At 47.6% G+C, this 71,362-nt stretch overlaps 3 protein-coding genes and 1 pseudogene across 3 annotated transcripts; 3 read left to right on the top strand and 1 right to left on the bottom strand.

The window, feature by feature from the left end:
* Window positions 1-15,140: 15,140 nt before the first annotated feature.
* Window positions 15,141-44,185, bottom strand: Setd4 (SET domain containing 4). Its single transcript, XM_041673299.1, has 11 exons — window positions 44,036-44,185; window positions 41,808-41,905; window positions 39,198-39,293; window positions 36,255-36,292; window positions 29,961-30,049; window positions 23,639-24,068; window positions 21,993-22,167; window positions 20,442-20,523; window positions 19,234-19,314; window positions 17,069-17,192; window positions 15,141-15,355 (listed from the first exon to the last, which is right to left on the bottom strand). The coding sequence occupies exons 2-11, from the start codon at window positions 41,872-41,874 to the stop codon at window positions 15,236-15,238; spliced, it is 1,302 nt and encodes a 433-aa protein (XP_041529233.1). The 5' UTR covers window positions 41,875-41,905; window positions 44,036-44,185; the 3' UTR covers window positions 15,141-15,235.
* A 3,884-nt stretch (window positions 44,186-48,069) lies between these two features.
* LOC121461815 (carbonyl reductase [NADPH] 1) lies at window positions 48,070-50,733 on the top strand. The gene is made up of 3 exons (XM_041673136.1): window positions 48,070-48,500; window positions 49,011-49,118; window positions 50,061-50,733. Exons 1-3 carry the CDS (start codon window positions 48,212-48,214, stop codon window positions 50,495-50,497), a joined length of 834 nt encoding a protein of 277 aa, XP_041529070.1. The 5' UTR covers window positions 48,070-48,211; the 3' UTR covers window positions 50,498-50,733.
* A 6,519-nt stretch (window positions 50,734-57,252) lies between these two features.
* LOC121461792 (carbonyl reductase [NADPH] 1-like) lies at window positions 57,253-59,564 on the top strand. The gene is made up of 3 exons (XM_041673075.1): window positions 57,253-57,674; window positions 57,967-58,074; window positions 59,006-59,564. The coding sequence occupies exons 1-3, from the start codon at window positions 57,386-57,388 to the stop codon at window positions 59,440-59,442; spliced, it is 834 nt and encodes a 277-aa protein (XP_041529009.1). The 5' UTR covers window positions 57,253-57,385; the 3' UTR covers window positions 59,443-59,564.
* Window positions 59,565-68,096: 8,532 nt separating this feature from the next.
* LOC121461814 lies at window positions 68,097-70,838 on the top strand (annotated as a pseudogene).
* The last annotated feature ends 524 nt before the right edge of the window (window positions 70,839-71,362 follow it).

Here is a 71,362-nt window from a genome sequence, read left to right as displayed (position 1 = left end):
CCCAGAGAATAAAAACCCTTGTGGAAACGTGAAGTGTGAGCTCATCGCTCAACATCTAACACCCTGCACACCTGCTCGGGGTCATTAGCCAGCTAGTAAAAATAAACCTCGGTCCTGGTTCAGAGACTCCCACGTCTACAGACACACTGTAAAGTTAACTGTGAAGTGCTGGTTCCTGCGGCCCCACCCCCACCCCAGGTAGGAAGGGATTAGAAGGCTAAGGAATGCAGACACACACTGTGTCTGTAGAAGTCATTTCTGGCAAAGATCGAATGTACTGTTTTCTTTCAACGTGGACAACTGCGCAGAGACGTTCCCTCCAGGCAGCCTTGAACACAGCCTCGGGGCTGGCCGATTAACCTTGACAAACGCCATTTGGCCATTTGGGCTTGAGGGAGGCCGTAAATGAGGTAAAACAGTCGGAGGCTAAGAAAGGGGAGAATATGATGAAAGGGTTGGAGGGTTTTTGTTTTTGTTTTTGTTTTTTTTTTTGGTCTGCTGAGAACTTACTGTGAGTTACACATTCACAAGTAAGGCCCCACTTCCTGCTGGGGACAGGCCCTGTGTGATCTGAGCTGACTTTTGTTTGCTCTTTCTTCTCCTTTCACAAAGCAGAAGGGTGTACCTAAGCAAAGGAAAGGCCACCAAGCCCTGCTCGCTGTCATCCTGAGCTAACTGGTAAAAACAATGCCATGAAGTTGGCCAGGCAGCGTGTCTGCGGCTGCCAGCAGCTCCTCTTGCCACTGTGTGTGAGCCATGGGCCTGTCGGAACCCGCAGAGGGAACCAGAGCCCAGATAAAGAAGGAGCCCAGTGTTTGAGGTGAGCTTGTCTCAGAGTGCTCAGACCCTCCAAGACAAAGCCAGCCCTGCCCCATCTCCCTGCACCTCACTCCTAAAGACTCCTGTGAAACTGAGGGCAGCCATGGAAAACGCTGGACGAACATGAAGCAGCGCACATGTCTCCTTCCAGTCGGAGGCTTTGGGCAAAGACAGGCCTTCCCTGTGGGGCAGGGGAAGTGAAACTCCAAACCTTGTGTTAGACATTCTGGGATCTGCAACCCGACTGCCCAGAGGCCCTGAGGTCCGGAGGCCTCACCCCACACACCAGTAGTATTTGGATCAGTCCTGCCCACAAGTAAAGAAACAAATGACAGCCACCCCTCAGAATCCTGCTAGCAGAGCTGTCCCCTCCCCCTTAGTGTGAGCGCTGCTGACTCCATGTGCTGAGAGCAGGCGTTCCCACCGTTCACTCTGTGCCTACTGATGGTCACAGGGAGCAGCCCAGAAGACTGGTATAGCCGTTCCTCAGCATTCATGGGATAGCCTTGCAGATCCTAAGCCCTCACACAGACGGCATACAAATTGCAAGTCACCCACAGGTTCTGTGTGCTTGAAATCGTCTTCACTACTGAAAATGTTATCCAGTGTAAACACTGTGTAAATAGGTACACCGTCAACCGTGTTAGTGTTCCCTGTTGACACAGCTCCCGGTCATCTGAGAGGAAAGCCTGGATTGAGGCTTTGCCTGGATCAGACCGGCCTGAGGGCATGTCTGGCCTGACTGATTATTAATTGGTGTAGGAAGACCCAGGCCACCACGGGCCATCCCATCCCTAGACAGATGGTTCTGAGCTGTACAAGGACGTTATCAGGGCATAGCCGGAGAGGAAGCTGTCAACAGCATACCTCCCTGGTTTCTGCTGGACTTCCTTAGCTGTGAGTGAGTTCCCTGTTAGGAGATGAGGATTGTAGCAAAGCTTGAGTCTCTGCCCTGACATCCCCGACGTCCTCAGCGACAGGCTGTGACCTGAAAGTATGACATGAACAAACCCTTGCCTCCACAAGTTGCTTTTGGTCAGTATGTCTTTTATCACAGCAGCAGAAAGCAAACCAGGGCCCAATTCTGATGCAAAGATGATTGGCTCTCAGATGCAGAACCTGTAGATATAAAGGGGACTGCATACAACACACAGCAAGGATGACTGCCTGACTGATTGGCTCTCAGATGCAGAACCTGTAGATATAAAGGGGACTGCATACAACACACAGCAAGGATGACTGACTGACTGATTGGCTCTCTGATGCAGAGCCTAGAGATACAGAGGGGACCACATACAATGCACAGCAAGGATGATTGATTGATTGATTGATTGATTGATTGATTGGCTCTCAGATTCATAACCCATAGCTACAGAAGAATACTGCACACAACACACAGCAAACTAACTCGATCCTGGAGCCAGCCACACCCCTGCAGCACAGACATGTCAGTTTTCCTGGGCATGGTAGCTTGTACTGATGCAGATCCTGTCTTGGTGGGCGGAGGAGGCTAACATCCTGTGTCTGCTGCACCTTCTAACTGCAGAATGCTGTTTGAAGAATGGGGATATAAAGCAAATGATCCCAATAAAAACAATGCCTTCATCTTCCCAGGAATGCTTTTGTCTTTTTGTTTATGACAACAGGGTCATCTCTTCTAAAGAAGCCGTCCATGGTACACTGACCAAATTCAGTTGTTTCACCATCCTGAATGCCATTGTAGCCACAGCTGAATCCCAAACACAACCGGCGGGGCTGCTCCAATCAGGTAAGAGCTAATAGACTTCCGTTTATCTGCTCCAATCAAGTAAGGGGTAATATATACTTCCATTGGGCTGCTCCAATCAGGTAAGGGCTAATATACACTTCTGTTGGGCTGCTCCAATCAAGTAAGTGGTAATATGTACTTCTGTAGTTGAAAATTTTAAAGTAAAATTCCAAAGCTATGAAAAGGGCATTGTCCAGATCAATGTGCCAAAGGAACCACACCAAAAGCCCAAGGACCAAAATCATCAGGAGCCAGGGAAGGCAGAAGACAAAGAGGGAAAGGCCATGACAGTAGCTCTCTGGTCTGCGGAGTAAATCCAGGACACGAGAACAGGCAACAGAAGCGTGGGGAACTCTGCAGACTAAGGGTTTTCTTTCCAAGGCCACCGGCGTGGAGCGGTGTGTTGTGGGACTAAGTCAGCCCCGCACAGTGGTCTGCAGTCTGTCAGCTGCCTATTGCACAGGGGAGCCAAGAGCATGTTAAAGCTCGGCCCTCAGATCTAGTAGCACCCCTGACTGCGGCTGGGCCATCTGTCTGTAGAAACACATTTATTCTTTCCAGCCCTCTACAAAGCGCACCTTTCTAGAAACATCACCAGATGAGGCATGCTGAGGCCCTGAGGACTTCATGTGGGTGGTCCGTTCCACTCCTTAAAGGCGGCTCTGTCTTTGCCTGTCCATCGGGTAGCAGCTAAGTTCTCGGTTAAGACGAAGTTAGTACCTGCTGCCTGGTCCTTCTCTGCGGTGCTGAAGACGTCTCTGCTCACCTGTAGGGAAACATGGCTGGCCCCTCCTCCACCCTGAACTCAGCCACCCCTGCAGCACTGGCCAGGCCCCCTCCCTGTCCTCAATGATGACCTTGAGTAATCATTGCTCACACCTGCTCATTGCTCACACTTTGAATAGACACTGTTTCCCAAAAGGAATGTAAATAAGACTTTAGAGCCCAAAGCAAAACAGTGTGTTTTTGCCTTACTGGGATCCTGCTAATATGGGGAGCGAGGAGGAAAGACACCCTTGGTTGCCTGATTTGATGGAGCCCTAATACCCAAATCCGCATCCTCAGCATCACAGTCCTCTCGCGCCACCTAGTGTGCAAGGATGGAAATGACCCAAAACTGCAAAGTCCTGGAACATTCAGAGGTCCACCTGCAAGGCTCCGGGCATCAGCCTGTATTTAAGGGAGCCTCGTGAGGAAATATAAAGCACATTGCTTGCCATGCACTGGGCGCTTATATCTCTGTGTGTTTTTTAACCAAACAATAAAGCATTTGACCATTAGATAACTTTTTACTTAACACCAAACACTACCAGTTAAAAGATTATTTATGTATCTATAACCTCTCTCTCTTCTCCCTTCCAAAACTATAACTGAAGGTCTTTGGAACCGGAATGTTCCAGCTGGGAGCAGTTACTGCAGCTTGCTCCTGTTTCCCAGAGAACACTGCAGACGGCTGAACCTGGGGTACTTTAAGGACTCCGATGCCTTGGACACTCCAGAGTAATGAAGTCAGCCTCACTTCAGTACTGATCAGATTTGCTTATACCAGAGTTAACGCACTCTTTCCTTGCTCTCTGTCTCTATCCTTCTCCCTCTTGACTATCTCATTCCCTCAAGTTCTCCTCCCTCGTGCCCTTCTCCCCTCCTCCTCCCCTTCCGCCCTCCCTTCTCCTCCCACCCCCAAGCTCCCAATTTTGTTGGGCGATCTACTTCCCCTTTCCAGTTGGATCTATATATGCTTCTCTTAGGATTCTCCTTGTTACTTAGCTTCTCTGGGGTCATGGACTGTAGGCTCGTTATCCTTTGTTGGTATCGACTTATGAGTGAGTACACACCTGCTCATCTTTCTGGGTCTGGGTTAACTCACTCAGAATGTTTTTTCTAGCTCCATGCATTTGCATGCAAATTTCAAGATGTCATTGTATGTAAATGGACCACATTTTCTTTATCCATTCTTCGAGATCGAGGGGTATCTAGGTTATTTCCAGGTTCTAGCTATTACGAATAATGCTGCTATGAACATAGTTGAGCACATGCCCTTGGGGTATATGCCCCAGTGATATTGCTGGGTCTTGAGGTAGGTTGTGTAGGGAAAATTGGAGGGAATGGGAGGAAGGGAGTGGAGAGGGAACTGGGATTGGTATGTAAAATGAGAAAAGATTATTTCTTGTTTTTTATTTTTTAATAAAAATAGGGGAAAAAAGAACTAAAGGACTCACTAATACCCAGGGCTCCTTCAGAATTCTACATCAATGGCCTTAATTTTGGCATGGACAGGAATCACCTGGGAGCTCCTCTAGCTCTGCATTCCTGAAGCAGAAACTGAGTCACGACACGAAAGGGTCTGACGAGGACATGACGAGAGACACCAGCCGCCTTCAGGGAGCCTCCCGTTCCAGCCCCGCTGCTTTTAGCTTACACACAGTCGCCGGGCATCTGTCCTCACTCTGAGCCTGTGTCCTCTCTACAATGCAGCTGACTAGAGGCAGCAGAGGGCCATGGATGTGGGGGGAGGCTGTGAGCGATTGGGGTGCTGTGTGAGAACACTGCAGTGCTGGGTGTGTTAGGGGGGTACGGGGGTGCTGCAGCAGGGAGTATCCAGCAGCCGTGTGTGGTGCATGCCTGTGGTGCACACACTCCAGAGGGTGGGGCAGAAGGATCACCAGTTCGAGGCCCACCTGGACTACATAGCTAGACCTTGTCTCAGAGGAAGAGGGAGCCAGGTAAGTGGTGAAAGTGATTGCCCAGGTGTGATGCCAGAGCATGGGTTGCCCCGAATCCCTGTAAGTGTCAGGTGGGCATAGCGGCCTGCCTGTGTTCCCAGTGTGCAAGCTGAGATGGGAACCCGGAGCAAAGCGACTACACACACTAGTGATACCGGAAAGCTCTGAAGTCATCTGAGGGGCCTTGCCTTAGTATAGAGGGGGGGAGTAACCAAGACTCCCAGCAGCAACCATGAGTCTCCGCACGCACACAGCGTGGATCCACACACGCACACAAGCGTGCTCATACACATGAGGAAACACATGTACCCTTATACATACAAATACACACTCACTCGGGCACACACATACAAACACAAGGAAACACACACAGATGCTCACTGGGCCACTTTTTCCCTCCCATGGTCCATGCTCCCTTCCATTCACTCTTGACTTTCCAGCTCTGAAACCAAGTTTACTCCTGAGTGACTCAACGGGTAGCCTTCCCAACAAAGGTCCCAGGTGCAGCTGCCCATCAACAAAGCAATGCCTTCTACTTTCCCTCTCAGGACCAAATGACCAAACGTTAACCCCACCCTGTAGGACAAGACTGCAGCTGACCAACCAGGGGCTAAAGGAAACAATTCCACACCACAGCCTGAAGTCGGCATCTGCTTCCGGGAGGTCAGAGGTCATTTTCTGACCACAGCTCCAAAGTGGTCGCTGCTAGCTTCTACCTGGGAGCAAAAGCACAGGAAAGCCTGGTGTGAAAGGCCAACAGCCCCATCCTGCTCTTAGCTTGAAGGTTGGTGGAGGAAGATATCACTTAACTCCTGGGATGTCCAGCTGTCTCCTGGGGCCTGAGAAGCTGTGGGAGGCTTACCACCCACAAACTCACTAACAAGATGGGGGTGGGGGTGATAGAAACCACAGGTGAGCTGAAGCTACCAGCTGAGAAAAGCAAAATGAGGGGGGTATATGTGAGGTAGAGGGTTCAGGGGCTTGGTGGGGGGTATTCAGAATGAAGGGGACAGCACCTAGGCTGGGCTTCCCGAGGTGGGGGGGGGGAACAGGTCTAAGGCTATGACTGTTGGCTCTTTAAGAATACATCAAGATGGGGAGGCCCCATCCCTGTGCCTGCCAAACCTTGACCTCTCCCTGGAGGAGGGTCAAGATAGCCCGCCAAAATCTTGTCCTTGTAAATAAGGCTTTATTGAAGCACAGCTATGTGACCTGCTTACCTATTGCTATGATCTGCTGCTGGCTTCAAGGCAAGCAGATCTTCCCTTCCACCTCCAGCCAGTGCTCTCTCTGCCCCATCCCTCTTCTGAAGAGGTGGCTGCTACCTCTTCTCCCTACCCCTTCTCCATTTCTCTCTCCCTTTTCCCTTTCCTTTCCATAACCCATTGAATAAACTCTATACTCAGACTCTCTCAGCATGGAGTGTCTATCCGTCTCTCATCCACAGCGGCCTCAGGTCACCTGCAGTGGCCGGGCCCGGAACCCGCCACCCACCCCATGGCCTGCTGCTGGCCCTCGGGGAACTGCTTTACTTAAACCATAACACCCATGGTCTTGATTCTGTCAGCAATACACTGGGACAAAGACCACATTAAGAGTCAGAAAACATAACTGTTTGATGTTTGGCCCTCTACAGAAATTTTGCCAAACTCTGGTCTAATGATACATCACAGCTGTGAAAACCAGAGCCACGGGCTAGGGAGTCAGTCAAGCACTTGTTATGCAATCATAAGGACCTGAGTTCGATCCTCAGTGCCCATGGGGGAGGGGCGGCTGTCAGTGCATACTTGTAGCCCCTGCATTGCAGAGGTAGGGATGCAGGGGCCCTGGGACTGTGTGGCTCAGCCTAGCTCACTTGGGGAACCTCTGGTCCCAGTGAGACTCTTATTTCAAAATAACAAGGTGGATGACTCCTGAGAAATGAGACCTAGGGCTGCCCTCAAGTCTGTGACACAAGTACACTCACACGGCATGCCACACACATAGCACACACACGAGTACACTCACACGGCATGCCACGCACATAGCACACACACGAGTACACTCACACGGCATGCCACACACATAGCACACACACGAGTACACTCACACGGCATGCCACGCACATAGCACACACACGAGTACACTCACACGGCATGCCACGCACATACCACACACACGAGTACACTCACACGGCATGCCACGCACATACCACACACACGAGTACACTCACACGGCATGCCACGTCCATACCACACACACGAGTACACTCACACGGCATGCCACGCACAAGTATACTCACACAGCAGGCCACACACATAAAACACACACAAGCATACTCACACGGCTTGTCATGCACATACCACACACACAAGTATGCTCAGACAGTATTGATGTGCGATGTCCTTCTGGTATATTTTATTGGTTAATGAATGAAGCTGTTTAGGCCAATGGATTAGTAGAGTGAAGCCAGGCAGGAAATCCGAACAGAAAAAAAGAGAGTGGGTGGAGTCAAGGAGACACCATGTAGCTGCCAAAGGAGGCCCTCCGGGTGGAACCTTTATGGTACAGTACAGCCTCATGGTGATCCACAGATAAATAAAAATGGGTTAATTTAAGATATAAGTTATCCAGGAATATGCTTGAGCCATTGATCAAACAGTGTTGTCATTTGATATTGGATTTCCCTCTATATGTGATGGTTATCACTGCTTAATAAAGAAACAGTTTTGGGCCTGCACAGGAATAGAGGTAGGCGGGGAAAACTAAACTGAATGCTGGGAGAAAGAAGGATGGAGTCAGGGAGAAGTCATGTAGCTCCACTGGAGACAGAAGCCGGAACTTACCTGGTAAGCCACAGCCTCATGGTGATACACAGATTAATGGAGATGAGTTAGTTTAGGATATAAGAGTTAGCCTGAAATACGCTTAATCTATTGGCCAAACAGTATTGCAAATAATATGGTTTCTGTTTGATTATTTTATGGGCTGAGCTGCTAAGCAGCCAGGAAACAAACAAGTGACCTCCTTACAACAAACTGGCGTGACAATGTGGCCAACTAAATCCATGTAAAACCCAAGAAAGCTTGGAAAGGAATTCGAGACATGGAAAAACAAAGTTCAGCAGAATTTGTTTTCAGCTGGTGGCATGCAGCAGCTCCCTTAAGACAGGTTTTCCTGGTTCAGCATTATCAGAAAAAAAAAAAACTGCAGTTTTGAAATGCTGGTTTTCCGGGCCGTGCTGCCAGTGTGACCTCTGGCTCTCTCAGGAGGCCAAGCATTTAAATGGGGATTCTGGGCAGCGTGCTGCAAATTACTTGGTGGCAGCATGGGCCAACTGGTTATCACGTTGAGGTGGTAAGGACAGATCCCACCCTGCAGTCTCAGAGGCAGTGAACGGACTTCCACCATGTTGGACTGGGTGGAGCAAGCAGGAAGTGCCATATTTCCCCTAGCAATGGCGTGGCTAAAGTTAATAAGATGGGCTTATTAGCATTTTTTTTTTTTTTTTTTTTTTTTTTTTTTTTTTTTGGTTTTTTGAGACAGGGTTTCTCTGTGGCTTTGGAGCCTGTCCTGGCACTAGCTCTTGTAGACCAGGCTGGTCTCGAGCTTATTAGCATTTTAAGAAATGCTCCTGGACAATAAATAATTACAGATACACAATAGGACAGATTTAGACTTAAAAGAACTCTAAACAAGTAACAGTATGTTTTAAAAAAAATGTATGTAGGCTTATGAGAGAGAGAAAAGATTATAGAGAGTTATAAAAAGAAGTAAATGGGTTTTTAAAAAATAAAACAAAGTCTTTAAAGAGATAGAGTACAGACAGTCATAGATTAAAGGAGTAAAGATAATAAATATTAAAAATTAATAGAGTAAGAAAAGCCATGTAAAGATGGAATATACAAAGAGGGTCTGGATTGTGTATATTATTGTTTTCTTTGAATTTTTTGACTACAGAGAGACATTTGATTCTGGGGACTGCTAAGCTAAGACAACATATGTTTTAAAGGTTTCTTAACTTCAAAGTTTGAGTCTATGTATATGTTGCTTTGGAAAAGCGGTTCTTCTTTTGTCTCCAGAGGATGAGAACCTGAAGATTGCTCCAGACTAATATGGTTTGATGGACCAAAACCCCCTGAAAGGTCACCATAAACACCCCTCAAAAAATTACTTTGCCCAACAAAAAGCATAGTTATGATAAAAGCAGTTTGGAGAGAACTATGCCCAAATTCCCAAATATTGTTTCTTTACATTTAAAGGAGGATATGCTAGAAGATAGGTACTTTGCATTGATATAAATCTTGCTTTATTGATACAAAATTAAGGTCAATTTTGTTATACTGTGTATATGTATTTCTGATCTTGATTAAGGTATTGTGTGTGCAGCTCATTTTAAAATGTAATGTATAATTAAGAAATATAGGTTAATAGATAATCATCTATAATAGTCAAACTTGTAGTCATGTTAGGTTTTCTAGAAATATAGAGATATATTTCAACTAGATAGCTCTTCTTCAAACCTTTCAAGGACCTACAGAATATGGCATTTAAATATTTTAGGAAGATAGGACTTTTCATGACAGTGAGACACATCTGCTCCTGGTAGCACCAATTGAGGATCCTCATGGAGTTTGTTAGCCATTTGGGCAAGAAACTGCTCTTGCTTGGACTGCTTGATGGTATGCAGAAACAACAGAGAAATGACTGCTGAACTTGCCCAAAGGTGAGACGATCCTTCGGGGTTCCTGCTTCATGAAAGAATCTGCTAGACATTCTGCAGGACCCAAAAGAAAGTGACTGACAAACTGCCAATATAGGTAGAACTGTCTTTAAAATTTCCTGCTTCATGGAAAAGTCTACTGGATACTATGGGCCTGTAGACTGAAGATGGATGCCCCAATGGTACAGAAGAACTTTGGGTGACTGTCCAGGCAGCAAGATGTCTCTGTCAATTCTAAAGTTCTGGAAGTAGCTTACAATGCACTTCTTGTTTAATTAGGTAATATTATGTCCTTCTGGAGTCTTTGATGGAGTTGAAGAATTTATAGTTAGAGTTTTCCATAGTTATGATAAAAGATAAAATAAATATAAATATTGTAACCGTAATTCTTTCTTAATGCCTGTTTTTTTTTAAAGATTTATTTATTTATTAAGTATACAGTGTTCTGCCTGTATGCATTCCTGCAGGCCAGAAGAGGACACCAGATCTCATTACAGATGGCTGTGAGCCACCATGTGGTTGCTGGGAATTGAACTCAGGACCTTTGGAAGAGCAAGCAGTGCTCTTAACCATTGAGCCATCTCTCCAGCCCCTAATGCCTGTTTTGTTATAGGTAATTTTACTATGTTAAAATTAAAATCTTCCATTTCATTTAAACAGAAAAGGGGAGGTGATGTGGTATTTCCCTCTGTATGCTGTGATTACCATTGATTAGTAAAGAAACTGTCTTGGGCCTGCACAAGGAATAGAGGTAGGTGGGGAAAACTGTACTATCCATATTACTACATGTACTATGGTCCTGTAGCACCTGTACTACGTGTACTACAGTACTATGCCTGTAGCCTGTATGGGACAGTTTGTGAGCCAGGCAAGGGGCTGGAGATTGAAACACACAGACACACACAGAGACATGGGTCATCCTTGAAACAAGAATGCCTCCTTTATTGTGTTCCAGGGCAGCTTATATAGGGTCTCCTTGACTAATGGCCATTCCCTAACTCTCAGCTGCAACCCTACTAGAAACCACTCCCCTGTCTTGTGTTCAGAGCAGCTGCAAGCACAGGAAAACAAGTTGTTTTGTTCAGAGAAGTTGCAAGCATAACAAGTTGTTTACAGGAAATTCAGGGTCTGGGGGTCCACAGTCCCCAACAGAAAACTAAACTGAATGTTGGGAGAAAGAAGGGCAGAGTCAGGGAGAAACCATGTAGCCCCACCAGAGACAGACACTGGAACTTTACCTGGTAAGCCACAGCCTTGTGGCAACACACAGATTAATGGAGATGGGTTAGTTTAGGATATAAAAGTTAGCCAGAAATACGCTTAAGCTATTGGCCAAATGGTATTGCAAATAATATGGTTTCTGTGCGATTATTTCAGGGCTGAGCTGCTGAGCAGCCAGGAAACAAACAAGTGACCTCCCACAACAGTAATTAATATAATTTCTGTGTGATTATTCGTGTCTGGGCAGCTGGGAAACGCATGAGCAATCTCCACCAACACAGCATGCCACACACATACCATAAGCACAAGTATACTCACACAACATGCCATACACACACACACGCACAAGTATACTCACACAACATGCCATACACACACGCACAAGTATACTCACACAACAACCATACACATACACGCACAAGTATACTCACACAACAACCATACACACACACGCACAAATATACTCACACAACATGCCATACACACACACACGCACAAGTATACTCACACAACATGCCACACACACACGCACAAGTATACTCACACAACATGCCATACACACACGCACAAGTATACTCACACAACATGCCATACACATACACGCACAAGTATACTCACACAACATGCCATACACACACACACACAAGTATACTCACACAACATGCCATACACACACACGCACAAGTATACTCACACAACATGCCATACACACACACACGCACAAGTATACTCACACAACATGCCATACACACACACACGCACAAGTATACTCACACAACAACCATACACACACACACACACGCACAAGTATACTCACACAACATGCCATACACACACACACGCACAAGTATACTCACACAACATGCCATGCACACACACACGCACAAGTATACTCACACAACATGCCACACACACACGCGCACAAGTATACTCACACAACAACCATACACACACACGCACAAGTATACTCACAACATGCCATACACACACACACGCACAAGTATACTCACACAACATGCCATGCACACACACACGCACAAGTATACTCACACAACATGCCACACACACACGCGCACAAGTATACTCACACAACATGCCATACACACACACGCACAAGTATACTCACACAACATGCCATACACATACACACACAAGTATACTCACACAACAACCACACACACACACGCACAAGTATACTCACACAACATGCCATGCACATACCATAAGCACAGACATTTTTAAAAGGATAGAGGAGTTGGGTTGGTGTAATGGCTTAGTGGGTGAGGACGTTTGCCATGAAACCTGTCCTGAGTTCAATCTCTAGGATCCACATGGTAGGAGAGACCCAATTCCTACAAGTTGTCTTCTGACCTCCATAAGCACACAATGGGGGTACAGGACCCACACGGACACACAGGGGAGAGGGAGACAAGTGTATGCAGACTTCTATGTATGAGCACAAGGAACGATGTTCAGACTGTAGCTGAGAATGCTTGCTGGAACTCCCCTGCACTGTGCACTCGCCGTGCAGGGCTCCACAGAGAGAACTAGAGTGCTGGGGAAGAAGAGACATCACAGGGAATGAGGACTCTGGGCCATAGCAACAGTTGCCTGAGAGACCCTAGACCTGTTAGTCTTAATCCCACTTTGGAGGGTCCTCCAAGGTCACAGACTGCTCAGAATTTCTGCACCCTGGTTCTTAGGAGAGAAAAGAGAACTCAGAGAACAGACACAGGACAAAATGTCATAGCGCCTTCAGTTGTCCTGAACTGAATTGCATCTGTGACAGGGATGTCAGCAGTTGCCTGGGGGACTGCAAAATTCACTGTGGCATGAACACAGAACTGAGCAACCAGGAAACACGGGAGAGCAAGCTGTGGAAAAAAGTAACTGTTTTATCTGTGGGGAGGAGGGCTGAGGCTAGAAGCTTGATAAATGGATGCTGGCTTGGTATTTTATAGGTCCCACTTCCTCCCTTCTCCCTATTGGTCCTAATACCTGCCCCTGTACCTTCCTGCCATTTCTCCTCCCCTGTTCTGACCCTGCTTTAGGAGCATGAAATAGCAGAGCCTGCGTCCCCACATGGAAAGGCTGCACAGGAAAGTGCCAGAAAAAAAAGCAGAAAGCCCTGTGTGATTCAGTCCTTCCCTGCCAGCAGCTTGCAAGAGGCCACCAGCACGCTGTCCTCAGAAAGACCCCAAGCCTCCCCACCCACCTCACACACACACACACACACACACACACTGCCTCCCATCAAGAAGGCACCTCGACACTTCCCTCAGTGGGTATACATGGGGAAGGCCTAAGCGATCCAATTGTGATCCAGCACTGCCAATCCTCTGACACAACGCTACCAGAGCTGCCTGGCCCCAACTTGTCCTTAAGCCAAGAGTACCTACCTGGGTCTTAGAGGGTCACTTCTGGACCAGTAACTGCCAGAGTGGACTAAAATGGAAGACGCCAGGAGACAGACCACAGCAGGCTGACACCAGGAGACAGACCACAGCGGGCTGACACCAGGAGACAGACCACAGCGGGCTGACACCAGGAGACAGACCACAGCGGCTGACACCAGGAGAGAGACCACAGCGGGCTGACACCAGGAGACAGACCACAGCGGCTGACACCAGGAGACAGACCACAGCGGGCTGACACCAGGAGACAGACCACAGCGGGCTGACACCAGGAGACAGACCACAGCGGCTGACACCAGGAGACAGACCACAGCGGGCTGACACCAGGAGACAGACCACAGCGGGCTGACACCAGGAGACAGACCACAGCGGGCTGACACCAGGAGACAGACCACAGCGGGCTGACACCAGGAGACAGACCACAGCGGGCTGACACCAGGAGACAGACCACAGCGGGCTGACACCAGGAGACAGACCACAGCGGGCTGACACCAGGAGACAGACCACAGCGGGCTGACACCAGGAGACAGACCACAGCGGGCTGACACCAGGAGACAGACCACAGCGGGCTGACACCAGGAGACAGACCACAGCGGGCTGACACCAGGAGACAGACCACAGCGGGCTGACACCAGGAGACAGACCACAGCGGGCTGACACCAGGAGACAGACCACAGCGGGCTGACACCAGGAGACAGACCACAGCGGGCTGACACCAGGAGACAGACCACAGCGGGCTGACACCAGGAGACAGACCACAGCGGGCTGACACCAGGAGACAGACCACAGCGGGCTGACACCAGGAGACAGACCACAGCGGGCTGACACCAGGAGACAGACCACAGCGGGCTGACACCAGGAGACAGACCACAGCGGGCTGACACCAGGAGACAGACCACAGCGGGCTGACACCAGGAGACAGACCACAGCGGGCTGACACCAGGAGACAGACCACAGCGGGCTGACACCAGGAGACAGACCACAGCGGGCTGACACCAGGAGACAGACCACAGCGGGCTGACACCAGGAGACAGACCACAGCGGGCTGACACCAGGAGACAGACCACAGCGGGCTGACACCAGGAGACAGACCACAGCGGGCTGACACCAGGAGACAGACCACAGCGGGCTGACACCAGGAGACAGACCACAGCGGGCTGACACCAGGAGACAGACCACAGCGGGCTGACACCAGGAGACAGACCACAGCAGGCTACCTGCCTGTCCAGCCTCCCACTCTTCAGTTCATCACTTCCATGCTGTTCCTTCCCCACTGACGCAGGCAGGGAAGTGTTGACACAGACAGCGCATGTCTGTCCTTAGTTACCCAGCACCTAGAACCCTCCTCTGCTCAGGACAGACATACTTCCCAGGGCCGAGAGCAGCTGCCATTCCATCCCATGAGAGCTCTTGAAAGTTCTCTACATATAAGAAAAGCAGAGGGAGAAACATTAAATGTTTATTAGAAACCATCCGAAGACTGCAAAGGACGTCATATGAGTCTATTTAGTCAACCTCAGCAAAAACGAGGAAAGTACGCCCTCCACAGGAGGGATCACAGGCTCCCCGTGATGTCGGGGAAGGGGGATCATAAACTGCTCACAATCTCAGCAGAGGCCTGGAGAATCCTCAGCTCCTCCACCCACAAGGCTTCCACCAAAGCGAGTTGATTTACCAGCAGCATGTTTCCTTCCTTCATGTCAGAGACCTGAAAATAATTTTTAACTTTTTAATATTCTAGAAATGCATTATAAAATTTATGGTTTTAACTGCTTTGAGGCAGACAGTCAATGGCCTTAAGTCGCCCAGATCACTTGAGGAAGCCAGCTCCCTTCCCAGAGCCCTGGGTTCCCTGGCCTGGGAACCCTGTAAGTGGATAGGCCTTGTCCCTTTGTGCTTTTCTTCTCATTTAGCATAAAATCTTCAAAATGCACAAACTTCTGAATTTTAATAGTCACATTTCTTATAAACTGTTTTCTCATTAAAACAAAAAAAATTATGAAGTTAAAGAAGGATATTTGAAACACTATCACTAAGAAATCAGGCAATGATAAAACATGAGACAAAATTTAAAACTTGATCTAAGTGCCCAGTGATGAATGGAAAAAGAAAATGTTGCTATACTTCACAGAGGTATAGTCTTAAATGGGAATGAGGGCAGTTACAGGGCTCAGGTTTAGACGGTGTGTCTAGAAGGTGTGAGGACCTGGGTCCCATCCCCAATATCACAAAAAAAGGGAAGGGGAGAAGAGGAACCCTTATTTGTGACAAGAAAGAGCCTGGAGAACACTGGGTAAAGTCAGGCACAAAGCCAGGGTCTTCAGGTTTTTATGTCTGTAAAGAACCGTGACCACCACGTAAATGGTGATGGGACTGGTGATGTCAGTCAAGAAACACAGTTTACCTAGACAAGAGGAACAGACCACAGAGTTCCCTGTACAACACGTGACCTCAGTTAGGCACAAGACGCGCACTGCATGTCAAGAAACAGATTCCGAGAGCTGTAGTCTGGAAAATACTGTTCAGCAGTTTGGCTAGACAATTCCACACGGTGAGCATACACCAAAGCACCATTGGGCATCACACACTGCATGTGAACCTTCCAGACCAGCCCGTTTATCACACACTGCATGTGAACCTTCCAGACCAGCCCGTTTATCACACACCGCATGTGAACCTTCCAGACCAGCCCGTTTATCACACACTGCATGTGAACCTTCCAGACCAGCCCGTTTATCACACACTGTATGTGAACCTTCCAGACCAGCCCGTTTATCACACACTGCATGTGAACCTTCCAGACTGGCCCATGTATCACACACAGCATGTAAGCCTTCCAGGCTGGCCTGTGCATCACACACAGCATGTAAACCTTCCAGACCGGCCCGTGCATCAAACATGGTATGTAAACCTTCCAGACCAGACCGTTTATCACACACAGCATGGAAACCTTCCAGACCGGCCCGTGCATCAAACATGGTATGTAAACCTTCCAGACTGGCCTGTACATCACACACTACATGTGAACCTTCCAGACCGGCCCGTGCATCAAACATGGTATGTAAACCTTTCAGACTGGCCTGTACATCACACACTACATGTGAACCTTCCAGCTCCTACCGCTGTCCATCTGTAGTGTGATCCGCAGTCTCTCACTTGATCCTTAGCGCTCTGGACGAGGCTGGCTGAGTTACAGGAACGCCAGCTGCCACACCCGACTGCTACATGTGCTGGGATCTGAACTCTGGCCCTTGCACTAGCACAACAAGTGTCTGTTGGGCGGTCTCCCTGGCACTGTATGTATAACTTTAGGTGTAACTCTGTTAACACCATCGGATATAAAGTTGACCAAACATTTACTGTCGGGAGAGTCTCACGACTGTCGGGGCTGGAACTGGGCCCAGCAGCATCAGGGACGCACCTTGCGCAGCACAGCACGGGTCTCCTCGATGAAGTCAGAGCATATTTTCCGGGCCACACCCAAGCTTGTCTTCTCGTTTGCATCTGAGATCACTTCGCCAAGAAGCACCTTTTTCCAGGACGTACTAGAATCAGAATGTCCAACAAGATCGGTTCAGCAGGTCCCCCAGCTACAGGAGACAGCCATGCCCCTGTTCCTCTGAGCACAGGAGGCACAGGAGGCTTGCCCCTAAACCTGTGATACCGCTGCAATTCCTGAACGGAAGCCACAGTGTGGTAATCTGAATGTAATTGGTCCCCACAAGCACAGAGAATGGCACTATCAGGAGGTGTGGTCTTGTTGATGTAGGAATTATATCACTGGGGGTGGGCTTTGAAGTTTGAAAAGTCCAAGCCAGGCCCAGTGGCTCTCTCTTCCTGCTGCCTGCAGGTCTAGATGTGGAACTCTCAGCTTCCTCTCAGGCACCTTGTCTCTCTGCATGCCACCATCCTCCCTGCTATGATGAAAGTAGACTAAACCTCTGATTTAGTCAGGGTTTCTCTTGCTGTGAAGAGACACTGTGACCACAGCAACTCTTATAAATGAAAACATTTAACTGGGGAAGCTTCCAGTTTCAGATGTCATCATCATTGTCATGGTGGGAAATACACAGCACACAGACAGACATGGTGCTGGAGAAGGAGCTAGGAGTTCTATATCTTGATCTGCAGGCAGCAGAAGGAGACTGTGTGTTTGTGCATATGAGATCTCAAAGCCTGCCCCACAGTGCACACTTCCTACAATCAGGCCACACCTACTCTAGAAGGCCACACCTCCTAATAGTGCCACTCCCTGTGGGCCAACTGTTCAAACAAATGAGTCCATGAGGCCTGATGTTCAAACCTCTGCAGCCTCTAAAACTGCGTTTCAGCCCCAGGTGAATGCTTCTTTTTACAAAGTTGCTGTGGTCATGGTATCTTCACAGCAACAGAGCACTAACTGTAGCAAGTGTCACCTACAGTCCACACAGCTGGAAACCAATTGTGAGACTTTTTCACGTTCTATGACACACTTGCCTACATACAGTAAAAAATGATAAGACAGACAATTGTGCATACATATTTTTCTATTTTTCTTTATCTACAACTAACTTTTTCTTAATTTTTTCAATATTTCTATATGCAATTATTTTTTAAAAAATTTAATTCCCATGTAAGTAAAACTGCTGTGGTGCCAATCAGCCCGGAACATGACTCAACTACATTTCTGGGATTAAGACCAGGAGGAAACTTACTTCTGAGTCCCCATAGGAAAGAGTAAGACGTGCCGGAAGAACGACAGAGCTGTGCCGGGGCTGTTCCTACTCACTGCTGGACACTTGCCTAACATACTGGGCAGCAGTAAGGCAGCTGCTGTCAAATCAGTCCTGGGCCTGGAGGAGTTCCAGTGATGACCAGAGCACAGCCATGAGGGTGGACAGACAGCTCTGAGAAGCCACTGGTAGCTCCTTAGGGATATTAAGGAGCCTAACCAAAGTGCATGTCTGCACTGGGGCTCCTCTACCTGCCTCCTCTCATGGAACAGCCCTTCAGCAGGGCTTCTAGATCAACCCCAGGAGAGAACTGGGGGGGGGGGGGCATGGGACCAGACAGGGCTTGCTGCAAGGAAAACCCGCCTACTCAGAGACGTGCCTCTGGCGTGCCCATGCTGACAGCACATAGGCACTTACTCAGACTGTCAGCACTGGGTCACCAGGGGACACCTGGGGACACCTGGGGACACCTGACCAGAGTGCAGAGTACTCCTAAATGCTAGGTGGGTACTCAACAGCAGCACCAGGTCACCAGGTGACACCTGGGGACAGCTGACCAGAGTGCAGAGTACTCCTAAAGGCTGGGTGGGTTCTCACAACAGCAGCACCAGGGCACAGCCTGCTCTTCTGCCCTCCACTGCAAACTCCCCAGACAAATGACTTTAATGTTTACCAAGAAACAGGCACCAAGGAAAAGCAATGTAGGAGCCGGGCTGTGGTGGCACACACCTTCAATCCCAGCACTCAGGAGACAGAGCAGACAGATCTCTGAGTTCAAGCCCAGCCTAGTCTACAGTGAGTTCTGGGACAGCCAGGGCTACACAGAGAAACCCCGTCTCAAGAAACAAAGAAAAGCAATGCAGGTGAAACTTACAATTTCTCAGCTTCCAGACACAGCAACTTAAGAGCTGTGAGCAGCCTCCAAGACGGTCCATCCCATCCAAATGTCAGATTTCTACAAGAGAAGACCGGCATCAGCAAACCTAGCACTCACATTTCTACAAGAGAAGACCAGCATCAGCAAATCTAGCACTAGAAACGGCACCATGGAGAACACCTAAGGACCCTGGCAGTGGCTTTAACCAGGCACAGATGTTAGGTCACCTCCACGAAGGTCAAAGTAGTGTGAGATACTGAGTCTGTGGATTCTGTGAATAAAGCCAGGGTACAGGACAGTCTGCGGTTCATTCCACACAATGGAACTTGTGTTCTGACTCTTCTGCCAACTTGACACAAGCTAGGGTCACTGGACAAGAGGGAATTTCAATTAAGAAAAATCTCTCAGTAAGATCAAGCTATAGGTTTGCCTATAAGGCTCTTAGTGGTTGTTGGGGAAGGTGGGTGGTGCCTGCCGTCCTGGGCTGCTGTCCTGGGTTCTGTAAGAAAGCAGGCTGAGCAAGCCACTGAGAACAAGCCAGCAAGCAGCTCCCTCCATGGCTCCTGAATCAGCCCTTACAGGTTCCAGCCCTGTTTGAATTCCTGTCCTGACTTCCTTCAGTGAGACTATGATGTAGAACTGTAAACCAAATAAACCCTCTCCTCTCCAGCCTGCTTTTGATCATGGTGTTTTATCACAGCAATAGTAACCCTAAGACAGGGTGAAAAGCCATTTTCCAATCAATTTCTGTAAGACATTGAACTTGGTTTAGGGGACCACAGCAGGAGGCCTGGTAACCACACCACACAGTTCACAGTGAGGCCTCAGGTCATCCCGGAGAGCAAACACGCAGCTACCCCAGCCAGCAGCCTCACAGTTGCAAGCCATGGAAAACCATGATTTATACAGAAAAGAAGATGTAGAGGGTGAGTTTGGGGTCTGTCTCTCACTGCCCCTGACGCCAGTGGATGCGTTCTGCTAGGGGTCAGCCTAGCTTGTGACGATAACCCCACCTGAACACGACCCACCTCACAACATGGACAGGACTGTTTCAAGCCTGACTCTCACGGTCCACTCCTTGAGTGTCCACAACACCGAGCACAACTTTAGCACAGGGTAAGACCTAATAAATACCCAGCCATCAGCTAATACAGAGGCAGGACCAGAACCCCCAGTGTTTGCATGGAAATTCCAAAAGCACTCACTCTGTAAAGCCGCGCTCCTTCAGAATGGACATCTTCCTGTGCATCTGTTTGTCGGCCGCTGGGAGGTACTTAATCAGCGTCTCTAGGTCGGAGAGAGATGATGTCAGAGGACAGAACTCAATGCATGCCCTCCAGCTGACTTCCCTCCCATGACCATTCCATATAATCAAGAGTGCTTCCTGACCCACACCAGTGTCCTCCTCAGGGCAACTCCCGAGGTCGGGGTCCCTGAAAAGATGTAAGGTTTCCAAGGCTGAGGACAGAATGCGGAGAAGTGAGGTTCACACACACGCACACACATGCACACACATACACGCACACACGCGTGCACACACACGCCCACACACAGACACACACATACATACACACGCATGCGCGTACACATGTGTGCACACACAAACACACACGCACACACAGATACACACCACCACCACTAAGCATATCCACAGTAGAACAAGCGAAGACGAAGACGCCAGAGCCCCTGCTGGGAGACAGAGCCAGGAAGAGGCTGCACAGGAACACAGGGAGGACGGATGGCAACTCTGTCTGCAGCAGTCCACGATCAGCGGCTGCAGCCACACGTGAACGTGTGAAAACCGACAAACGTTTTTGAAGGAGAGAGCAAACAAAAGATGTCTGTTTGGAAGTGATGATAAGTTCAGTTCTGCATTTTATAAAACAAAAACAAAATAGGGCTTTGGCTTTTTTCTGACAAAAACGAGCCTTCCCTTTCCTTAAGTGAGGGACTTGCAGATGCCAGGCAACTGTCCTGCCTCTGAGCTGATCCTCAGGCCACTTCTAACCAATGTCGCTGCTGTTCAGTGGTTTACCTGGCAACTGTCTGCAGTTAGAGCCATCGTATGGCACCTGTGAGACCTCGAATGAGGCCATCTCAGAGCTGGCTCTCGGACTCACTGGACAAGGCCCTGCTCGCATTTTCCTTTTAAAAAAATATTACACGTATTTATTTTATGTGTTGTGTGTGCACCACACACGTGTGTGAAGGCCTAAGGACAATTTGCAGGGATCGGTTCTCTCCTCCTCTCCTCCCTGCAGGTCCTGAGAATTGAACTCACACCATCAGGCTTTGTGGCAAGCCCCTTTACCCACGGACCCATCTCAGTGGCCCGGTTCAAGCCCTTCTATCTCTAATCTAAGAAGCATAATGGTCGTTCTGCCTAGAGGGTGGACAGCATCTCTGAGAGGGTCTACATCCATCGGAGCCTACATATAAATACCTCGACTATATGCTGGGATGCTCCAGCCACTCACCCATGTGGGCTTACTAAGTTTCTGCTCAGTACAGAGATCTGCATCCGCTCAGCTATGACTGTCAATCACTTCCTAAGCAACTCTCCTCCCACTCCACCTTCTCAGTTCATCGCAGCCTCAGAACCAATCAGTTTTGTTGTCTTTACTGCAACACAGACATCCAATCAGCAGAGGCAAGGCTAGCGCTCCTTGAAGCCATAAGTGAAGGATGCCCTTCCAGCCTCCTTCTACTACAGCAGGACACGACACTACCTCTGGGAGAACAGCACTGACACCAACCTCCAGGGACAGGAACACAGGCGTGAGGATTGCAGGCGGACACAAAGCCATACTCCAGGAGCAGCCGCTGGTTATCATGGGGGCCATAGCAGATAAACACTTCCTCATGCTTCCGACAGCGTGAGGCCGTTATGATCTCATAGCAGCCGGTTTTCTCATTGAATGCTGCTTTTACCTACAGGGAAAAGTCATAAGATTTCTCATTTTAACCTAATCTCAAAGGCTCACCAAGTTACCATATTAACTGTAGTACGATGCAGTTTGAAATGCCCGGTGACGAAGTCGGCCACAGGTGGGGAACAGTACAGCTGCACTTGGGTCTGTTTCCTCATCTCACCTTTACTTGTTGATGAGGGAGGAGGTCCAACCACGGGCTCTGAAAATGGCCAAACACATGGCCTCTGACTCTGGTCAGGAATGGAAGACAATGCGGTGGTGCTAAGACCATCGGTTGTCAAAAGCTGTGCGGCTGGACTTGGCCACAGTTTCATTTGTTTATAGTCCGTGAGCCTACAAAGGTCTTTTGCAGCTCTGGCCCTCAGGCTCCCATCGTCCAGCTGTGGTCATGTCCTCCCATGATTGTCTAGAAAATCACTGAAGTGCAAATACCCACAAACACACCAATTAGATCAAAGCGAAGCGGCTGGGGACTGAGCCCCTATGTCCAGCATCCTATGACCTTTCACCTAACACCGGGCTCGCGTGCTGGAGACTGTGGGAAATGTCTCCCAGGGCCAAGAAGACAAGCAGGACCTTCCGGGGTCTTCCCACTGCCGTGTGAAATGACAAGGTGACACTGATCTCTTCCTGGTGGCGTGTCTCTTAGAAGACAGCAAAGGTGCAGATCCCAAACCCTAAATAGGTTTCGGGTGAGCTGACGGAGCGCTTCCTCTCGGCCCTCCAAGGCTGGCTTTCCTCGGCTAGCCTTTCTCCCAGCACGCCATGCAAACACATTTATCTCCAGTGTGTCCAGTGAGAAAAGAGCTGAGGGAGAGGGCATCGTGGCTATCATTAGGAATTCTTTCATGGCCCGCAGACTCCTGTTCACACAGGTTCTCATCTGCTCCATAATCAAGCCTTGTCCTGGCCACTGAGGTTTCAAAGAGGAACAACAGAAGGCCACAAAGCCTTGAGTCCATTGGAGAGGCACAGACAATCCCCAGTCAGAACAAAGACACACGAGCAGACAGCTACACCACCAAGTGTAAAAGGGGTGGGGCAGGAAGGAAAGCTAGACAGCACCCCGGTCCTGAAGGCTAGGAAGGAAAGCTAGACCACAGGGTCCTGAAGGCTGGGAAGGAAAGCTAAACTACAGGGTCCTGAAGGCTGGGAAGGAAAGCTAGACCACAGGGTCCTGAAGGCTGGGAAGTAAAGCTAGACCACAGGGTCCTGAAGGCTGGGAAGGAAAGACAGTCTGGGCTGAAAGGCCCAGGGGCTCAGCACAGGGCCCTGCAGGCCTGGAGAGCAGTGCAGTACAAACACAGAGAGCTTGCTAGAATTACATCAGGGCCAGGAACAAAATGTGGCTGCAGAAAGATTGGTCTAACACGGCTACCTGAAGCAGCTTACACCTCCACTACTTCATTCTCGACTCCACATGTTGGAATTCTAAAACAACAGGACACATGTCCATGCCAGCTTCTCACCTGGACATGCGGGCTGTGGTTGAGCAGATCCAGGTAAGGAGCAAGCGCGCATGTGTCTGGCTCCGCAGAAAGGCTGTCCTGCCTCGTGGACCGCAGGTACACAGCTCTGGTGTTCACAGTGCACCAGGCCCACAGGAAGGCACTGTAGCTGAAAATGTTGTCCACAGACTCCGCAAACAGAGGCTGCAGGGAGGTGAAGAAGGCTCTGGAGGAGACAAACAAGTCCTGCACGTGGGCTCTCTGTTCCTCCGCCTTTGTCCTTAAAGGTTCGGGCAGAAGATCTACCACTTCCGGCTCCCAGCAGACCGGGCAGGTGTACGAAGAGGGTAAAATGTCCAGATAAGACTTCCAGAGGGACTGATCACCTGTGTGCTTCTCTGAGACTAAAAATGTGCACAGGGCCAGCAGGGGAGATGGAGGAGGCTTCCACCTTGTAAAATGAAGACAAATCGAAGGAATTAAAGTGTAGCCTCGGCCAGTTTGGTTTGCTTCAGAGGGAATGTGCTCAAGTTGTCGAGGCTCTACCCAAGACAGAGGCATCTTTCCTATGGCTGTGCCTGTCCAGCGCACCCAATATGGTCTTTGTTCTCTCCAGAACACACCCAACACGGTCTATGTTCTCTCCAGAGCACACCCAACACGGTCTACATTCTCTCCAGAGCACACCCTACACGGTCTATGTTCTCTCCAGAGCACACCCTACACGGTCTATGTTCTCTCCAGAGCACACCCTACACGGTCTATGTTCCCCCAGAGCACACCCTACACGGTCTATGTTCTCTCCAGAGCACACCCTACACGGTCTATGTTCCCCCAGAGCACACCCTACACGGTCTATGTTCCCCCAGAGCACACCCTACACGGTCTATGTTGTCCCCAGAACACACCCTACACGGTCTATGTTCTCCCCAGAACACACCCTACACGGTCTATGTTGTCCCCAGAACACACTCTACACGGTCTATGTTCTCTCCAGAGCACACCATACACGGTCTACGTTCTCTCCAGAGCACACCCATCACTGTCTACGTTCTCTCCAGAGCACACCCTACATGGTCTACGTTCTCTCCAGAGCACACCCTACACGGTCTATGTTCTCTCCAGAGCACACCCTACACGGTCTATGTTCTCCCCAGAACACACCCTACACGGTCTATGTTCTCCCCAGAGCACACCCATCACTGTCTATGTTCTCTCCAGAGCACACCCTACACGGTCTATGTTCTCTCCAGAGCACACCCTACACGGTCTATGTTCTCTCCAGAGCACACCCTACACGGCCTACGTTCTCCCCAGAGCACACCCTACACGGTCTACGTTCTCCCCAGAGCACACCCTACACGGTCTACGTTCTCTCCAGAGCACACCCTACACGGTCTACGTTCTCTCCAGAGCACACCCTACACGGTCTACGTTCTCTCCAGAGCACACCCTACACGGTCTACGTTCTCTCCAGAGCACACCCATCACGGTCTACGTTCTCCCCAGAGCACACCCTACACGGTCTATGTTCTCCCCAGAACACACCCTACACGGTCTATGTTCAACCCAGAACACACCCTACACGGTCTATGTTCTCTCCAGAGGACACCATACACGGTCTACGTTCTCTCCAGAGCACACCCATCACTGTCTACGTTCTCTCCAGAGCACACCCTACACGGTCTACGTTCTCTCCAGAGCACACCCTACACGGTCTATGTTCTCTCCAGAGCACACCCTACACGGTCTACGTTCTCTCCAGAGCACACCCTACACAGTCTACGTTCTCTTCAGAGCACACGCTACACGGTATATGTTCTCCCCAGAACACACCCTACACGGTCTATGTTCTCCCCAGAGCACACCCATCACTGTCTATGTTCTCTCCAGAGCACACCCTACACGGTCTATGTTCTCTCCAGAGCACACCCTACACGGTCTATGTTCTCTCCAGAGCACACCCTACACGGTCTATGTTCTCTCCAGAGCACACCATACACGGTCTATGTTCTCTCCAGAGCACACCCTACACAGTCTATGTTCTCCCCAGAACACACCCTACACGGTCTATATTCTCCCCAGAGCACACCCATCACTGTCTATGTTCTCTCCAGAGCACACCCTACACGGTCTATGTTCTCCCCAGCACACACTCAACACAGTCTATGCTCTCCCCAGAGCACACCCTACACGGTCTATGTTCTCTCCAGAGCACACCCTACATGGTCTACGTTCTCTCCAGAGCACACCCATCACGGTCTATGTTCTCTCCAGAGCACACCCATCACGGTCTACGTTCTCCCCAGAGCACACCCTACACGGTCTACGTTCTCCCCAGAGCACACCCATCACGGTCTACGTTCTCCCCAGAGCACACCCTACACGGTCTACGTTCTCCCCAGAGCACACCCTACACGGTCTACGCTCTCCCCAGAGCACACCCTACACGGTCTACGTTCTCCCCAGAGCACACCCTACACGGTCTACGTTCTCCCCAGAGCACACCCTACACGGTCTACGTTCTCCCCAGAGCACACCCTACACGGTCTACGTTCTCCCCAGAGCACACCCTACACGGTCTACGTTCTCTCCAGAGCACACCCTACACGGTCTATGTTCTCCCCAGAGCACACCCTACACGGTCTATGTTCTCCCCAGAAAACACCCTACACGGTCTATGTTCTCCCCAGAACACACCCTACACGGTCTATGTTCTCCCCAGAGCACACCCTACACGGTCTATGTTCTCTCCAGAGCACACCCTACACGGTCTATGTTCTCCCCAGAGCACACCCATCACGGTCTACGTTCTCTCCAGAGCACACCCTACACAGTCTACATTCTCTCCAGAGCACACCCTACACAGTCTATGTTCTCTCCAGAGCACACCCTACACGGTCTATGTTCTCTCCAGAGCACACCCTACACGGTCTATGTTCTCTCCAGAGCACACCCATCACGGTCTATGTTCTCCCCAGAGCACACCCATCACTGTCTATGTTCTCTCCAGAGCTCACCCTACACGGTCTATGTTCTCTCCAGCACACACTCAACACAGTCTATGCTCTCCCCAGAGCACACCCTACACGGTCTATGTTCTCTCCAGAGCACACCCTACACGGTCTACGTTCTCTCCAGAGCACACCCTACACGGTCTACGTTCTCTCCAGAGCACACCCTACACGGTCTACGTTCTCTCCAGAGCACACCCATCACGGTCTACGTTCTCCCCAGAGCACACCCTACACGGTCTATGTTCTCCCCAGAACACACCCTACACGGTCTATGTTCTCCCCAGAGCACACCCTACACGGTCTACGTTCTCCCCAGAACACACCCTACACGGTCTACGTTCTCCCCAGAACACACCCTACACGGTCTACGTTCTCTCCAGAGCACACCCTACACGGTCTATGTTCTCCCCAGAGCACACCGTACACGGTCTATGTTCTCTCCAGAGCACACCCATCAAGGTCTACGTTCTCTCCAGAGCACACCCTACACGGTCTACGTTCTCTCCAGAGCACACCCATCACAGTCTACGTTCTCTCCAGAGCACACCCTACACGGTCTACGTTCTCTCCAGAGCACACCCTACACGGTCTACGTTCTCTCCAGAGCACACCCTACACGGTCTATGTTCTCTCCAGAGCACACCCTACACGGTCTATGTTCTCTCCAGAGCACACCCTACACGGTCTATGTTCTCCCCAGAGCACACCCTACACGGTCTATGTTCTCTCCAGAGCACACCCTACACGGTCTATGTTCTCCCCGGAACACACCCTACACGGTCTATGTTCTCCCCAGAGCACACCCATCACTGTCTATGTTCTCTCCAGAGCACACCCTACACGGTCTATGTTCTCTCCAGCACACACTCAACACAGTCTATGCTCTCCCCAGAGCACACCCTACACGGTCTATGTTCTCTCCAGAGCACACCCTACACGGTCTATGTTCTCTCTCTAGAGCACACCCAACACAGTCTAAGTTCTCTCTAGAGCACACCCAACACAGTCTATGTTCTTTCCAGCACACACTCAACACAGTCTATGCTCTCCCCAGAGCACACCCAACATGGTCTATGTTCTCTTTCCCACCAATGCCATTTCTGTGGTTAGTAGGTAAGAGTCATTTTTCAAAAATTAAATAAATAAAAGAAAGAAAGAAATCTTGTTTCCAGCCTGGTTTTCCTGGTGAAAGCTTTTTTCTTTCTTTCTCCCTATCCCCCCTTTTTTTCTGGTTTTCCTGGTGAAAGCTTTTTTCTTTCTTTCTCCCTATCCCCCCTTTTTTTCTGGTTTTCCTGGTGAAAGCTTTTTTCTTTCTTTCTCCCTATCCCCCCTTTTTTTCTGAGACAGGGTTTCTCTGTGTAGCTCTAGCTGTCCTGAAACTCACTCTATAGACCAGGCTGGACAATGATGTGGGATGCCCTTCTGTATGCTGTGAATATGTTTTATTACCATTGGTTAATAAAGAAGTTGCTTTGGCCTATGGCAGGGAAGAATATAGCAAGGTGGGAAAGTCAAACTGAATACAGAAAGGTGGAGTTGAGGGATACAGCACCTGTTAGACAAGCAAGATGTGAGGTAACAAGCGATGAGCCTGGTAGTAAAAAGTATAGAATAGAAAGGGATAAATTTAAGTTGTAAGAGTTAGTTAATAATAAGCCTGAGCTAACAGACCAAACAGTATGTAATTAATATTAAGCCTCTGAGTGGTTATTTTAGGAGTGGCTGCAGGACCAGGTGGGATGAAAACCTTCCAGTTACAGGCTTCAAACTCACAGAGATCGCCTGCCTCTGCCTCCCAAGGTCCGGGATTAAAGGCTTGCACCACCACCACACAGCTGAAACTTTCTCTATAAGCTCCTGGGTTTCACCCTGTAAAGACATATACTACAGGGAGTGTGAGGGGTAGAAAGATCCAGAGATGCAGCATCCAACCCAGTGAACACTGGCTCACGGAACTATTTTGATTTAAATTATTTATAGTTAAGCAGTGCTTAAGAGTCATTTAATAAAACAAGCCATATTCTAGTTACTCAGCAGGCATTTGTGATTCGCATCTTGGATAATGTGAAACAAAGCATCTCCACCACTGCTGGAGTTCTACTGGGCAATGCCAACCAGACAGAAACTGCCTGCCCATTAGACACTTTGAGCTTCTGTCCTAAACTTATAGGTTCTAATACAAATTATGTAGCTGCATCTGAATAATTACTCACAAATCAGTCCCTATGGCGTACACAGGCTTCACAATGCTATCATTCCCTTTTGAAGTCCAGATTCCCACGTCACCCACTTCTATTGCAACCTCTCAGAAAATAAGGATTCAGAGCACCCTTGCCTCTACACAGGCCCATAAAGAATGGGGGTGGGGACTTGGGTTATATAACAGCACAATCTTTGGTTGAACCCTCAAAATGTAGAAATCACTTCTGCTGAGGTTCTCACTCTGTGCTCAAGATGCCCCCAAACCAAAGCTCATCACCATGTGCCCAGAACACTGTGTCTCAACCCACACTGCCTGATCACCTTCACCCCTAACTAAAGCCAACTCCTTCCTTACACCAAATCCTACATTGCCTCTCCTTCATCCCTAAGTCCAGTTCCTCCCTAATGCCAAATCCCACACTGTCTGCTCTCCTTCATCCCTAACTAAAGCCAACTTTTCCCTAATGCCAAATCCCACACTGCCTGCTCTCCTTCATCCCTAACTAAAGCCAACTCCTCCCCAGTGTCAAATCCCACATTGCCTGTTCTCCTTAATCCCTAACTAAAGCCAACTCTTCCCTAAGGCCAAATCCGTTCACAGCTGAAGAAGTCAAGCAGGTACAATAGGGTCAACCAAGACAGGGAAGAAGCATCTGTAAGACGCATCATGTACACCATTTCATTTCATGTTCACTTCTTAGTAAATAAGGACAGGGTTCACACCCACACCCCAGGCAGCCTACTGAAGACCTTAGAAACACAGTTCCCAGAGAACTGAGAGCAAACCTAGAAGAGAATAAATCTTTCAAATCACACCAAGTGTTTCTAGGCTGAACAAGAACTGGGTCCTCATGCCGTGTCAGTAATGACACATCTGCCAATGGCAGAAACTCTCAAGGAACTGTTCACACAGGCACCAGGTGTGCAAGGGTCACTAACTTCTTGATATAAGGCCCTATGGAGCTTCGAATCACACCAGCTGTGAAGGTGTGGTCACTTACTTCTTGATGTAGGGCATTACGGAGCTTCGAATCAGACCAGGTGTGCAAGGTATGGTCACTTACTTCTTGATGTAGGGCCCTAGGGAGCTTCAAATCATACCAGTTGTGCAAGTGGTCACTTACTTCTTGATGTAGGGGCCTACGGAGCTTCGAATCACGGTGTCCGAGGTGAGCAGACAGCTCTCAGGCAATGAAATAATCATCTGTCCCTCCTTGCCAAAGAGAAAGTAGAGTTTAGGACACCTCAGCTTTGCAAACACAGAATGGCATTTTTACATATCAAGAGCCCCCCAGAGTGCAAACAGAGCAGGCCTGGCTCCCAATGAGAGAAGCACAGACTATATTAGGGCCATTCCTATGCTAGACTCTGTGGAAGTAAAATCTTTGCTTTACCAAGACAATCAATGATAATTAGCTTGGCTTAAAAATTAGCTGTGATGATGCCGGGCGGTGGTGGTGCACACCTTTAATCCCAGCATCGGGAGGCAGAGGCAGGCGGATCTCTGTGAGTTTGAGGCAAGCCTGGTCTACAAGAGCTAGTTCCAGGACAGGAACAAAAAACTACAGAGAAACCCTGTCTCGAAAGAATCCCCCCCCCAAAAAAAAATTAGCTATGATTAACAAGAGACCAGCATCACTGAAATAAACCTGGGGAGTACTTCCTCAGCACCAGGACATAGAGGCTGTGGTCCAGTGGGGAATCCTTCAGACGGCACTGGTTTGAAGGCAGGAAGGGATCATGAAGAGCTAAGGCTCAGCACTGTGAGATCCATGAAAGGTCACTGATGAAGGTGCAGCCTCTGCTGCAATAGCAACATCATGACTGAAGAGGCCATGAAGAGAAGTTGAGGTCTGGCAATGTCAGAAGCCAGGAGAGGTCGTTGGTAGAGATACGGCCTCAACTTCAGTGGACACTCCAGCGTATTAGAGAGCCAGGAGAAGGAGATGACCACCGAGGGCAGCAGCAGGTGCAGAGTGAAGCTGGCCTCAGCCTACAAAACAAGTTGCTATGGAAGGCAGAGCCCAGAAGATATGAGTGAGTCCCAGGCCAAACAATGAGCTACACAATCCTGGGATGCACTGCTGGGCTCTGATTGAGCATGGCTGTTTTTAAGCCTTGGTTCTTCCCTTTTGGACTTAGGAAGTACTTAATTTTTTTTTCCTCTAAGTCCCAAGAATCTTGTTTATTGTAACAAATATTTTCATGGCTCAGAATTTCCTTGAAACAAATAAAACTAAAATAGCCAGAATAAAGTATTTTTAAAAATAAAAGAATTCAAACCACCAAAAGATACATTTTATATAATAATAAACAAAATATAAAAATGAAAGCCAACTGAGAAAGACAACTAGGTAACAGATATAAGAACTTCTGACTTTGCCTGTGTGACTTCTCTTTTCATTGCTGCACACCTAAAACAGGTCTGATGAGAATTAGGACAGTCTTGCAGGACTTACTTAGGCATTAAAGAAAATTAATGAAAATGTGTTTAAATATTTTAGAAATAATATTAACAAAAAATATCTCTCTATACTTTGTCTTGCTTCAGCCTCTTTCTTAGAAGACTGCATCCAGCTCTGCACATGGATAGCACAGCTTTCCCTGACAGCACACTTCCTGCATCCAGCTCTGCACATGGATAGCACAGCTTTCCCTGACAGCACACTTCCTGCATCCAGCTCTGCACATGGATAGCACAGCTTTCCCTGACAGCACACTTCCACTTTACAACAGTGTGATTTACAGTAGGAGAGTTACCCACAGGAAAAGAAAGAATTGAACATGGTGGATAAAGTACTGCAATTCATTAATTCGAATCACACATGATCGGTGGCCTGTACTTTGATAGTCCACTTCTTCTCAAGCCTCACTTTCAGATCATATTCTATTCAGTAATGTTTCTTACGAACATTAGAAGGCTCCACTCCTGTAAACACTTGTATCAACAGCTATTTCCTTGAATGGATCTTCTTCCTGAAGAAGGCTGCCCCAGCGAAGAGGCATGTCTCACCTAGCATGTCCAGGCCCCAGAAGAAACCCTATTATCTTCTGTGAAAAGACAGGAATACCAAGAAATCCAAAAGATTTGTTTATCTATTTACCTACTTACTTAGTTTTGAGACTCGGTCTCTCTATGTAGCTAGCCCTGACTAGCCTGGAACTCACTCTGTAGACCAGACTGGCCTTGAATTCAGAGATTTGCCTGCCTCTGCTTCCATTAAGGTGAGGGCTGCCAAGCCTGCCCTTAAAGCTTCCTGAATTTGCCATTATAAACGCTATCATCCCACACAGAAAGCAGTGCTGAACTAGGAATGTCCTCAGCTCCTCGGAGCTCACGGGATGTGTGCTGTCTTTGGCAGGCTATACTCTTTACGGATGTGCAACTCTGAACAATGTTCTTGTCTCTCACACCCGCATACAAAGCAGCAGCTTCTCATGGATGAGCCAAGGATAACACTTGCTCATTTCACAGCATCTGTCCTTGGAACTCTGTTGCAGGAGGTCCTTCCGCTCCTCCAGCCTATAGCCGCTGAGATACCAGCCCATTGGGATGTGGTCTCTCTCCCTTTAAAAAAGCGGCTACTTCCCTTCTCGCTCTCTTCGCTTCCTGCTCCATTTCCGGCGACTAGACTTCTTCCTGATTGCACAGAGGGCTGTTGTCTGGGACGGTTATCTGTAAGTTTTTTCCCCTTTAAATAAATATCACCCTATTAATCATAATTCCAAACTGGTGTGGCATTGTTTGTGACTTACGCCTTCAGAACTCTTCGGGGTGTTAGCATTTGCACAAGGTGGATAAAGCACAATATTAGGGCTGAGGCATAAGGTTTGTGACCAATGGGAAGTTCTGAAGAACTTGCCTCTCATAATCACAAGCCGTCAGGCTCCTGATCTCCTGGCTCTCCAGAGCGCAGTGGAAGAAGGGTTTGTGCCTGACCAATGGGAAGAGGACTGGAGAAGCCTTTGCTTCTGCTCAGCTCCTGTGTCCAGAGCTGCAAGGCCTCCTGAAACAGGGAGCAGAATGGGCTAGTGATGGGGTAGCCATCGCTTCTTTTCAAATACTGCTTCAGATCATGTGTATCCTGGGACCTCAGCAGTGTCCATGTTGAAACAGCAGACCAGGGAGATTGGACACCTATATGTATCATGTCTAATAGATGTTAAATCTCATTAAGCTGTCAACTGGCTCGTGGGAAGCAGCTGTATCTAACAAAAGGCTCTGCATCACAGAACCCGTCATCAAGGCCTGTACCTGACCAGGAATGATAACATTCCCTCCCGCTTCAGTCAAAATCTTCTCACAATGGCCAAAGAACCTCTCTAGTTTGTCCTTAATTCCTGGAGGGCCACACCCCTGACTGTGACATCAGATGGCAGCAGCCCCAAGAAGAGGTGCTGTCATAGTCCCTGCAGAAGGCAGATCTACAATGCAGACGTACTGAGAGGTGAAAGCCACAGCAGGCCATGAGGTCTGGGAGGAGGGCTGCTAGGCCCAGTGCCAGCTGTCACCTGCCTGCTGTCCTTCTACACCAGCTGTCCATCCGTCCAGTCCTCTTACCACAAGGACTACTCATCCAGCCTGGTGCCCAGCCCACTCCTGTCTCTGCAGCTGCCTCAGCTTGTGGGCCTGCTTCACTGTGGGGTACCAGAGTGCACAGTGGATGAGGGTGACCATCAACTTCGGATCAGCCAAGATTCCAAAGGGTAAGGGCCTTCACAGCGTAGAGGTGACATCTCTGTAGAGGGTCTCGTTGCCCAGGGCAAAAGCTGAAGGCCTGGGTCCCTGCACTAAGGAGAAATCAGGCCATGGAGGAGGACAGCAGCCAAGGTCCAGAGGCAGCTGGGGGAGGGAGGAAGGCAGTGTGCCTGGCGGTGCTATTTTAACCAGTCCTTGATTTTTCCAAGGCTGTGACTCTGCCTGTCACTCTACGGTTTATACTACGGTGTTACCACGGGATCTTGGAGAGAAACAAGAACAGAGGAGCTATGATTTAATGATGGCATATTTTTGTGTGTCAGGGTGATACTGGTTAGTTTTTGTCAACTTGAAATGAACTAGAGTTACGTGGGACAGGAGGCCTGAACTGAGAGACCGCCTGCTATGGGCTGGCCTGTGGGAACCCCTGTAGGGCATTCTCTTCATTAATGACTGATGTGAGGGCATATCCTACTGTGGGGGATGCAGCCCCGGGCAGGTGGTCCCATACTGTACAAGAAAGCAGGCAGAACAAGCCATGAAAAGCAAGACAGGAAGCGGTTCCCGTGGTCTCTGTTTCAGTCCCTGCCTTCAGGTTCCAGCCAGAGGCCCTACCCTGACCTCCCTCGAGGATGTACACTCATTCCTCAAGCTGCTTTTGGTCAGTGTTTATCACAACAACAACAAAAAAAAAAAAAAAAAAAAACCTTGAGCAGACTCATTATAAAATATGTATAATATATAATGCATCAAATACACATTCAGGATCTGTACCTCCCACTGCATATAACATACATCTCTACTTTCAAAAAGTTTCATAAAAACACACATCTTAAAGTGCCTGCGCCCAGGTACCGCGGCGGCATACACCGGAACCCCAGCACTGCAGAGGTGGGAGCAGAAGGATGGAGCATTTGTGACTGGCCTGAGTTACATGCTCAACTCCAGCCAGGCTGGGCTACGTACAAAAACCCAACCTCAAAAACTGGAAGGAGAACAGCCAGCGTGGCTGAGACTTCACAGTCTAGGTGTGGTCCCCCCCAGCACGGCTGCGCATGCCAGCTACGGCTCTCCGGCTCTTCGTCCTAGTGACAGCCTCGGAAACAGAGGCTCTTCAAGGGAAGAGCACTTACCACACAAGCCTGGTGGCTGAGCTCAGCCCCAGAGCCAGTGTAAAGGAGGATGGAGAGAACCAGCTCCAGAGCCCGTGTAGAGGAGGACGGAGAGAACCAGCTCCAGAGCCCGTGTAAAGGAGGATGGAGAGAACCAGCTCCAGAGCCCGTGTAAAGGAGGACGGAGAGAACCAGCTCCAGAGCCCGTGTAAAGGAGGACGGAGAGAACCAGCTCCAGAGCCCGTGTAAAGGAGGATGGAGAGAACCAGCTCCAGAGCCCGTGTAAAGGAGGATGGAGAGAACCAGCTCCAGAGCCCGTGTAGAGGAGGACGGTGAGAACCAGCTCCAGAGCCCGTGTAGAGGAGGACGGAGAGAACCAGCTCCAGAGCTGTCCTGTTCCACGCATGCACAGTGCCGTGTGATCACACGCACGCACATCATGAAAACACACACGAATAATCTTTATTTTAAAGTGGTTTAAGTACTAAAAAGTAGAAATACTGCACCCTAGTATGGCTCTACTCATGAGTACTGGACTACACATTTAAATGCGATAAAAGAAAACAAAACAGCATTATAAAATTACAGCACAGAAATGTACATTCTTTTGGCTGAACACACATACAGGACTAAGCTGAGATAAATTAAGGAATTTAAAAATAAACTTAGGGACTTGGCTATAGCTTTGTAGCAAAATGTGTGTTTAGCCTGGGAACGACCCCAAGTACAAACACCAGCACAAAAACATTTTGATAAACAAATGTATGTGATTTTAAAATAAATAAATTGATTTGTAACTATGGAGAAAAATGTATAGTGGACAGTACTTTTAAATAGCACAAAAAAAAAAAGAAAGAAAGAAAAGAAAAAGGGGACCACAGAGATGAGTTACATCATCAAAGTCATTTTCCAGGCAAGGAAACAGAAGCTGGAGGCCTGGAGCCATGCTGTGGGATGGGCTCTAGGGCCGACTCTCAGCGTGTTCCTTCTCCACATGTTCCTGCTCTCCGGCACAGCCCACATGCCAGACAAGAGCAGCCCACACCACCATCACAGACCACATCTAAGCTCTAACGTGCTGCGGTATACTCAGCGCCCTACCCGGGCTGACTCTTCCTCCTAAGCGTTCACTCAGAGAGCACAGGGCCAGGGAAAAGACAGCAGGTCTTCATACCTTAGCAGCCCTTGGGGCCAGACCATCCTCAAAAGAAGGGGCAGGAAACCAGCACTCCAACCTGTCCCCTCCTGTAATTCAAACTCAGAGCGACAAGACTGAAGATCGTGGTCCTAAGGACTGATCATCTGTCCTCTCTATGCTTGTTTAAATGACAACAAACCACTTTCAATGCTGTGTCAGCAGAAGGACTTGGATGTCTGTCTTTACACAGCAAACCAGGATTCCTTGGCATAATCCTAACCAACATATCTATTTGGTAATTAAGAGATATGGCTGCACAGGAGAAGCACATTTGATTCCCTTCATGTGAGCAACATGCATGCACACACACACTCACACACACACACACACACACACACACACACACACATGCACGCATGCACAAAGCAAAGTCAATCTTGAACCTCCAGGGTAAAGAAGCCGTTCTCACCTGTAGTAATGTTCTGCTCATCAGCCCTCTTCCTGTTCCTAGAAGAATCAAAACATGGAGGGGTAAATCCTACTGTATCTTAGAGATTTGGGGGCCCCCTTCAGGACTGATAAAAGGTCCTCACAGTGCTATGCTGCAGGTGGGTCTTTTGGCTCTCCCTCCCAGGAAAGATGGGATCAGGAGCTGTTCTAGAATATAACCTGGCCTCTCTGTGGGTTTGCATTCCTGGAACAGCAAAGCTGGGTTCTAGGTCAAGATCTAAGGACCTTGACACAGGGACAATGCTGACACTTCCCAAGATGAGCTACAACCTAAGAAAGTGACTCGGTGACCAGGCTTTGACATACAAACACAGAGTTAAATGTCCTGTCCTTGGCTGACAATGTAGTTCACACCAGCGGAGACGTTGACCAAAGACGGTCCTGTGAATGTTGTCAAGAACAAAATGGAGACAGGCATTTGTGTCAAACCCTGACAGGTGAAGTCAGAGAGAGTCAGAAGGGAGACGCTTCATACTTAATTGTCTTACAATAGGAACTAGCACAAAATATTCTGCTAAACTCCAACTTTACACAGTCGTCACGAGAAGACACCTGCCCAGCAGTCGGTGTCCGACCCTAGACTCGCACTGCCCTTGGGATTCTGTGGCTGTGGACAACTGTTTCAGAATAACTACGTAACCCGTCCAGTTTACCTTAAGCCCTTCCCCCTTTGCCTCCCTGAATGCATCTACAGTTCACTATGGCAAACATCCAGCTCTATAACCTGCAAGTGACAATTATCCTCTGTGTTGCTATTCAGACTGGCAGCTCGAATCTTCCAGAGCCACCATGTGCAAATGACCCACAGGGAGTACCATCATGCGCACCTCTCAGCTGGGGCCACGTGGGAAATCATTCACCCTGGGAGGTAAAAGAAGCTAACGAGCGGCCAGAGGGAAAGTCCAGTAGCATGTGCTTTTAGCGCTATGGTTGAGCGTGTGAAGAACAATGGGTCCCAACTGCAGAACTGTCTCTGCTACCCCAGACCCGAGTCCTCCCGAAGGACATTGTCTGCTCTGCAGATGCTGTCCACCCACGTCCGTAGGACATTGCCCAACTTCCGAGAAATAGATCCAAACTAATGCCAACTTAGCCTCCACAAGAAGCTATCAAATTCCAGAGAACGGTAACCTGCCTCGGTTCAGATGATCGATGATCGTGGGAGCAGACAGAGTGTTCCTCCAACATGAGAGAAGAGACCCAAACTGCCTGAGGGACAGTATTTGCTGAGGGCCACACCAAGGGTCCCTCCCCTGGAGCCACACCACGGCACAGAAGAAGCACCTCAAGTGTGGCTGGAGCACGCCTTACCCTCAGATAACTGCACCCTTCCTGGGCCTGGGACAATCCCACCCGCCTGCACGGTTCCCCAAACACTGCCAAACCTCAAGGGATACAGCTGAGCAGTCCTACGCTCAGAACACAAGTGCCTTTGAGGATTCAGCCCAGGTCTTTCCTTCAGGCTGAGGTTCCAGGAATACCCAAACTTCTAATTTGACAGTCTCGGTTTTCTCATTTCAAGGCTGACCGCTTTGTGCTGGCTCATCAATAAGGAAGCTTGTGCCTGGGTGAGGCAAATTCTCCTCCCAGCAGTCATCAGCTCTCCGTCTAGCGGTGGGACCCACAAAGTATCCCCCTTCTACATGATCACGCCCATTGCTACTGCCATTGTTCTGGTCTTGTGTGTGCAGTCATTTCCACGAGAGACTATTTCACAGCACAGTGGACGTCCTGGTTTCCAGCTCTTACACACGTTCTTCCTCAGAGATGTTCCCCGAGCCCCAGACGCAGACACTGTGGTGTAGAAGTGTCTGCTGGGGCTGGGTTCCCATGATCTCTGCAATGCGTCCAGTTGTGGTCTCTGAGGCAGTCTGCCCTAAAGTGGGTGGCAGCCACACTTATATCTGTGGCTATGGAGATAGGAACCACTATTTACCTTTCTAGGCCTGGGTTACCTCACACAGTGTGATCATTTCTAGGTCCATCCATTTCCCTACAATTTCACACTTTCCTTTTTCTGTACAGTTGAACAGAACTTCACTGAGCACACCACCATTTTGACTACTCGTTCATCCGCTGAAGAACATTCAGGCCGTTTCCATTTCCTGGCTATTGTGGATAGAGCAGCAATGAACATGGCTGAAGAAGAATCTGTTGAGTCCTTGGGACATATGCCAAGGAGTGGACATAGCTCCATCATATGGTAGATTCACCTTTCAGTTTTTTTGAGGATTCTCTGTACTGGTATCTGGAGTAGAAGATCCATCTGCCTTCCTGCCAGCAGTGAATGGGGGCATCTTTCTCCACAGCCAGCCAGCGTGTGCTGCCGGGTGTTTTGTTGATATCAGCCATTCTGACCGGGGTGAGACAAAATCTCAAGGTTGTTTAATTAGGGTTCCCCAAGTGCGAAGGAAAGTGTGCACTGTGAGGTGTGCCCCTCAGGTTCAGGTCACCAGTCCTGTCGGTCACATGGGCTCTTTAAAGACATGTCTAACGCTGCCCTCTCACAAGTGCTAAGACTTTATGTTTTCACGTGTTGTCCTTATTCATGGCTACATCTACTTCCCTTTTCTTTTTTCTTAAATTTGAAAGAAGGTCTCATTATATAGCCCAGGCTGGCCTCAAACTCACAGAGATCCGCCTGCCTTTGCCTCCTGAGTGCTGGGATTAAAGGCGTGCACCACAGCTGGCCTTATGGCTTCATCTTTCTTTCTTTTATTATTCCCCGTCTTCAATTGTAAGTTTTCTTCCTCATCTGTCATTCCCTTCCATAGAAAAGCAGGGTAAAGCACAAACAAACAGCGAAGCCCAAATACAGATGTGCTTCTGGAAATGACAGAGCCACTGCAGGAACCACCCCTGCCTCCCCCCACCCCGTCCCCGCCTTCCACACGACTCTCACCTGGAAAACAGGCAGGTACTAAGCCTGTGTCTTCAAACTTCCTATCTTTCAGCCATCTCTTCAGCTCTATAAACTCAGGTCTGTGGCTCTCGTTCACTGTCAGGAGAGGCAGGGACACACCACATTAACAGCGTTGTATCAGACAGGCAGATCACAAAGGGAATGAATCTCACTAAAAATGAAAATGATACACACTAAACAGAAAAGTCATTTGCTATATGGTTATTTCAATGCATGCACAAAAATATTTGATAAAAATCTAACATCAGTCTGATAAAAATCACCAGTTAATGAAGACAGAAGGAAATTTCCAAGCCCAGATAAATAACATACAACAAAAACACTGGTAGGGGGTGAGATGACAGGGCAGGGGCTATGGCCCCGGGTAGAACTTCTGCTCCACACTTAAAGTCCTGGCTCCATACTTAAAGTCCTGGCTCCATTCCCAGCACCACCATGCAGCTGCCACACTAACAGGGAAATGTAAGGAATCTGTCTCTGCCCGGCAAGCCAGCTCCCAAACAATAACACTGAGAGTTACCGCAGAAGCCCGGCCTATAGCTCAGGCTTGTTCCTAACTTGCTCTCAAGCTGAAATTAACCTGTTTCTATTGATCTACATTTTACCACGTGGCTTTTTACGCCTCTTTCATTCTGTATGTCCAATTCCTTCCATGTCTCATTGGCATCTCCTCTGCATCTCAATGATCTCCCCCTACTTCCTCTCTCTGTGCCTATACCTCCTGCCTAGCTATTGCCCGTTCAGCTCTTTATTAAGACAATCACAACAATGTATCTCCACACAGTGTACAAATAGCCTACAATAGTGAAAAGTTAAGTGATCTCCCGTAACATAAGGAACAAGAAAAAGATAGACATCTCTCATTTTCCCTCAAAAAGATAAAAGCTATTTAACCAGTGTAATAAGGGAAAATAAATAAAAGAACCAAAGTGGGGGAAAAAACAAAATTTTCAGAACACATAAGCATAATCATGGAATATCTAAGAAGAATATCAAAACAACATATGAATTTAACAAAGTTGTAAGATAAAAATCAATATATAAAAAATAATTATATTTACATATATTAGTAATAACTAAAAAATCAAATTCCAAAAATGCTACTAAAATATAAAATTTGGATGGGGGGGTTGTTTTTTGCTTTTTGTTTTTGGGGGGTTTTTTTGAGGCAGGGTTTCTCTGTGTAGCCCAAGCTGTCCTAGATTTCAGTCTGTAGACCAGGCTGGCCTCAAACTCTAGAGAACCTGTCTCTGCCTCCCAAGTGCTGGGATTAAAGGTATGCACCACCACTGCCTGATAAAATATGAAATTCTTAATAGATCCAAATATATATGTATGTTTGTATAGATAATGACTTACACATCAAAAGCTATAAAATACTGCTGAAGACAAGTAAAAGGTACATAATAAACATGACTTTTAGATTTTATGCTTCTTTTAGATATATACTGAAGATCTCATGAGAGCTGGAAATGGAGTCTAAAGTGAACAACCAGGGTTAGAAGACACAGCGTGGGGCTGGAGAGATGGCTCAGTGGTTAAGAAGTCATAGGGAGGATCTTCATGATGGTGGCTTTATGAGAGGGGACTGAGGATGTATCTCAGTGGTACAGCGTGCACTTATGCCTGAAGACATAGATCTGATGGCCAGCACCCCTTTCCAACAAAAGTAGGAGGAACACAGATGTCCTCACCACATGAGGACATGGTGAGGCAGGCAGACAGCCCTTTCCAGGAACCAAGTTATCCAGAACCTTGATGCTACATTTCCCAGCCTCTACTACAAGTTATTCTGCTTAATATACTCGGTCTCAAAGAGAGAGAGAGAAATATATACTGTGGTAGCTTGTATGTAATTGGCCCCCATAGTCTCATAAGGAGAGGCACTATTAGGAGGTGTGCCTTTATTGAGGTGGGTGTGGTCTTGTTGAAGGAAGTGTGTCACTGTAGGGACAGGCTTTGAGGTTTCCTATGACCAAGATACCGCCCAGTACCTGAGTCTACTTCCTGCTGCCTTCTGATCAAGAGGTAATCAGCACCATGTCTGCCTGTACACTGCCACACTCCCTGCCATGGCGATGAAGAATTGCATCTCTGAACTGTAAGTCGCCACCTCAATTAAATATTTTCTTTAACAAAGAGTTGAGGTGCTCAAAGTGTCTCTTCACAGCAATAGAAACCCTAACTAAAACAGAAATTGGTACCAGTATTGCTGTGATAAGTCTGACCATGCTTTTGCTTGCAGAACTTTGGACTTTGGTACTTTGGGTTAGGAAAGCAGTGGAATGCTTTAATCACTGCTTAATAATTCATATGAGTAGGAACAGGGAAGACAGTGGTGATAAGCGTTACTTGAACTGCTGGGGGCTGGTTCAAGAGATTTCAGAGGAGAAGAATTTTATTATGTTGCCTAGAGATCGTTGTTGTGATATTTTGGTGAAGAATGTGGCTGCTTTTTGCCCTTGTCTCAAGAGCCTGCCTGAGGCTAAAGTGAAAAGTTTTGGATTGATTCTGTGTGAGCAGACCCTCGTCCACACAGGGCTCTCCCACGAGGAACACTGTGAGCACACAGGACCCCTCCGCAGTCACCTCCTCTGGAGTCACAGCACCGTCTTCGCCTTCTGACTCTCCCCGTTCTTCCTCTTCGCTTCTGCATATTAAAAACAAGCGCCCCTGCGTCGCTCAACCTAAAATAAGGAGAGTCTCAGCCTTACTCACCAAGTGGATGAGTGAATATACAAATACACATTTTGGTGAATGTTTTCATTTTTTAAAAAATCCTTTTCTTAAAAGGTGTGTACACTCTTAAAAGGTGTGATAAATCAGGATCCCTGCAGTAACAAATAACCATAATGTGTCCTCTAAACCTGTGGGTCACTTGGGTCTCAACTATGGAGGTCACAGAGGTCCCACATCATATATCCTGCACATCAGATATTTATAGTACAATTCATAACAGTAGCAAAATTACAGTTATGATGTAGTATGGCACAAATTCTAGGCATTACTAATAAAAACCCAGAGTCAGACCAAGGGGTTAATGCTGGAAGACCATAGAAGCACAGCATCAGGCACTAGAGTTCTTACCTCTAGCACTGCTCAGACCAACGGAGCGACCCTGTCCTCAGACTGTTCCTTAGGCTGACTACTTCAGACTGTGGCCTCAGACTGCATCTCTGAGCTAAGGTCTCCTCCTGCCTTATCTTCCTCTCTCCACCCAGCCACATCACTCCTGTCTCCATCTCCCTAGTGCTGGGATTAAAGGTGTGGGATCCCAAGTGCTGAGATCAAAGGTGTGATCTCTGTTTCTCTTTGAGACTGGATTCAATCTAGTGTATCCCAAGGTGACCTGAAACTCACAGAGATCCGTAGGCCTCTCCCTCCTAAGTACTGGGATTAAAGATGTGTGCCCCCACCGCCTGGCCTCTAGTGGCTTAGCTCTGCACTCTGATCTTCAGGCAAGCTTTTTTTGTTAAAACACAAACAAAATAGCACTACAACATAGCAGTGAGATAATTTTATGGCAGGGGTCACCACAACATGAGGAACAGGGCAGCAGCATTAGGAAGGTTAAGACCTCTGCTCTAAAAAGAGGAAACAAAACCATCTGGAGGTCCTGCTGACTAGATTCTCACAGCTGACTTCCTAGACGTAGCCTTTGGTGACTTTCACAGTTCAGTGCCAGTTAACGCACTCAAGGACACACGGGAACTGGAGACAGGGCTCAGTGCACACGTGCAGAGCACACTGTGAAGGCAGAGCACCCACAACAATAAGTAAGTACCAAAAAGAATACACAGTCCTTGAAGCACCCATCATCTCAAAAGTCTTAGAAAGAAGAAATAAACCCCCATCAGCGTCAAATGGATTTTTAGACACTAGGGTCTAGGAATAAATATAACTACGTTAGAGAGAAATGAAAACCAAGATGGGAACACAAGTCAGAGATGAGCAGGAGACAAAAGAATGACTACTGCTTTCTACGTTAGTCTCTCGAAAGCTTTCTGAAAAGGGAAAATCCAGAGAATACAGACAACAGAGTGGGGACCAACTGGAGGAATTAACAGAAATAAACTCAAGCATTTTTGGAAGATGTACACTACGACATAAAACTAAGCGAGAAATAGTGAGGAAAAATAAAGTTGAAGTCGGGCATTGGTGGTGCACGCCTTTAATCCCAGCACTTGGGGGGCAGAGGCAGGCGGATCTGTGAGTTCAAGGCCAGCCTGGAGTCAGTTCCCGAACAGACTCCAAAGCTACCGAAAAAAAAATAATAATAATAATAACGAAAATTCTAAATTAAAAGATGGGGGCAGCTGGAGAGATGGCTCAGTGGTTGAGAGCTCCTGCTGCTCCTACAGAAGAGCAGGGCTCAGTCCCTAGTGCCCAAGAGTAATCCCTGTCCTAGGCGAGCTGATGTCCTCTTCTGGCCTCCACACGCACTGCACGAATGTGGTACACAGACACGTGTAGGTAAAACACCTTTATACCCAAGATAAGATAGATCCCTTTAGGGCCTGCCTCTGAGGAGACACAGAGAGAGAGAGAGAGAGAGAGAGAGAGAGAGAGAGAGAGAAAGGAAGAAATAGTATAACTCTATAACTAAACGACCTAAACAACACTATCTGAAAGCTCTATTTCACGCCCTACCCTGTATCGTACAGGTGCATACTAAAGTGGCATAAGTGATTTACACATATTTGACATGTTATACCCATGCAAAATGACTTCAAAATCTGCTTCTTAAAAAGAAAGAAAAAATGCCTGGGCAGAAATGAACCTCCAGGTCAGCCGCGCAGGTAGCGTTAATAATCTACCTCGGCAGGAACACTGGACGTGCAGGCCTGGTCCCCGCCGGTGCCCAGATGTGGGTGCACAGGGACGTGCAGTTCCACCGAAGCCCTGCACCCTGCTTCCCATCAGCACCCCAGTGATGGCCACACGCCAAAGCACAGTCCCGGCGGACCCCATCAATCACTGCACGTCGCCCACACAGGCAAACGGACTGGGGACAGACGACCGTGCATCCTGCGCCTGCACAGGGTTCGATCCCGTCCTGACTTCCGGTCGGGGAGAGGTTGCAGGCAGGACCAGGAAATTGGGGTCAGAATTTGCACAGAACTCGGGAAGTCCAACCGAACCCCGCTGTCGTTCCCCAGACAACGCCGGGCCAACCCAGAAGTCCTCCGCTCACCTGGGGAATAGCGCGTGGCGGGTGTGGAGTCGGAGACGGCGCGCTCAGCTGTGGAGGAAGCGGCTGCTTGTCGCGAGCCTGCGCCTCTGCTGCGCACGCGCAGTTCCCCAGCCGCCCCCCCCCCCCCACCACCACCAAATACACACCTGCAGCCCTGCCCCAGGCTGGCTTACCTGGCTCCCATCAGGACCCGGGCACACCATTTTCCCAGGCAGCTATCCCCTCATCCACCTCTGTGTACGCATTAGTCTTGTCCCGAGGCTGTTACCGGAATTGTTAGGGCCAAAGTATAAGGAAAAGTAAGAAGCTCGTAGGGAGAAATAAAAGGTGAGCAAGCTTTGGTCAATGCCAGGGAAGGTGTTTCTAGGTCTGGCCATTTGTGCATGATCGGGGCACAGGACTCAGTCAAAGACCAGAGGTCCCATGCTTTAGGCTGGGATTTTTGTAGTTAAGGATTCGGAAGGGAGAAAGGGAGTTTCCTAAGGGTAGAATGAGAAACACAGGGGCAGTTGCCTTTGCAACCTCTGGGTGACTAGAGTAGGTATCAGCTGGTTTTGTTTGATTGGTTGGTTTTTTTTTTTTTTTTTTTTTTTTTTTTGTACAATCACTAAAGAACTTTTTGAGTTCAATTTCAGGGATTTGGCTGTATTGGAGTCAGGGGACGTTCCAGACCCTTTTCTCATATAAAAGATAGGGGAGACTTCTCTCTGGCTACTTCCTCTTGACACAGGGGACATCGTTTTTTAGAAGTTTTTCAGTCTGGGGTTACTCTAAAAGACACACTGTTTTTAATTTGATTTGCGTGATGGACGAATTTCTGTCCAAAGACCCAAGAGAAATTTCTGGTTTTTTAAGAAAAGTTTAAAAGACAAGGCAAAAACATAAGGGTAGGGAGAATTAAGAGGAAGGAAAAAGGTTACAGGAGAAGCAGGATGGCAGGGACCAGGAGCCCATTCAGAGAAGAGACTGTAGTTGGGTTGTCTCAGGCTAAGTCCAACAGCAGAAGACGGGGTCCAGTGGTGTGGAACTTGCAGCAAGTACTCGCTGTGATAAAGGAGAAAAGCACAACTGATAACTTGTCCAGAGTGAGAGACATTTAGCAAGACCAAGCACAGTGTGCTTCACCTGCCTAACAGTGCTCAGCACTGAGGAGCAATACAGGGGTGTTTCCTCAAGAAACAGCAACAAGAGGGATCCAGACACTGATGGGGTGTTTCATGTCTTGACTGACGTAGAGGCCCACAACTGTGATCCGATTTCCATGCTGTCTGAAGGTCAGAGAGTTAGAACTTCTTTTCTTTCAAGGCTATTGTGCTTCAACCTCAAATAAAGGCCCCACCTAGATGTGGAGCAGAGGGTTCTGCTCGCTCAAGGTTGTTGTCAACAGGTGTGGCTAATATCCAGACCTTCTATTTCAAGTATAGAGAAGTAGATCAGTTTCTACCTCAAACAGAGCTCTAAGGATCCTACTAAGATTTTACTACCTTAGGGAGCTGCCTATGGATTCCACCCAGGGAGTGGTTTGCATACAAAATGCTTTTGGTCTAGGGTGTGAGCAATACTTGTCTTGTTCTAGCAACAGAATGTTTAAGAATGTAGCCTACGACCTTCAACTGGTATATTCATTTCCTTGTATCATGTTAATATAGTTGGTTATCTTACTACTATCTTTTGGGGCCAGGGGTATGATAAGCTAGTGGAAATTAAACATTGGCGAACTCAGTATTCACGAACTCCCTCCTGGTACTATCCTATGTTTCTGTTTATTATTTTCACTCACATCTTCCTTCAATTGATTTATTTTTCTAATCCCCTACTCTGGTAAACAGAATCTTTGTCAAAGCCGATCTCCAACACTGTGATAGATACAAATCTATAATTCCAATGAAATTATATAGAATAAAGGACTTAATTAGGAACACAAAAGAGAAGTCTGAATAGGAAGAAAGATTGTCTCATTCTCCATATGTATATTTTAATATTTTTGAAAATATGTATAATTTCTCTATTATTTCTTACAATACCTCAAGACTTTTCAAGTATTTCCACAAAAACTTCAAGGCACAGGTGCAGCAGAGATGGCTCAGCAGTAAACAGCACTGGAATTTCTGATGCCCAGCACCGACAACATGGTTAACAACCTCCAGGCCATGGAAACCTGTTACCCCTTTCTGGGCTCCAATGACACCAGGTATGCACAAGCCACACAGACATGGAGGCACCACACACACACACACACACACACACACACACAAATCCTTACAATTTAGTTGGAGAAAATCTGGGATCATTCCTGATTTTTTAAAAAGTTATTGTTCACATACATAATAGTAAGTGTGTGCATGTGTGTGTGCACCTTCGTGTGCCGGAACAAACCCCACTGCAAACCTGCAGAGGTGTCAGAACCACACTGAGAATCAGGACATTCATCCCGCCTTTGCCTGGGCTCCAGGGATTGAACCCAGGTTGCAGGGTTTTCCAGCCACCTGCCCTCACTGCTGATTATTCCACCCCTGCCAGCCCTCTTTCTGGCTATTAATGCTCCCTAAACAGCTGACTAGAGGGCTGACCTGAAATGGGAATTGACTACATGCATTCCAAAGAAAACAAAAAAAAAAAATCTTCCTTCGTGGAAAGGTCTCATCTGTTTCCTGGATTTCACTGTATTCCCAATCCCACCGCCCTCGTGCATACTGAGGTCAGTGCAACTCAAATGTCTTACTTTATTTAAAGGGCCACCATGGCAGTAGCAACCAACTGAAGAGTAAGGAAATGGAACTTGACCTTGGATCCCTAGTTCTTGGGTGTCAGGAACAGTGAGGATTAGTTCCCCTCTGCTGAACCAACTGTAGACTTTCTGAGCACAGAGCATCCCGTCATCTTCAAAGGGGAATAAGGGGAGCATCGTGTGCTGTTTTGAGTGAAGAGCGGCCTTCCCTGATGGCCCTTGCCTCTGTACACGTCAGTCCTCACCTCCAGCAAAGGCAGGCATTAGAAGTGTGTAAAGAGAAGCCCGTGCGGTTAGGGAGGGACGCTTCTGCCCAAGGATTATCCAGCAGCTTTGCTTTATGTGCAGAGGGAAATTCAACACGACTCCAATTCCTCACCTTCTCTAAGAGTTCATCCTACAACTCTAGTTCCTGCTACTTAAAGGGCAGCGCATTATTTTACTAGACACCAGGAAGACTAAGTACAGAGGTCTGGTGTGCAAGTTGGGGAATACAGTGCAAATTCAGACGAGCACAGACGAAGAGTCAGTAGCATGGGCAAGGCGAAAGCCTGACTGCCAGTTGGACAGCTGCAGCACCCTCTCTCCCACCTTCCCCTGCAGTCTTGCCTGGCTGCTAGCTTCCAAGTCGGCTTAAGAAGAAAGCCTGAAATACCTGTGAGCTAGCTGGCCCAGCCGGTTTTTTTGTGGCTGGTTTTTAAAACCCAGTAACACCCTGCATGCTCTGAGCTAGCGAAATGTAGCATGTTTCTTTGATTGGAAATTTTTATTTAAAAAAAAAAAAAAAAGACCAAGCCTGCGAAGGTGAGCCACAACTCCATAAATAAACACCAGCAAGACAATCGCCCAGTTTCAAAAGTCTTAAGAAAGCAAGACCCAGAGAAGCCGCCTGCTACGCCACGCCCTCTTGGGGGCGGCATCAAGAGATGCGCCTGCGCATTGCGCCCATGCTGGCCTCTCCAACTTACAACCGCTAGAAAAACACTGCGTGGACTGGCTGTCCAGCTACCTCCTACCGCAGTTAACCCCAGGTTCGCTGCTCTCCGACCCCTACTCTACACCCACCCAGCCATGTCATCCTGCAGCCGCGTGGCGCTGGTGACCGGGGCTAACAAGGGCATAGGATTCGCCATCACTCGTGACCTCTGTCGGAAGTTCTTGGGGGACGTGGTGCTCACCGCGCGAGACGAGGCAAGGGGCAAGGCTGCAGTGCAGCAGCTGCAGGCAGAAGGCCTGAGCCCGCGCTTCCACCAGCTGGACATCGACGACCTGCAGAGCATCCGCGCTCTGCGAGACTTTTTGCTCAAGGAATACGGGGGACTGGACATACTGGTCAACAATGCGGGAATTGCCTTCAAGAGTAAGCCCTGGGTGTGGAAAGGGGAGGCGGCTTCCCCGGCGGTGCCAGGGTGGGCTCTGCTTCTCAGGGGAGCATTGCTAGGGCAGGGAAAGTGTTGTGGGAGTCTAAAACAAGTCCCCTGGGAGATAAGGAACAGGGTGGGGGCTGCAGGCAGAGCAGAGCCCTGTGTTTACCCAACTAGACCGCGTTACCCTGCTTTCCAGGTTTCCTTCACTCAGCAGTTGAGTAGGTGGGCATGGGTATACTTGAATTGAATTCTTATGTGGTAGTAAAACAAACAAAGAATTGGGCAGAGAAAAAGAAAAGACCAGGGGAGGGGGATTACTTTGCTATCTTAATACATAAACCTTCCCCACCCCCACCCCTGGGTGCTTTCAAAAATGATAGAATATATTCAGATTGGCAGTGGGGCGATGCCCTGACTAAATACTTGGCAGTGGATTGCTAGGGCTCTCACTCCTGTCTATAGTATCCCACTGGAGTAACGCGATTCTCTTTCTCCCCCGGAAGATGCTGACCCAACCCCCTTCCACATTCAAGCAGAAGTGACATTGAAAACAAACTTTTTTGGTACCCAAGATGTCTGCACTGAGCTGCTCCCTCTAATGAAACCCCGAGGTGAGTCTGTGGGTGCTTTCCAGGCCGCTCCTCTCCCTATAGCCTCAGCCTCTCTGAAATTTGGACATAGTCTCTGCTCTTTGGGTCTCAATTCTTTGTGGCCCTTGATTCTCTCTTTGCATGTCCGACTCCTCTTTAACCATCCGCTGTGCTTCCAAGGTCTGTTGTTCCACATGTTCACACTTTAGGGGCTTTTAGAATTCCATTCCTCTCTAAAACCTGGTGCACACCAATCGCACCCTGCTGGTCACAATGCCCTGCCCCACAAGACCTCAGACTCACCCACACAGTGGGTCCCTCACTAAGCTCCACAGCAGGTCTCGACTGGGAAACTGCAATCCCACCAAGGAGGCCTCCTTTCCTGAGCATGCCCTGTCCAAGGTTTCTACACCCTGTCTACCCAAGTCTTCTCCTCCCAAAGATACTTCAGGGGACAAGCCCAAGCCTTTAGTATGGTTCACACCACTTGATAATCTCACCTGTCCTTAATACAGTACAGGCTCATGTTAGCTCTCCATCAACTTGTGCATGCTCTGCATAACTAACTATGACATAACTGTTATCAAGAACTGCTGATACCCCATGTTATCTGCATGGCGTGTGAACACCACTCAATGACCACGCACCAGCAATGACAAGTGAGCCCCTGTAGGACTGTGAGGGTCTGGTTTAGAGCTGGGGAAGTATACCTCATCTGAACTCATGTCCTCTCTCTCGGCTGCTCCTCTGCATCTCTAGAACCTCTAAAGGCTGCTGTTTCTATGGTGACCTGGCTTCTCTGCCCACCCGAACCTTAAAGGAAAGAATACAGTTTCTTTTACTACCTCAGTCCTGTTCTGCACATCCTCTCTCACATGGAAGCTTCCTGGTGTAAAATCTCACCAAGATAAAGTACCATCATTGCGTACACCTCTTTACATAGCAATTTCTGGTATATTTTAGGCAGAGTGGTGAATGTATCGAGCATGCTGAGTCTCAGGGCCCTGAAAAACTGCAGCCCGGAGCTGCAGCAGAAGTTTCGAAGTGACACCATCACAGAGGAGGAGCTGGTGGGGCTCATGAACAAGTTTGTGGAGGATACAAAGAAAGGAGTACATGAGAAAGAAGGCTGGCCTAATAGTGCTTATGGGGTGAGTAAGATTGGGGTGACAGTCCTGTCGAGAATCCATGCCCGGAAACTCAGCGAGCAGAGGAAAGGGGACAAGATCCTCCTCAATGCCTGTTGCCCTGGGTGGGTGAGAACAGACATGGCAGGACCAAAAGCCACCAAGAGCCCCGAAGAAGGAGCAGAGACCCCCGTGTACTTGGCTCTTTTGCCACCAGATGCAGAGGGACCTCATGGGCAGTTTGTTCAGGAAAAAAAGGTTGAAAAATGGTGAGTTCAACTCTCACCTCTTCCCACATCACCTCTCCCTCTCTTTGTATCCTTTTGGTGAGGACCAAGGAACATTGATAATATACTAACACAATATACTAATTTAATACTCTTTAACTACTTGATTGATTGACCTTTGTAATTCTGTGAATTGTGCTATGATTCCCTCTGTGATACAGGATGAGAAAAAGTCAATTCTGGGAAAAAAATAAAAATATGTGGCTTTTTCTTTAAGCGTAATGATTTGTATAATCTTGGTGTACCTTTATGTGTGTGAGCGTCTTGTCTAGATGCATGGACAGGTACTACGTGCATAAAGTGCTCCTGAGGACCAGAAGAGGGCAGAGGCTCCCCTGGATCTGGGGTTAAAGACGGCTGAGGTCTCTACAAGAGCAGCAAGTGCTCTCACCACTGAGCCATCTTTCCAGTCCTTACTTTGCAGCTTCTGCCCACACAAAATCGGCTTCATCTCAGGGGTTTAATCAAAACCAAAGTCAGGGCCAACAGAAGGAAGAGCACAGCTGCAGCCAGTGGAGATCTCAAGCCAGGTCAGAATACAGGGGGCTCTGTGATCCCTGCCGGCTGTAGCAGCCACACAGGTGTGTGCTGGGTGACAGCAGGACAAGCTGAAGAGCCTGAGTCAAGGACGGTGTTTGAGGTGCAAAACACAATCTCAGCCCTCAAAAGAATTACAGAGCATTTCTTCTGGAGCCATTGAGAGACCATGGCCTGGGAACCACATTCTATGTTCCCACATACAAGCAGTTTTATATAGGTTTTATACCTTCCTTTTTCTATAAAGTTTTATTGAGCAAAGTAAAGTATGAAGGAAATTTAAAATACATGGTAGGTAGACCAGAGAGATGGATACAATGAGGAAAGGAACCATTTTATAAACCCAAGATGTTTTTTAATGACTTTCTATGATGGAGGAAGGTTATTGGTTAAGTAATAAAGAAACTGCTTGGGCTCATAGGTTAAAACATAGGTGGGAGGAGTAAACAGAACAGATAGCTGGGAGGAAAAGGAAGTGAGCTCAGACTCGACAGCTCTGCTCTCTGGAACAGAGACGCCATGCCCCGCTCCCGGGCAGACACACGAGATGAAGCTCCGACCCAGGATGGACATAGGCTAGAATCTTCCCGGTAAGACCGGTGCTCACAGATTATTAGAGATGGGTTGATCGGGATATCAGAATTAGCCAGTAAGGGCTAGAACTAAAGGGCCAAGCAGTGTTTAAATGAATACAAGTTGTATGTTGTTATTTCGGGGCATAAGCTAGCCAGGCGGCCAGGGTGCTGGGGACACAGCCCCGCCACTCATATTACAACATTTCTAGTTCTTGGATTATGTTCTGTTGAATTAAGAGCTTCTAATAGGTATCAGCAGCATGACCCTCTTCCTCCTCCTCCTGATTATTCTCATCATCTTCATCATCTTCAGATGTTTGCTCAGAGTGGTACAAGGAGTGGCCGTTCCAGAGGCTAAAACCAGCCCAAGATGTAATTAGCCTCTGAACCTGCTCCATTCCAGTCTCTCTATAGAACTGAAAGTCCTATCAGTCCATACAAGACTCCTCCCTGGCTTTCTGTTCATAGCAGACACAGCTTCTCTTCAGAACTTTCTGTCACAGTTCCTCCATTGACCAAGCACCACAGTTTGTGCAAGCAGGTTCCACATGTTGAATGTTCCGAGAAGCCTCGTGGCGAGGACTCAGGCCTAGGATCTGCTGGAGATGAGGCTTGAGCAGAGGGCAGGACAGCATCATTAGGAGAGAGGAACACAGGTGAAGCCATTAAGGAAGCATCATATGGAAACAAATAGCCACTAGGATTTGCCTCTGAATTATCATCTTTTTGTAACAGGAGGAGCGGGCCTGCTTTTGGTCCTGGCTGTCTGGCTAGCTTACACCCGAAATAACCACACAGAAATTGTATTCATTTAAACACTACCTGGCCCATTAGTTCTAGCCTCTTATTGGCTAACTCTCACATCTTGATTCAACCCAATTGTAATAATCTGTATGTCACCAAGAGGTTGTGGCTTACCAGGAAAGATTCAGCATGTCTGACCTGGTAGCTTCATGGCGGCTCCCTGTCTCCCTTCGTACCAGCATTCAGTTCTGTCTACTCTGCCTACCTAAGTGCTGCCCTCTCAAAAGGCCAAGGCAGTTTCTTTATTCTACCAATGAAAGCAACACATAGTCAAAAGGACCTCCTACACCATTTCCCCTTTTTCTGTTTAAACAAAAAGGAAGGCTTTAACTTTAACATAGTAAAATTACATATAACAAAAGTTATCAAGCAGAAATTATAGTTACAATATTTATATCTACTTTATCTTTTATCATAACTAAGGAAAACTATACAAATTCTTCAACTCCATCAAAGACTCCAGAAGGAGATAATAGTACTTAAGCAAACAGGAAGTGCATTATAAGCAACTTCCAAAAGCCTAGAAATGACAGAGACATCTCGCTGCCTGGACAGTCACCCAAAATTCTTTTGTATCCTTGGGGCATCCATCTTCAGCATACAGGCCCATGGCATCCAGCAGACTTTTCCATGATGCAGGAAATTCCAATGACAGTTCAGTCACTTTTTCTGTATCCTGCAGAATGTCTCGCAGCAGACTCTTTCATGAATCAGGAACCCCGAAGGACCATCTCACCTTTAGGACTTCAACAGTCCTCTCTCTCCGGGTTCTTTATGTCTAGTTTATGCAACAGTCCAAACAAGAGCAATTTCTTGCATGAGTGCCTGCTTGTTGGGGTTTCAATCCTGCCTGGTTCCTGCAGCCGGTAGCCCCAAAGAAAATCACATAGAGGTCTCCATAAGATTATGAACTAATTGGCCCATTAGCTTGGGCCTCTTATTAGCTCTTGTAGCTTATAATAACACATTATTCTTATCTATGTTATCCACATGCCTCAGTACCTTTTTCAGTGTGGCAGGTCACATCCTGCTTCTTCAGTGATCTGGGCAGGACTGCTGAAAGAGCTTCCTTCTTCCCAGAATACTCCTGTTCTCATTGCCCCACCTCTACTCCCTGTCTGGTTTTCCTGCCTTTACTTCCTACCTGGCCACAGGCCAATCAGCATTTATTTACAATATAATTGACAGAATATAGACAATTGTCCTGCATCATCTTCTACACCCTCTGATTCTGTCATTACATTTACATGTGACACAGATTACCAAATTTAAAAAATAAAGAATCGAATTTTGCCAAATGAAGTGAAAATTACAGATGAAACCAATGTCTCAAATTTACAAGATCCACTGTATGGTTTCTGTATATTTACAGTTGTTTGTATTTGATGAATTTGCTTATTTTTAAATGGTTAAAAATGGAAATTTCAATGTAGTTACTCTAATATTGGCTCTCCTTTTCTTAATAATTGTTTAATTAATTTTTAATCCCAGCTCATTGACTATAGAACATTTTAGATACTAATTAAATGAGGAAGCATCAGGATTTGAAGTATAAAGCATCAAAAATGTTGTTACCAGACATTGATGTCATTTGTATAATTTGGATACAAATAATCAAAATCTTTTCTTATCTCTAGCTGGTGAAAATGAGGTGTATCTGGATTCTCTAGAGTAACGGACATTATAGAATGAACTCCTCTGTGTGTGTGTGTGTGTGTGTGTGTGTGTGTGTGTGTGTGGTGTGGTATGGTACGTGTGTATGGTGTATGGGTGTGGTGTGTGTATGGTCTGAGGGATATGGTATGTGTGTGTGTGTGTGTGTATGGTGTGTGTGTAGTGTGTGTGTGGTATGGGTGTAGTGGTGTGGCATGTGTGTATGATGTGTATGGTTTATGTGTGTGTGTGGTAAGTGTATATGGTGGGTATGTGGTATGGGTGTGGTGTGTCTGTGGTGTGGTATGTATGTGTGTGGTATGGGTGTGGTGGTGTGTGTGTATGGTGTGTTGTTGTGTGTGTGGTATGGTTGTAGTGGTGTGGCATGTGTGTGATATGTATGGTTTATGTGTGTGTGTATGGTACGTGTATATGGTGTGTGTGCTTTATGGGTGTGATGTGTCTGGTATGTTATGTATGTGTGTGGTAGGGGTGGTGTGGTTGTGTGTATGGAATGTGTGTATATGTGGTATGGTTGTAGTGGTGTAGCATGTGTGGTGTGATGTGTATTGTATATGTGGTATGGTTGTGTTTGTGTGGTGTGTTTTTGTGTGATGTGTGTATTGCGTGTGGTGTGGTGGGCGATGACAGGAATTATTTGTGTCTGTGATGCTGTGTGGTAAATGTGTATGATTGGTGTGTTGTGTGGTTTGTGAGTGGTATGGTATATGTACGGTATGTGTCCTCTGTGGGTATGTTGTGTGGTATGTCATATGTGTGATGTGATATATATGTGTGGTATTGTAAGACTTTAAGACAATCCTGAAGCCATTTCTGACTATTGTGAGTCCTCTCAGCCTCCATGCCATAGTGCTTCCCCTCCTCCCCTGGGAACCAAGGACCTAACAGCTACACACGCACGTACTCAGTTCCCGAACAATTACCCATATACGTATATTATTGATTCGGTCCCCAGGGAAACGGTCAAAATGACCTCTTACCTCATCTGATCTGGCAACAGCTCTCCAGCCAATTATTGATAATAGCCCTTTTGAATAAGCCAATCACAATCCACATTGCTTCTGTGGCCTTCTCCTTTAAAAGTAGCCTGTGCCAGCTGTTCGAGGTCTCTCGGCTTCCCGAATGCTGGAGGACCCTGTCATGACAGAATTAATAAAATCCTCATGCTTTTGCATCGGCTGTGGTGTGTGAGGTGGTCTCTGGGGACGACTCCTCCTCGGTGTTTGGACGCGAGAGTCCACCAGTATGTATGTGTGGTGGTGTGTGTTCTGTGTGTGCTATTTCTACAGGTGGTGTGGAGTGTAGTGTATATGGTATAGTGTGTGGTACTGTGTATGTGTGTATGGTGTGGTGTATTTGTATGGTGTGTGTACTGTCTGTGTGTGGAATGTGTATATGCTGTGTATGTATGTCTGGAATGTGGGTAGTATAGTGTACGTGTGGGTGTGGTGGGGATATGGTGTATGAGTGTGTGTGTATGTGTGTGCCTGCGTGTGTGCAGACCAAACACCACGTAAACCAGCAGAGGTGTCACAACAACTTCATGGAATCAGCCGTTCCCTCCACCTTTGCAGGCCTTCCAAGGACTGAACCCTGATTACTGGGATTAACAGGCACCTGCTTAGTCATGGTACACTTGTCAGCCCTATCTCTGATATGAACGTGTTATATCCAAAGTCCGGACCGTAATCACCACCAGGAGACCAACTCCAATGCCAAAACGAAGCAACAGCAGCAGCAGCTGCAACAGGAACAGTGCAGGAGAGACCCCACCAGCTGACAGAGAAGTTTACAGAGGGGAAGAGGCTTGGGGATTCCAAGGCTCTGGCCTGTGGCTGGCTGCCCCCTGGTGGCTCTTGAGCCTCAGAGACTGGCCAGTCAAGTTGCAGAGTCCAAGAACTTTTTCTCCAGATCTAGGTTCAGAAACAAAGTGTCTCTTCTTCTGGTTCCTTTTCCATTTTCAGACTGTGATTCTTTCCCTGGTTTGGGGATTTCAGCCTAGCAGTTCCAGGTCTGTGTAGAGACTGAAGAACAAGAATATTCTGGGGCCTGGGTGACTAAAATGCTTGGTAAACAGCTGACTAGAGGGCTAGCCTGAAATGGGAATTTACTACATGCAATCTATAGGAAACAACAGAATCTTCCGTCATGGAAAGGTCTCAAATGTTTCCTGGATTTCACTGTATTCCCAATCCCACTGCCCTCGTGCATACTGAGGTCAGTGCAACTCAAATGTCTTACTTCATTTAAAAGGCCACCGTGGCAGTAGCAACCAACTGAAGAGTAAGGAAATGAAACTTGACTTTGGATCCCTAGTTCCTGGGTGTCAGGAAACAGTGAGGATTCGTTCCCCTCTGCTGAACTTACTGTAGACTGTCTGAGCACAGAGCATCCTGTCATCTTCAAAGGGGAATAAGGGGAGCATCGTGTGCTGTTTTGAGTGAAGAAGAGCAGCCTCCCCTACTGGCCCTTGCCTCTGTACACGTCAGTCCTCACCTCCAGCAAAGGCAGGCATTAGAAGTGTGTAAAGAGAAGCCCGTGCAGTTAGGGAGGGACGCTTCTGCCCAAGGATTATCCAGCAGCTTTGCTTTATGTGCAGAGGGAAATTCAACAGGACTCCAATTCCTCACCTTCTCTAAGAGTTCATCCTACAACTCTACTTCCTGCTACTTAAAGGGCAACGCGTTATTTTACTAGACACCAGGAAGACTAGGTACAGAGGTCTGGTGTGCAAGTTGGGGAATACAGTGCAAATTCAGACGAGCACAGACGAAGAGTCAGTAGCATGGGCAAGGCGAAAGCCTGACTGCCAGTTGAACAGCTGCAGCACCCTCTTTCCGACCTTCCCCTGCAGTCTTGCCTGGCTGCTGGCTTTCAAGTTATCCTAAGGAAAATATCCAGCCGTTTTTTATGGTTGGGTTTTAACGACCTAAAATACCCTGCATGCTCGGAGATAACAAAGGATCAGGCAGTTTCCTTCAGTATAAACTTTTATAAAGCTGAGCCTGATACCGCGAACGTGAGTCAGCACCCCCTAACTAGACACCAAAGCTACAAAAAGCACAGTTTCAGGAAGTCTAAAGCAAGGAAGACCCACCCAGTCTCCGGCCTCACCACGCCCTCCTCGGGGCGGGGCCTGAGTTGAGCCTTTAGTGAGAACCTCTCCAACTCATCTCCCCTAGAAAAATCCTGCTTTTAGCTACCCTGCAGCTACTTCCGAGCTACAGAGCTTGTCCCGGGTTCACTGCTCTCCAACCGGACCGCCACCCTACAGCCACCCAGCCATGTCGTCCTGCAGCCGCGTGGCGCTGGTGACCGGGGGTAACAAGGGCATCGGCTTAGCCATCACTCGTGACCTCTGTCGGAAGTTCTTGGGGGTCGTGGTGCTCACCGCGCGGGACGAGGCAAGGGGCAAGGCTGCAGTGCAGCAGCTGCAGGCAGAAGGCCTGAGCCCGCGCTTCCACCAGCTGGACATCGACGACCTGCAGAGCATCCGCGCCCTGCGAGACTTTTTGCTCAAGGAATACGGGGGACTGGACGTGCTGGTCAACAATGCGGGCATTGCCTTCAAGAGTAAGCCCTGGGGTGTTGGGAGGGGAGGCGGTCCCCAGCGGTAACAAGGTGGGCTCTGCTTCTCAGGGGAGCATTGCTAGGGCAGGGGCAGTCTGTCATGGGAGTCTAAAACAAGTCGCCTGGGAGATAAGGAGCAGGGTGGGTGCTGCAGGCAGAGCAGAGCCTCCTTGGGCCTTGTGTTTCTCTAACTAGAAACAGTGGGGCAGTGCCCTGACTATATAATTGGCAGTGGATCTCTGAGGCTCTGGGTGAGGTCCCACCCAGTTAATCCATTCTCTTTCTCCCCTGGAAGATGCTGACCCAACCCCCTTCCACATTCAAGCAGAAGTGACAATGAAAACAAACTTTTTTGGTACCCAAGATGTCTGCACTGAGCTGCTCCCTCTAATGAAACCCCGAGGTGAGTCTGTGGGTGCTTTCCAGGCCGTTCCTCTCCCTCTGTGCCTCAGCCTCTCTGAAACTTGGTCAGAGTCTCTGCTCTTTGGGTCTCAATTCTTTGTGGCCCCTGATTCTCTCTTTGCATGTCCGACTCCTCTTTAACCATCCGCTGTGCTTCCAAGATCTGTTGTTCCACATGCTCACACTTTAGGGGCTTTTAGAATTCCATTCCTCTCTAAAACCAGGTGCACACCAACCGCACCCTGCTGGTCACAATGCCCTGCCCCACAAGACCTCAGACTGTACCCACACAGTGGGTCCCTCACTAAGCTCCACAGCACGTCTGGACTGGGAACCTGCAACCCCACCCAGGAGGCCTCCTATCTTGAACATGCCCTCTCCAGGTTTCCTGTGCTCAGTGTACTCAAGTCTTCTCCTCCCAAAGATACTTCAGGAAAGAGCCCCATCCTTTAGTATGTATGGTTCATACCACTTAATAATATCACCTGTCCTTACTACAGGCTGATGTTAGCTCTCCATCAACTTGTTCATATTCTGCAACACAAACTATTATACTTTTTTTAAATCAAGAACTGCTAATACCCTATGTTATTTGCAAAGCAAGTGAACCAACTTTATTAACCATGCACCAGCAATGACAAGTGAGCCCCTGTAGGACTGTGAGGGTCTGGTTTAGAGCTGAGGAAGTGTACCTCATCTGAACTCATGTCCTCTCTCCCGGCTGCTCCTCTGGATCTCTAGAACCTCTAAAGGCTGCTGTTTTCATGGCCTCTATATCCATCCAAACCTTGAAGAATACAATTTCTTATGCTACCTCAGTCCCGTTCTGCACATCCTCTCTCACATGGAAGCTTCCTGGTGTAAAATCTCTCCCGAGGTAAAGTGCTGTCCTTGCATATACATCACTGCATAGCAATCTCTGTGTGTTTTAGGCAGAGTGGTGAACGTATCAAGTACGGAGAGTCTCAAGGCCCTGAAGAACTGCAGCCCGGAGCTGCAGCAGAAGTTTCGAAGTGACACCATCACAGAGGAGGAGCTGGTGGGGCTCATGAACAAGTTTGTGGAGGACACAAAGAAAGGAGTGCATGAGAAAGAAGGCTGGCCTAATAGTGCTTATGGGGTGACGAAGATTGGGGTGACAGTTCTGTCGAGAATCCATGCCCGGAAACTCAGCGAGCAGAGGAAAGGGGACAAGATCCTCCTCAATGCCTGTTGCCCTGGGTGGGTGAGAACAGACATGGCAGGACCAAAGGCCCCCAAGAGCCCCGAAGAAGGAGCAGAGACCCCCGTGTACTTGGCCCTTTTGCCACCAGATGCAGAGGGACCTCATGGGCAGTTTGTTCATGAAAAAAAGGTTGAACAATGGTGAACTCAATTCTCTCCTCTTCCCACATTGCCCTCCTCCTTTGCATCCTGTTGGTGAGGGCCAAGGGACATTGTTAATAATTTAACACAATATACTAATAAACACTCATTAACTACTTGACTGATTGACCTTTGTAATTCTGTGAATTGCTTTATGATTCCCTCTGTGATACAGGATGAGAAAAAGTCAGTTCTGGGAAAAAATAAAAATACGTAGCTGGATTTTTAAGCGTAATGATTTGTATAATCTTGGTGTACCTTTATGTGTGTGAGCGTCTTGTCAACAGGTACTACGTGCATAAAGTGCTCCTGAGGACCAGAAGAGGGCAGAGGCTCCCCTGGAGCTGGGGTTAAAGATGGCTGAGGTCTCTACAAGAGCAGCAAGTGCTCTCACCACTGAGCCATCTTTCCAGTCCTTACTTTGCAGCTTCTGCCCACACAAAATCGGCTTCATCTCAGGGGTTTAATCGAAACCAAAGTCAGGGCCAACAGAAGGAAGAGCACAGCTGCAGCCAGTGGAGATCTCAAGCCAGGTCAGAATACAGGAGGCTCCGTGATCCCCACCGGCTGTAGCAGCCACACAGGTGTGTGCTGGGTGACAGCAGGACAAGCTGAAGAGCCTGAGTCAAGGACGGTGTTTGAGGTGCAAAACACAATCTCAGCCCTCAAAAGAATTACAGAGCATTTCTTCTGGAGCCATTGAGAGACCATGGCCTGGGAACACAGAGTTAGGTTTCCACATTCTATGTTCCACCATACAAGCAGTTTTATTAAGGTCTTATATCTTTCCTTGTTCTAAATGTTTTATCGAAGACAGAAAGTCATGAATCAAGTCAACTTTGAAATACATTGGTTGATAGAACAGAGAATTGAGGACAAGGAGATGGGGGAGTCAGTTTAGAAGCCCAAGATGCAATGATAGTTTGTGTTTTAACAAATAAAGCTTTCTTGAGTATCAGAATGCAGAGCTAAGCCACCACCAGAGGTCAGGTAATGGTGGCACACACCTTTAAACCCAGCAGCACTTGGTATCACTCAGTGGTGGAGCACACCTTTATCCCAGCACTAGGGAGCTGGGCAGTGGTGGAGCACGCCTTTTATCCAAGCACTAGGAAGCTTGGCAGTGGTGGAGTACTCCTTTATCCCAGCACTAGGGAGGTGGAGACAGGAGGGATATGGCTGGGTGCAGAGATGAACATGGGCAGGAGGAGACAGGAGCCCCTTGCAGTCTGAGGTTTGTTGGAGACAGATGCAGTCTGGAGATGCAATGTTACAGGCCCACCCCTCAGTTTTGAGTGTTGATAGTGGCTGGTGCTCTGCTTCTCTGACATTCAGCATTAACCCTTATATCCGACTCTGGGACTTTATTATTAATACTATTAGAATTCATGCTACAACAGGATGCTGTCCGATGACTTTCTAGCTCTTGGAATATAGAAAGTTAGTTTTCTGCTGCATTAAAAGTGTCTAATGTAGCAGCATAAATGAATGCAGACAGCTTTAAATGGGAAATGGACTTACAGTACCACGGTTCCCGTAGAGAACAGGAAGCAGAAGGGGCGGCTGGGCCCAAGCCCGGCAGATTTATAGGTAAACATTAGCCCGAGGCAAACATGCCCCCTAAGGCTGGGCTTAACCCTACATCTCCCCCCTTTGTCTAAATAAGACAGAACTAAACCAAATACAACTATATACAATAATAACAAATAATAAATATAACAAACAATATTGAGAACAAAAGTTTTGCTAGACATTCTATCTCAAGGAGTCTAAATAATGTAGAGAGTAACTACAATTATATAATCTTCAACTCCGTCAAAGATCTGAGAAGGGAATAAATATTACTTAACAAACGAGAGATATCCAAAATGTGCAACAATTGACAGAGACAACTGACTACCTGGGCAATCACCCAAAGTCTCGTTTGCAATGCTGAGTCAACCAACTTTGGCTAAGGCTTAACATAACTGACATCCCATTATTAAAGGCAAGGAACTTTCTTAGAACTATCCTACCCTGTCTTGGCAGGATAAGACAATCCTGTTTCATTGTCAGAAGTTGAGGTATGGGCTTTTCTTAACCCAAAGGCCAGTTCTGCCCAGAAGACAAGCTCCCAGTGGAGTGTCTTTGGTGTTCAACATTCCCTCAGGAGTAGAGTGGCATTGCCAGGAGTAATTGTGTCTCATTGGCACAGAATTCTAGGTTGGATTAAACGCCATTTTCTACAGTTCTTCAAAGAGGCTGAAGATTATACTATCTATACTAAATATAATCTCTATGTATCTAAAAGGCCTGATTAACCTAAAAATAAATATGACAAACATATAATGCTCAATACCTATTTAACTTGAAGACTAAAAGAATAAGCAACTGTGCAATATATGAAGACAATGATCTTCAACTGTAAACAATGTCATTACATATCAAATGTAAACAATGTTATTATATAAATAGTATCAGAGGTAGAAATGTACATTGTAATATGGTAGATGTATCAATACAATATAGACAAAGTTATAAACATACTCTTATACAAAAATAGAGGTAGGAACACTCACATTCAATATTCAATATATCAATATACAGGAAACAGTACCAATACAATTTTCTAAAAACAGTAATTCACAAATACCAATCATCCCATCAAACCAGTTAATCCCCCCTTTTTTTGAAAATACCCCTAATTCCATAAAATATCTCCCCATCCCCTCAACCATAAACCAACCACTAAAAGATGTCCCTAACCCTGAGGGCAAACTCTGTTGGGAGAGGGGACATAGTCCTCTAAAATTGCTTCTAGCTGACATGGGGGCGATGTTCTTCTTAGGGGCTCCTGTGAAAGCAAATGATAATAAATTCCCAAATTAACCTTTGACCTAAGAAAATTACAACTAGTCTCTGAGCATTTTGAGAAGGTCCGGCCAGAGTGTTGTCAAAAATGTGCACCATTCGAAATTGTCTCATGCAGTTGATACCAAAAAAACGGGTCTAATTTTAGGGCTTAAAAAAATATTCATGACGTCATAAAAACCAGATTGAGTTGATGTCGTGGGGCCCCATTATCATCCTGGAAACTTTAAAGATTACTGTTGTTTGTTATGGGAAATTTAAACATTAACAACAAGGACATATACTGACATATAAAGAAAGACACAGATATGAGGAAAAGCAAAGAAAGTTGATCAAGTACATAATTATTCTTATTCTGTCCCATTTCATGGCTCCTGACCTGAGACAGAAACTCTGAAATATCTCTTATCAACAAGCTTGGGATTAAAGAGGGACTGAGCCATAGTCCAACTCCAAAACCTGCTCTAGATATTTATAAAGAAATATTTAATAAGACATACATAAAAAATTAATACTTACAAAATGTGTCCATCCATCAGTAATTAAATATTCAGGGTCCTTAATTTCTTTGAAGATGAGTATTTTCCTGTAGAGATAAGAAAAGAACCCTGCCTCCAACCTATCTGTATTTCTTACCATCAGTATGTTTATAAATGTTCTTTTACATTTAAAGGGGGATATGATGTAGATATGAATAATTTGCATTAGTATGGATTTTAAGGTCAATTTAGTTATATGTATATGTATTTCTGATCTTGATTAAGGTATTGTGATTGTGTAGTTCATTTTTAAAATGTAATGTATAATTAGGAAATATAGGTTGTTAATGGATAATCATTGATAATAGTAAAGCTTGTAGTCATGTGAGTTAGATTTTCTAGATATATAGAGATATACTTCAGTTAGATAGGCATTCTTCATGTCTTTCAAAGACTGCAGAATATGGCATTTAAAATATTTTAATAACTTAGGGCTTTTCATGACAATGAGACACATCTGCTCCTGGCAGCACCAATCTACTTCAAAAGGAAGATGGGTATCGAAGAGGCTCCTTATGGAGTTGGTTAGCCATTTGGGCAAGAAACTGCTCTTGCCTGGACTGATGCATAAACTGGACACAAAGAACCCGGAGAGAGAGGACTGCTGAACTTGCCTAAAGGTGAGATGGTCTTTCAGGGTTCCTGATTCATGAAAGAGTCTGCGAGACATTCTGCAGGATACAGAAGAAAGTGACTGAACTATCTTTGGAATTTCCTGCTTCGTGGAGGTGTCTGCTGGATACTATGGACCTGTAGGCCGAAGATGAATGCCCCAACGGTACAGAGGAACTTTGGGTGACTGTCCAGGCAGTGAGATGTCTCTGTCATTTATTTCTTATTTGCTTAGGTAATATATCCTTCTGGAGTCTTTGATGGAGTTGAAGAATGGATAGTTATAGTTTTCCTTAGTTATGATAAAAGATAAAATAGATATAAATATTGTAACTGTAATTCTTGCTTGATAACTGTTTTGCTATATGTAATTTTACTATGTTAAAATGAAAGCTTTCTTTTTTGTTTAAACAGAAAAAGGGGAAATGATGTGGGAGTGATTTCTTTCTGATCTGTTGCTTTCATTGGTTAATTAATAAAGAAACTGCCTAGGCCCATTTGATAGGCCATCCTGTAGGTGGGTGGAGTAAACAGAACAGAATGCTGGGAAAAAGAAAGCTGAGTCAAGAGTCGCCATGATTCTAACTCCCGACACAGCCGCAGGTTAAGACCTTCCCTGGTAAGCCACCTCGTGGGCTACACAGATTATTAGAAATGGGTGAAGTCAATATGTAAGAGCTAGCCAATAAGAGGCTGGAACTAATGGGCCAGGCAGTGTTTAAAAGAATACAGTTTCCGTGTAATTATTTCGGGGCATAAGCCATGTGGGCATGTAGTAATAAGGGTGGCGGGGCTGTGTCCCCAGCACCCCAGCCGCCCGCACGGCTAGCTTATGCCCCGAAATAATTACACGGACACTGTATTCTTTTAAACACTGCTTGGCCCATTCTCTTCTAGGCTAATTCTCACATATTAATTTAGCCCATTTCTAATCATCTGTATGTAGCACCCCAAGGTGCGCTTACCAGGAAGATTCTAGCCTATGTCCATCCTGGGTCGGAGCTTCATCCCGGGAGCGGGGCAAGAGGAGAGCTGTCGAGTCTGACCTCACTTCCTCTTCCTCCCAGCATCCTGTTCTGTTTACTCCACCCACAGGGCCAAGCAGTTTCTTTATTGCTTAACCAATGAAATCAACAGATTGATATATGACACTCCCACATCATGGGCGGTCAGGTGCCAGGGACACAGCCCCGCCGCTCCCTCAGCAGTCTAACAGCTGCATCCTCTTCCTCCTCTTCATCCTCCTCCTCCTCATCTACAGGAGTGCGTTCAGAGTGGAGCAAGGAATGACGAAGCTAAAGCCAGCCCAAGATAAAATAATTAGCCTCTGGACCTGCTCCATTCCAGTCTCTCTGTAGAACTGAAAGTCCTATGAGTCCATCAATCTCTGCAGACAAGATTCCTCCCTGGCATTCTGATCACAGCAAACACACCTTCTCTTCAGAACTTTCCATCACAGTTCTCCCGTTGACCAAGCAACACATTTTGTGTAGGCAGAACCACATGTTAAATGTTCTGAAGTCCTCGTGGCGAGGACTCAGGCCTAGGATCTGCTGGAGATGAGGCTTTAGCAGTGGGCAGGACAGCGTCATTAGGAGAGAGGAACACAGGTGAAGCCATTAAGAAAGCATCTCCTCGATCGCACGGAAACAGTAAACCCGCGAGGATCTGCGTCTGAACTATCATCTTCTACACCCCTGATTCTGTCATTACACTTACATGTGATAGAATACCAAATTAGAACAGAATTTGGCCTAAGGAAGGGAAAATTACAGATGAAACCAATGTCTAAAATTTACAAGATCCACTGAGTAGTTTCTGTATATTTACAGTTATTTCTACTTGATGAAATCGCTTATTTTTAAATGGTTAGAAGTGGAAATTTACTGTAGTTACTCTGATATTGGCTCTCTTTTTTCTTAGTTAATAATTGTTTAATTAATTTTTAATCCCAGCTCATTGACTATAGAACATTTTAGATACTAATTAAAGAAGGAAGCATCAGGATTTGAAGTATAAAAATGTCAAAAATGTTGTTACCAGACATTGATGCCATTTGTATAATTTGGATACAAATAACCAAAATCTTTCTGTATCTCTAGCTGGTGTAATGAGGTGTCTCTGGGTTCTCTAGAGTAACCAACCTCATAGAATGAACTCCTGTCTCTACGTGTGTTTCTGTGTGTGTGTGTGTGTGTTGTGATATGTGTGTATGGTGTGTGTGTGGTATGGGTGTGGTGTGTGTATGGTGTGTGTGTGATATGGGTGTGGTGTGTGTGGTATGTATGTGTGTGGTGTGTGTGGTATGGGTGTGGTGTGATATGTGTGTATGGTGTGTGTGTGGTATGGGTGTGGTGTGTGTATGGTGTGTATGTGTGTATGGTGTGTGTGTAATATGGGTGTGGTGTGTGTGGAATGCATGTGTGTGTGGTGTGTGTGGTGTGTATGTGTGTAGGGTGTGTGTAGTATGGCCTGTGTGTATGGTGTGTGCAGTGTGTGAGTAGGTATGGGTGTAGTGGAATATGACATGTGTGCGATATGTATGGTGTGTGTGTGTATGTGGTATGGTTTGTGGGTATGGTGTGTGTGGTATGGTTATGACTTGTGTATTAGGTGTGGTGTATGGTGACAGGAATAATTGGTGTCTGTGATGGTGTGTGATATATGTGTATGACTGTAGTATGGTGTGGTTTGTGAGTGATATGGTGTATGTCTTGTATGTGTCCTCTGTGGGTATGGAATGTGGTGTGTGATATGTGTGATGAATGTGTTACATGTGTGTGGTATGTATGTGTGGTGTGTGTGTTTTCCGTGTGTTATGTGTGTATGCTATGTTGTACAGGTGGTGTTGGGGTAGTGTATATGGTATGGAGTGTGGTGGTGTATATGTGTGTATATGGTGTGGTATGTTTGTATAGAGTATGTACTGTATGTGTGGGGTGTGATGTGGGGTGGTATGTGTGTGTATTCTGTGTGTGTATGCTGTGTGTGTGTCTGGTGTGTGTGTGGTACAGTGTATGTGTGTGGTATGTGTGGGTATGGAGGGTGGGGATGTGGTGTTAAAATATGTGTGTTTCTGTGTATGTGTGTGCCTGCATGTGTGCAGACCAAACACCACGCAAACCTGCAGAGGTGTCAGGACAACTTCATGGAATCAGCCATTCCCTCCACCTTTGCACACCTTCCAAGGACTGAACCCAGGTTACTGGGATTAACAGTCACCTGCTGAGTCATGGCATACTTGTCAGCCCTATCTCTGATAGGAACGTGTTATGTCCAAAGTCCGGACCCGAATCACCACCAGGAGAACAACTTCAAGGCAAAAACAAAGCAGCAGCAGCAGCTGCTGCAACAGGAACAGTGCAGGAGAGACCCCACCAGCTGACAGAGAAGGTTACAGAGGGGAAGAGGCTTGGGGATTCCAAGCCTCAGGGCATGTGACTGGCTGCCCCCTGGTGGGGTGGTATTGCAAGCTCTAGAGCCTCAGAGACTGGCCAGTCAAGTTTCAGAGTCCAAGGACATTTTTCACCAACACTATGATAAGGGACAAAGTGTCTCTTCTCCTGGATTTCCTCCCATTTTCAAGCTCTGCTCTTTCCCTGAGTTGGGGCTTGGAGCCTAGCAGTTCCAGGTCTGTGAAGAGACTGCACACAGGAATTTTCTGGAGCCTGAGTGTCTCAAATCTTGGTAAACGGCTGACTAGAGGGCTGGCCTGAAATGGGAATTTACTACATGCAATCTATAGGAAACAACAGAATCTTCCGTCATGGAAAGGTCTCATCTGTTTCCAGAATTTCACTGTATTCCAATCCCACTGCCCTCATGCATACTGAGGTCAGAGCAACTCAAATGTCTTACTTTATTTAAAGGGCCACCGTGGCAAGAACAACCAACTGAAGAGTAAGGAAATGGAACTTGACCTTGGATCCCTAGTTCTTGGGTGTCAGGAACAGTGAGGATTCGTTCCCCTCTGCTGAACCAACTGTAGACTGTCTGAGCACAGAGCATCCCGTCATCTTCAAAGGGGAATAAGGGGAGCATTGTGTGCTGTTTTGAGTGAAGAAGAGCAGCCTCCCCTAATGGCCCTTGCCTCTGTACACGTCAGTCCTCACCTCCAGCAAAGGGAGGCATTAGAAGTGTGTAAAGAGAAGCCCGTGCGGTTAGGGAGGGACGCTTCTGCCCAAGGATTATCCAGGAGCTTTGCTTTATGTGCAGAGGGAAATTCAACACGACTCCGATTCCTCACCTTCTCTAATAGTTCATCCTATAACTCTAGTTCCTGCTACTTAAAGGGCAGCGCGTTATTTTACTAGACACCAGGAAGACTAGGTACAGAGGTCTGGTGTGCAAGTTGGGGAATACAGTGCAAATTCAGACGAGCACAGACGAAGAGTCAGTAGCATGGGCAAGGCGAAAGCCTGACTGCCAGTTGGACAGCTGCAGCACCCTCTCTCCCACCTTCCCCTGCAGTAGTCCCTGGCTGATGGCTTTCAAGTTGCCCTAAGGAAAATATCCAGCCGTTTTTTATGGTTGGGTTTTAACGACCTACAATACCCTGCATGCTCGGAGATAACAAAGGATCAGGCAGTTTCCTTCAGTATAAACTTTTATAAAGTTGAGCCTGATACCGCGAACGTGAGTCAGCACACCCTAACTAGACACCAAAGCTACAAAAGCAGTTTCAGGAAGTCTAAAGCAAGGAAGACCCACCCAGTCTCCAGCCTCACCACGCCCTCCTGGGGGCGGGGCCTGAGTTGAGCCTTTAGTGAGAACCTCTGCAACTCATCTCCCCTAGAAAAATCCTGCTTTTAGCTACCCTGCAGCTACTTCCGGGCTACAGAGCTTGTCCCGGGTTCACTGCTCTCCAACCGGACCGCCACCCTACAGCCACCCAGCCATGTCGTCCTGCAGCCGCGTGGCGCTGGTGACCGGGGGTAACAAGGGCATCGGCTTAGCCATCACTCGTGACCTCTGTCGGAAGTTCTTGGGGGTCGTGGTGCTCACCGCGCGGGACGAGGCTAGGGGCAAGGCTGCAGTGCAGCAGCTGTAGGCAGAGGGCCTGAGCCTGCGCTTCCACCAGCTGGACATCGACGACCTGCAGAGCATCCGCGCCCTGCGAGACTTTTTGCTCAAGGAATACGGGGGACTGGACGTGCTGGTCAACAATGCGGGCATTGCCTTCAAGAGTAAGCCCTGGATGGTTGGAAGGGGAGGCGGTCCCCAGCAGTAACAAGGTGGGCTCTGCTTCTCAGGGCAGCTTGCTAGAGCAGGGGCGGTCGGTCGTGGGAGTTTAAAACAAGACCCTTGGGAGATAAGGAGCAGGGTGGGTGCTGCAGGCAGAGCAGAGCCTCCTTGGGCCTTGTGTTTCTCTAACTAGAACGAGTTAATCATATATCAGCTTGTTGAGTAGTTGGGTTGGGTATACTTGAATGCAACTTCTCTGAGAGTAAAATAAACCAGAAATTGAAGGGGGAGAAAGAGTAGGGGAAAGAGGTGTTACATTAAGATCCTGGTACCCAGCCTCCCCCAGGCACTCCAGCAATTCAGTCCTGCTCTCCTTCAAAACAAGGAACCTTTCTGATTGACAGTGGGGCAGTGCCCTGACTATATATTTGGCAGTGGATCTCTGAGGCTCTGGGTGAGGTCCCACCCAGTTAATCCATTCTCTTTCTCCCCCGGAAGATGCTGACCCAACCCCCTTCCACATTCAAGCAGAAGTGACAATGAAAACAAACTTTTTTGGTACCAAAGATGTCTGCACTGAGCTGCTCCCTCTAATGAAACCCCGAGGTGAGTCTGTGGGTGCTTTCCAGGCCGTTCCTCTCCCTCTGTGCCTCAGCCTCTCTGAAACTTGGTCAGAGTCTCTGCTCTTTGGGTCTCAATTCTTTGTGGCCCCTGATTCTCTCTTTGCATGTCCGACTCCTCTTTAACCATCCGCTGTGCTTCCAAGATCTGTTGTTCCACATGCTCACACTTTAGGGGCTTTTAGAATTCCATTCCTCTCTAAAACCAGGTGCACACCAACCGCACCCTGCTGGTCACAATGCCCTGCCCCACAAGACCTCAGACTGTACCCACACAGTGGGTCCCTCACTCAGCTCCACAGCACGGCTGGACTGGGAACCTGCAACTCTACCCAGGAGGCCTCCTATCTTGAGCATGCCCTCCCCAGGTTTCCTGTGCTCAGTGTACTCAGTCTTCTCCTCTCAAAGATACTTCAGGAAAGAGCCCCATCCTTTAGTATGTATGGTTCATACCACTTAATAATATCACCTGTCCTTACTACAGGCTGATGTTAGCTCTCATCAACTTGTTCATATTCTGCAACACAAACTATTATACTTCTTTTAAATCAAGAACTGCTAATACCCTATGTTATTTGCAAAGCATGTGAACCAACTTTATTTACCATGCACCAGCAATGACAAGTGAGCCCTTGTAGGACTGTGAGGGTCTGGTTTAGACCTGAGGAAGTATACCTCATCTGAACTCATGTCGTCTCTCCTGGTTGCTCCTCTGGATCTCTAGAACCTCTAAAGGCTGCTGTTTTCATGGTCACCTGGCCTCTATATCCATCCAAACCTTGAAGAATACAATTTCTTATACCACTTCAGTCCCGTTCAGCACAACCTCTCTCACATGGAAGCTTCCTGGTGTAAAATCTCTCCAGTGGTAAAGTGCCGTCCTTGCATATACATCACTGCATAGCAATCTCTGTGTGTATTAGGCAGAGTGCTGAACTTATCAAGCATGGCGAGTCTCAAGGCCCTGAAAAACTGCAGCCCAGAGCTCCAGCAGAAGTTTCGAAGTGACACCATCACACAGGAGGAGCTGGTGGGGCTCATGAACAAGTTTGTGGAAGACACAAAGAAAGGAGTGCATGAGAAAGAAGGCTGGCCTAATAGTGCTTACGGGGTGACCAAGAATGGGATGACAGTCCTGTCGAGAATCCATGCCCGGAAACTCAGCGAGCAGAGGAAAGGGGACAAGATCCTCCTCAATGCCTGTTGCCCTGGGTGGGTGAGAACAGACATGGCAGGACCAAAAGCCACCAAGAGCCCCGAAGAAGGAGCAGAGACCCCCGTGTACTTGGCTCTTTTGCCACCAGATGCAGAGGGACCTCATGGGCAGTTTGTTCAGGAAAAAAAGGTTGAAAAATGGTGAGTTCAACTCTCACCTCTTCCCACATCACCTCTCCCTCTCTTTGTATCCTTTTGGTGAGGACCAAGGGACATTGATAATATACTAACACAATATACTAATTTAATACTCTTTAACTACTTGACTGATTGACCTTTGTAATTCTGTCAAGTGTTCTATGATTCCCTCTGTGATACAGGATGAGAAAAAGTCAGTTCTGGGAAAAAATAAAAATATGTGGCTTTTTCTTTAAGCGTAATGATTTGTATAATCTTGGTGTACCTTTATGTGTGTGAGCGTCTTGTCTAGATGGATGGACAGGTACTACGTGCATAAAGTGCTCCTGAGGACCAGAAGAGGGCAGAGGCTCCCCTGGATCTGGGGTTAAAGAAGGCTGAGGTCTCTACAAGAGCAGCAAGTGCTCTCACCGCTGAGCCATCTTTCCAGTCCTTACTTTGCAGCTTCTGCCCACACAAAATTGGCTTCATCTCAGGGGTTTAATCGAAACCAAGCTCAGGGCCAACAGAAGGAAGAGCACAGCTGCAGCCAGTGGAGATCTCAAGCCAGGTCAGAATACAGGGGGCTCTGTGATCCCCGCCGGCTGTAGCAGCCACACAGGTGTGTGCTGGGTGACAGCAGGACAAGCTGAAGAGCCTGAGTCAAGGACGGTGTTTGAGGTGCAAAACACAATCTCAGCCCTCAAAAGAATTACAGAGCATTTCTTCTGGAGCCATTGAGAGACCATGGCCTTGGAACCACATTCTATGTTCCCACATACAAGCA

The sequence above is a fragment of the Microtus oregoni genome, unplaced genomic scaffold, assembly GCF_018167655.1.
Source record: "Microtus oregoni isolate MIOR12 unplaced genomic scaffold, Mior012 000023F_ref0000262, whole genome shotgun sequence".
NCBI lineage: Eukaryota > Metazoa > Chordata > Mammalia > Rodentia > Cricetidae > Microtus > Microtus oregoni.
This window is presented reverse-complemented; position numbering and strand designations above follow the sequence as displayed.

Excerpts from the sequence above, each read along its gene's own strand:
- LOC121461792 (XM_041673075.1), top strand. The coding sequence starts at position 57,386 with ATGTCGTCCTGCAGCCGCGTGGCGCTGGTGACCGGGGGTAACAAGGGC. Across the intron at positions 57,675-57,966 it reads TGCGGGCATTGCCTTCAAGA|ATGCTGACCCAACCCCCTTC; the intron begins GTAAGCCCTGGG and ends CTCCCCTGGAAG. Across the intron at positions 58,075-59,005 it reads CCCTCTAATGAAACCCCGAG|GCAGAGTGGTGAACGTATCA; the intron begins GTGAGTCTGTGG and ends TGTGTGTTTTAG.
- LOC121461815 (XM_041673136.1), top strand. The coding sequence starts at position 48,212 with ATGTCATCCTGCAGCCGCGTGGCGCTGGTGACCGGGGCTAACAAGGGC. Across the intron at positions 48,501-49,010 it reads TGCGGGAATTGCCTTCAAGA|ATGCTGACCCAACCCCCTTC; the intron begins GTAAGCCCTGGG and ends CTCCCCCGGAAG. Across the intron at positions 49,119-50,060 it reads CCCTCTAATGAAACCCCGAG|GCAGAGTGGTGAATGTATCG; the intron begins GTGAGTCTGTGG and ends GGTATATTTTAG.
- Setd4 (XM_041673299.1), bottom strand. The coding sequence starts at position 41,874 with ATGCAGAAGCGAAGAGGAAGAACGGGGAGAGTCAGAAGGCGAAGACGG. Across the intron at positions 36,293-39,197 it reads AGTACCTGCCTGTTTTCCAG|GAACAGGAAGAGGGCTGATG; the intron begins GTGAGAGTCGTG and ends TGATTCTTCTAG. Across the intron at positions 30,050-36,254 it reads TGAGCAGAACATTACTACAG|GAGGGACAGATGATTATTTC; the intron begins GTGAGAACGGCT and ends CTCTTTGGCAAG.